Genomic DNA, 72,089 nt, shown 5'->3' on the forward strand with positions numbered 1-72,089 from the left:
GTGAACGCCGTAAAAAAAAACATGAAAAACAACGCCAGAATCTTTGTTTTTAGGTCACATCTCCTTCCAAAAAATGCTATAAAAAGTGATCAAAAAGTCACATTTACTCCAAAATAGTACTAATAAAAACGACAATTCGTCCCGCAAAAAATAATCCCGACACCGCTTTGTGCACGCAAAAATAAAAAAGTTATGGGTCTTAGAATATGGCGACACAGAAAACAAATGATTTTATAAAAAAAGTGATTTTATTGTGCAAAAGCCGCAATACATAAAAAAAACTATATAAATTTGGTATCACCGTAATCGTATCGACCCGCAGAATAAAGCTAACATGTAATTTAGGACGCACTGTGGATGCCGATAAAAAAAACAATAAAAAACGATTCCAGAATTGCTTGTTTTTGGTAATTTCCTTTACCAAAAAATGAAATAAAAAGTGATCAAAAAGTCGTATGTGTTCTAAAATGATACCAATAAAATCTACAGCCCGTCTCGCAAAAAACAAGCCCGCACACCGCTCAATCAACTGAAAAACAAAAAAGTTACGGCACTAGTAATGCGGTGATGAAAAAAAAAAAATCTCAATGCGCAGGCCGGAGGGGAACATTCCTTCAGTTTCAGGACCCTAGTATTTAGGAACTAGGAAGGGAAGGGACATCACACATCCGCTGGAAGCGAGGGCGCCCGTATTATACCAGCGCAAAACTTTCCCACTAATATTTCCCAAACTACGAAGGAGAAAAAGTCCCCAAAAGGTGCAGAGCGTTACAAAAGGGGGATAAGAAAGAAAACCGTTTACCAGTGTGACACCGGCCTGCACATAACGGATCGCTTCACATCGTAACACACAAGTATGGATAATTGTATTATTTACCCCATTATTTTACCCTCTTATTATGCCCTGATGTACCCCGCACAGCTTACATATACACTGATGTACTCCGCACAGATTACATATACCCTGATGTACTCCGCACAGCTTACATATAGCACTGATATACTCCGCACAGATTACATATGCCACCACATTATAAACTGAAATACCAGCAAAACTCAAACAAAACTACCAAGCAAAATCCATGCTCAAAATGGCGGTCTATTCCTTCTTAGCCCTACAGTGTGCCCAAACAGCAATTTATGGCCACAAGTAAGGCATTACCATACCCGGGAAAACCCGCTTAACAATTTATGGGGTAAGATTCTCTAGGGGCACAACATCTTGTGCGGTGAATGGGCAGATCAGTGGAAAAATTGCAATTTTCACTTTGCACCATCCACTGCGTATTCATTTCAGAAAAACACCTGTGGAGTCTAAATTCTCACTAAACCCCTTGATAAATGCCTTTAGGGGTGTAGTTTCCAAAATGGGGTCACTTGTTGGGGGTTTCCACTGTTTTGTCCCCTCAGTTGCTTTGCAAATGCGACATGGCCTCCGCAAACCATTCCTACTAAATTTGAGCTCCAAGAGCCAAATGGTGCTCTTTCCCTTCTAAGCCCTGCCGTGTGTCCAAACAACCGTTTATTACCACATGTGGGGTAATGTTTTACTCAGGAGAAATTGCTCTACAAATGTTGTGGTGCTTTTTCTACTTTAGTTCTTTTGGAAATGAAAAAAAATTAGCTAAACATACATTTTATTTGAAAAAATGTAGATTTTCATTTTCATGGCCTAGTTCCAAAAATTTTTGCAAAAAAACTGGCCAGTCAAAATGCTTGCTACAACCCTAGATAAATTCCTTGTGGGGTGTAGTTTCCCAAATGGGGTCACTTTTGGGGGATTTCCACTGTTTTAGTTCCACAAGACCTGTTCAAAGCTGACATGGTGCCTAAAATATATTCTAATAAAAAGGAGACCCAAAATCCACTAGGTGCTCCTTTGCTTCTGAGGCCGGTGCTTCAGTCCAGTAGCACACTAGAGCCACATGTGGGATATTTCCTAAAACTGCAGAACCTGGAAAATAAATATTGAGTTGCATTTCTTGGGTAAAACATTCTGTAGTACAAAAAAAATGGATTCAAAATGAATTTCTGGAAAAAAATAATGAACTTTGTAAATTTCACCTCTACTTTGCCTTAATTCCTGCGCAATGTCTAAAGGGTTAAGAAACTTTCTAAATGCTGTTTTGAATACTTTGAGGGGTGCAGTTTTTAAAATGGGGTGACTTATTGGGGGTTTCTATTATCTAAGGACCTCAAAGCCACTTCACATCTGAACTGGCCCCTGTAAAAATAGCATTTTGAAATTTTCTTGAAAATGTGAGAAATTGCTGCTAAAGTTCTAAGACTTGTAACGTCCTAGAAAAATAAAATGATGTTCAAAAAACGATGCCAATCTAAAGTAGACATATGGGGGATGTTAGTTAGCAACATTTTTGTGTGGTATAACTGCCTGTCTTACAAGCAGATACATTTAAATTGAGAAAAATGCAAATTTTTGCAATTTTTCGCTAAATTTTGGTGTTTTTCACAATTAAATACTGAATGTATCGGGAAAATTTTGCCAGTAACATAAAGTCCAATGTGTCACGAGAAAACAATCTCAGAATCACTTGGATAGGTAAAAGCATTCCGGAGTTATTACCACATAAAGTGAAACATGTCAGATTTGAAAAATGAGGCTCTGTGTAATGGCAGGAAGGAGGTGAAGGGAACAAGTGAGCCCTAATCTACCCACCGCCCTGTCCCTGCCTACTTGCAACGACCCGCCCTAGGCGACGGGGTACAACTTGGCGGCGGTCCCTACTCTGTCTAAGTGCAAGGGAGTACAAACAGGGAACACGCAAGGGAAGGGGCAGTAGGCCACGGAACGCCGCGAGGAAACGGAGCGGTGAATGAGCCAGTCAGGATCAGGATGTAGTGGAGTATACAAACGCAGAGCACGGAGCAGGAAGCAAGCCAGGGGCAAAGCGAAGCAGGATAAGCGGAACTGAAGCAAGGCAGAAGCACGGCAGAAGCAGGCTGGAGCAAGGCAGCAGTGGGGCCAGGAATCCAAGAAGAATAACAAGCACTGAGGAAGAGAACACAGCAGGTATAAATGAACAGGGGGCGGAGCTAACTCCGACTGACCAGGCCGCGATAGGCTCTCCCACTCCTGAGCCTGCCACCCTGGTTGGTGGGAGCCGGTGTCAGTCTAAGAGGTCTGGCCTCAGGTGTCGACTGATTAATCTCGGGAGTATACACAGACGTAGTACCTGGCAGATCCTTTACAGTACTCCCCCTTTTATGAGGGGCCACCGGACCCTTACTAAGAGGACCCGGTTTAGTGGGGAAGAGAAGGTGGAACCTCCTGATCAATACCCCAGCGTGAACATCTCGAGCAGGTACCCAAGTCCTCTCCTCCGGCCCGTATCCTCTCCAATGGACCAGGTACTGGAGGGAGCCCTGGATCATCCTACTGTCCATAATCTTGGCCACCTCGAATTCCACCCCCTCAGGGGTGAGAACGGGAACAGGAGGTTTCCTCGAGGGGGACCAGGACGGGGAGCAGCGTTTAAGGAGGGAGGCATGGAAGACGTCATGTATGCGAAAGGATGGGGGCAGCTCCAGACGGAAGGATACAGGCTTGAGGACTTCAATGACCTTATAAGGTCCAATAAATCGGGGAGCAAACTTCCTGGACGGGACCTTAAGGCGCAAGTTCCTGGACGACAACCAGACCAGATCCCCGACGACAAACCGGGGGTTAGCAGAACGTCTACTATCAGCCTGAATCTTTTGTACGCTCTGGGACGCCTCTAGGTTCTTCTGAACCTGGGCCCAGACTGTGCACAGTTCCCGATGAACGTCCTCTACCTCGGGATTATTGGAACAACCAGGAGAAACGGAGGAGAACCTTGGGTTAAACCCGAAATTACAGAAAAACGGGGAGACCCCTGACGAGTTACTGACCCGGTTATTCAGGGAAAATTCGGCGAGGGGAAGGAATGAGACCCAATCAAATTGACAGTCAGAGATGAAACACCTTAAATATTGTTCCAGGGATTGGTTAGTCCTTTCCGTTTGGCCATTAGTTTCGGGATGGAAGGCGGAGGAGAAGGACAGATCAATCTCCAACTTTTTACAAAATGCTCTCCAAAATAAGGAAACAAATTTTACCCCTCTGTCAGAAACGATATTGACTGGGGCCCCATGGAGACGCAGAATGTGTTTAACAAACAAAGAAGCTAACGTCTTGGCGTTAGGTAGTTTCTTAAGGGGCACAAAGTGGCACATCTTGCTGAAGCGGTCTACTACCACCCACACCACCGACTTGCCCTGAGATGGAGGCAAATCGGTGATAAAATCCATGGAGATATGGGTCCAAGGTCTCTGGGGAATGGGCAAGGAACGTAGTAAGCCCGCAGGTCGGGACCTAGGGGGTCTTGGACCTAGCACAAACCTCACAAGCGGTGACGTAAGCCCTAACGTCTTTAGGCAACCCAGGCCACCAATAGTTTCTGGTAATGAGGTGTTTGGTACCCAAGATGCCAGGATGACCAGATAGTGCGGAGTCATGGTTTTCCCTGAGTACCCTTAGCCGGTATTACAGGGGGACAAACAGTTTGTCCCCAGGGAGGTTCCCGGGAGCTGAACCTTGATCAGCCGCGATGTCAGAAGCTAAATCAGAATCAGCGGCAGAAACGATTATACCAGGGGGTAAAATACAAGCAGGATCCTTCTCGGGAGGAGGATTGGCCATGAAACTACGTGACAGTGCATCAGCCTTAATATTTTTGGACCCAGCCCTATAGGTAACCAAGAAATTAAATCTGGTAAAGAATAGTGCCCAACGAGCTTGTCTAGGATTAAGCCTCCGCGCAGATTCTAGGAAAACCAGATTCTTGTGGTCAGTAAGGACCGTTACCTGGTGTCTGGCCCCCTCCAGGAAGTGACGCCACTCTTCAAAAGCCCATTTAATGGCTAAAAGTTTGCGGTTGCCAATATCATAGTTACTCTCCGTGGGCGAAAACTTCCTAGAGAAGTAAGCACAGGGGCGGAGATGGGTGAGGGAGCTGGTACCCTGGGACAAGACGGCCCCCACTCCCACCTCGGATGCGTCAACCTCCACAATAAATGGCTCCCTTTGGTTGGGCTGAACCAGCACGGGGGCCGAGATAAAGCACTTCTTGAGGGTCTCAAAAGCCTGGACGGCCTCAGGGGGCCAATGGAGGACATCAGCACCCTTGCGAGTAAGGTCCGTAAGAGGCTTAGCGACGACCGAGAAGTTGGCAATAAATCTCCTGTAATAGTTAGCGAACCCCAAAAAACACTGTAGCGCCTTCAGGGAGGCAGGTTGGACCCATTCCGCCACAGCCTAAACCTTGGCAGGGTCCATGCGGAATTCATGAGGAGTGAGGATTTGACCTAAAAATGGTATCTCCTGTACCCCAAACACACATTTTTCGGTCTTCGCAAACAGATTATTTTCCCGGAGGACCTTCCTGACATGCTCCACGTGGGAGGACCAGTCCTTGGAAAACACCAGTATGTCATCAAGGTACACTACAAGAAAATTACCCAGGTAATCTCTCAGAATTTCATTAATAAAATTCTGGAAGACGGCAGGGGCATTACACAACCCAAAGGGCATGACCAGGTATTCGAAATGACCTTCGGGTGTGTTGAACGCAGTTTTCCACTCATCCCCCTCTTTGATGCGGATAAGGTTATATGCCCCCCGTAGATCGAACTTAGAAAACGATTGGGCCCCCTGAACCTGATTAAAAAGATCCGGAATCAAAGGAAGGGGATACTGGTTCCTTACGGTGACCTTATTCAGGTTCTGATAATCAATGCACGGCCTAAGACCACCATCCTTCTTCCTCACGAAGAAGAAGCCAGCACCTACAGGAGAAGTCGAGGGGCGAATGAAACCCTTGGCCAGGCATTCTTGGATATACTCCCTCATAGCTTCACGTTCAGGACATGAAAGATTAAATATCCTACCCTTAGGAAGCTTGGCACCAGGCACCAAATCGATGGCGCAATCGTAATCTCTATGAGGGGGCAACACCTCGGAGGCCTCCTTAGAAAACACATCAGCGAAGTCCTGAACAAACTCAGGAAGCGTGTTTACCTCCTCCCGGGGAGAAATAGAGTTAACCGAAAGACATAACATCAGGCATTCACTACCCCATTTGGTGAGATCCCCAGTATTCCAATCAAACGTGGGATTATGCAGCTGCAACCAGGGAAGACCTAATACCAGATCGGACGATAATCCCTGCATCACCAGTACAGAGCACTGCTCCAAATGCATGGAGCAAACAAGGAGTTCAAAAACAGGAGTATGCTGAGTAAAATAACCATTAGCAAGAGGAGTGGAGTCGATACCCACTACCGGGATAGGATAAGGCAAATCAATAAAAGGCATTTTTAGAGACATAGCAAATTCCACAGACATGATTATAGCAGATGAGCCAGAATCCACGAAGGCACTGCCAGTGGCAGACCGGCCAGCAAACGAGACCTGAAAGGGAAGCAAAATTTTATTGTGTTTCATATTAACGGGAAATACCTGTGCGCCCAAGTGACCTCCCCGATGATCACTTAGGCGCGGAAGTTTTCCGGCTGTTTATTCTTGCGCCTGGGACAGGTGTTCAGTAGATGCTTGTCGTCCCCACAATAGAAGCAGAGACCATTCTTCCTGCGAAACTCTCTACGTTGTCGAGGGGACATGGAGGCCCCGAGTTGCATAGGTACCTCCGAGTCCTCCGTGGAAGAGCGAGGAGACGGGACCTCGGGGGGAATCGCAGGGAAGTCAGAGGGGAACACATTGAAACATTCAAGCTGACGTTCCCTGAGACGTCGGTCAAGTCGTACTGCTAGGGCCATAACCTGGTCTAGGGAGTCAGAAGAGGGGTAGCTAACCAGCAGATCCTTCAGGGCGTCAGATAATCCTAACCTAAACTGGCACCTTAGGGCCGGGTCGTTCCACCGAGAAGCTACGCACCACTTTCTAAAATCGGAACAGTATTCCTCAACAGGTCTCCTACCCTGACGTAAGGTCACCGACTCTCGGCTAAGGCAGTCCTGTCAGTCTCGTCGTAAATGAGTCCGAGGGCAGAGAAAAAACGATCAACGGAGGAAAGTTCAGGGGCGTCAGGAGCCAAGGAGAAGGCCCACTCTTGGGGCCCTTCCTGGAGTCGGGATATAATGATACCCACCCGCTGGTTCTCGGAACCTGAGGAGTGAGGTTTTAGGCGGAAATAAAGTCTGCAAAGGAGAGAAAAGTCTTACGGTCCCCTAAGAACCGGTCAGGTAACTTGAGGTCGGGTTCTAGAGGTGAGGTGAGGGGTACTACTAAGGCAGCGTCAGCCTGGTTGACCCTCTGAGCCAGGGCCTGGACCTGTAGGGAGAGGCCCTGCATCTGCTGGGTCAGGGTCTCAAGGGGGTCCATGATAGCGTCAGCGTAGGAGAAATGGTAGACTAGGTATGGGCTTGTTATTATGTAATGGCAAGAAGGAGGTGAAGGGAACAAGTGAGCCCTAATCTACCCACCGCCCTGTCCCTGCCTACTTGCAACGACCCGCCCTAGGCGACGGGGTACAACTTGGCGGCGGTCCCTACTCTGTCTAAGTGCAAGGGAGTACAAACAGGGAACACGCAAGGGAAGGGGCAGTAGGCCACGGAACGCCGCGAGGAAACGGAGCGGTGAATGAGCCAGTCAGGATCAGGATGTAGTGGAGTATACAAACGCAGAGCACGGAGCAGGAAGCAAGCCAGGGGCAAAGCGAAGCAGGATAAGCGGAACTGAAGCAAGGCAGAAGCACGGCAGAAGCAGGCTGGAGCAAGGCAGCAGTGGGGCCTGGAATCCAAGAAGAATAACAAGCACTGAGGAAGAGAACACGGCAGGTATAAATGAACAGGGGGCGGAGCTAACTCCGACTGACAAGGCCGCGATAGGCTCTCCCACTCCTGAGCCTGCCACCCTGGTTGGTGGGAGCCGGTGTCAGTCTAAGAGGTCTGGCCTCAGGTGTCGACTGATTAATCTCGGGAGTATACACAGACGTAGTACCTGGCAGATCCTTTACACTCTGTCAGGAAGGTCAAAAGCGGCCAAAGAGGGAAGGGGTTAAGGAAGAATGATGGCAGAAAGTCGATAATCGTAGGTATCAGTACTTCCGATTTAGTTTGCAGTAATATACAATTCACTCCTGTATTTCACTGAAGTCACGTTGGAGTATTCTATGTTGTTTGGTAAGAGTGTTGTTGTCAGATTGCTTTAAGAAAAGAATGATGTCAGAAAGCTGAAATACATAGACTATGATGTATAGAGCTACAAGCAATGAAACTCCATAGTCCTTTGTCTGGTTTAGGTCCAAGTGGATTGAAGAAGTCGGCCATTGCAGAGTTTCAGGAGACTGTCTGTCATCAAATACTGTAGAATCTAATGCTATTATTCTTGACCTCTTGTAGGGGAGCAAAGAACAGTACCTGTTGCAGCTGTTTCATGTGAGGTGGGCTTACATGAAGCAACCTCCTTCTTCTCACCTGGGGGTCTTCTGTGCGGTATATTATCCTCAGACCCACTTATCTTTTCCTCCAGGTCAAGGAATTTTCCGTCTAACAGAGGATCAAGTTACAACTGCTCGCAGGTCTCCAGTAATAATTGGTTTCTCTCACGGGTGATGAGTCGGTCTAAATAATATGTGCAGATTTCTTCACATAGGAAGAATCGATCCAGGTATCTCTTCTTTCACACCTCACGGCAGTAAGGATGGTCAGCAGCAGTACCTTGAAGAGACTTCTCCAAAGCACTGTAAATAAACCAGAATGTAAAACTAATTGATCATTATAAAGTTTCACAGATTAACGGAATAAGGCTCTTCAGTACATTTATGTTGAGCCTCCTGCACCTGAGTCTTAACTCTCTCAGGCTGGGTTTACACTGTGCGTTTTTGCCATGAATTTTTTTTGTTTTGGTAGATAAACTAACGTGGAAGTTCATCAAACCAAACAAAAAAAGAATGCTAAAAACGCAACAAAAACGCACATTGTAAACCAAGCCTAAAACTTCTTCTGAAGCCTTATCACATATTGGACAAGGGTGTCATGTGACAAATATAGTTCTGAGTCTGTAGGTGTTATGGGCAACCTGGGTAATTTTCGAACAAAATTTCATAAGGAGTTAGTACATGGTCGGTGGGGGTCCCAGTAGTGGGGCCCTTAGCGATCATATATTTATCACCTATCCAGTGGATAGGTGCTAAATGTTCTTAGTGGGAAAACCCTTTAGCTTAAAGGGGTTTTCCAGTCCTAAGAAATTGTAGGAATTTCTTGACATAAATTTCTTGGTTTTGTATAACGGTCATTTAAGCACGACCATCTTTCGGAAAGCAACAGCGGTGAATTCTTTATTGCACGCATCATCGTTTTATACTCCTCATATTGTGCGTTCCATCCCGACAGGCCAATTCTTGAGGGCTAAATGAGTGATTTAATTCTCATCGGAATTTTAAAGAACAGGCCTCAAATCTGAAGCAGAGATTAAGACAACGTGGCTACAGAAATATAGATGCTGAAAAAGGATGCCAAAGAGCAAGGAGTACTAATCGGGACATTCTGTTGAGACAAAAGGTACGTAGATCAAAGGAAATCCGGTCAGATTTGTAACCAACTCTAACACACAATGGCAGAATGATCCCGATCTTAGGGGTGTTCTTCCACACCGACCATTGATGGTGGCTAAAAGAAGCAGAACACTAAAGGACATGTTAGTAAGAAGCCATTATGTACCTCCCTGTGTGTCATCGGGCCCTAAGTGGGGCTCATTCCCATGTGGCCACTGCTCTATCTGTAGCATGATTGTTAAGACAGACACATTTTGTGATTCATCAGGATGTGATGAACACAAAATTGTGCACGTCATTAATTGCAGTACCACGGGGGTCATATATCGCGCTACATGCACTTGTGGTTTGATATACGTGGGTATGACCACACGAGATCTGAGGGTACGCACCCAGGAACATGCCAAGGATATCAGGGCAGCAGTGAAATTGGACCCTCAGAAACTCATCAAATTTAAACCAATACCTAAGCACTTTAGGGAGAAACACAAGGGCAGATGTCAGGATTTAAAAGTTCCTGAAATTGCTAAACTTTCTTTGGGCTCCCGAGGAGGGAATCTAGCCAAACGTCATGAGCAAATTGAATGTCGTTGGATCATAAAGTTACGCACCCAAGCTCCTTTGGGCCTGAATGAGAAGGTATCATTTGTGCCTTTCTTATAGTATGGCTTTGCACAGGTTGTGAACAATATTGCCAGTGATATCCCCCTTTGCAGTATTTTGGGGATTCTTCCATTTTTATATTAAATGTTAGGGCTTCTACTCTTCTACTGGGGATTGTTGTTTGGTTTGGTTTGATGGGTTGTATATTTTGATTTTATTCTTTATCTTTTGTGAGTAACTGTATACTCCTTTTCTGGGTATAACGCTCGTTCATCGGCTGATTGTAACGTTTATGCAGCCGAAAATATTACCGTTGTTGGCAGCACATCTCCCTGTTCATTTTTTTTTTTTTACATAGACCAAAAGAATATTAAAAATAAAAACATTTTCGCTCAAAAGCAGTGGATTTTTTATTTTAACATATCTGGAATCGCGACACCTGTAAAAGTCCAAACTGTTACAATATAAAATGAAAACCCCAAAATCGCTGTGTTTTTTAGTCACCTCGTATCCCACAAAATAATTTTATAAAAAGTGGTCAAAAAGTCTTATGTACCCCAAAATGGTACAAATTAAAACTACAGCTCGGCCTGCAGAAAATAAGCCCTCATATAGACGGAAAAATTAAAAAGTTATGTCTCAGAATATGGCAACACAAAACAAATTTTATTTGTAATAATGAATTTTCTCCTTGTAAGGGCTTGTCCACACGTAACGAAAATGGCTGCGTATTTTCCATTCGGAGTTGCGAACGGATAATATGCAGCAGAATACAGTAGCAGCAAAGTGGGTGTGAATGAGCGAATGTTATCCACACGCTGCATTAAAATGTCAGTCCTGAAATTCACCGGCTGTATGTAAATTCCTGCTGCGGAAAGTGGACTGAATTCCTGCGTTTTTCAGAGGAAATGTCACCATCTCACAGACTTGGAAAAAAAACGCAGCAAAATCCGGAATATTTTCTACAGTAAAAAAATGCAGGAAATGTTTTTCCATAGCAGATTGTCTGCTAGTCCAAGCGGAAATTCCTGCAGCAATTCCGTTACATGTGGACAAGCCCTTAGAGTAGTAAACCATAAAAAAAACATATAAATTTGGTATTGCCGTAATCGTACTGACCCGCAGAATAAAGTTAACTAGTCATTTTTACAAACGGTGAATTCCATAAAAGTGAAACCAAGAAAACAAAGCTATCGCTGCTATGTTATATCTTCACTTTCCACACCGAACCCCCCCCCCCCCCCGCACAGAGAATTTTAAAAAAAATGGCTTTTGGAAGGTGGGGAGGAAAAAATGTGAATAAAAATAATGTCGGCGATGGGAAGGGGTTAATAATGTGCTTTGGGTTTGTGTCTGACTAAACACATAGACGTCATTCTTGCCTACTCTCCAGGATTGTCCAGTAGTCTACAAGAAATCTCCCGGCAGAGAAGGAGGTCTCCTGAAAGTCTCCTGACGGCTGAGAACAGGGGCTCTTGCTGCATATTTATTTCTATGGCCGCATGGTAGCTGTGTAAACATGTATCATTGAGCTCCTGCTTGTGGCTGCACGCAGGGAAGCACTCTACTGGCACTGTTTATGGGGCACTCTACTGGCACTGTTTATGGGGCACTCTACTGGCACTGTTTATGGGGCACTCTGCTGGTATTGGTAATGGAGCCATTTTGGCTGGTGTGGGGCAGTGGATGCAGCTTAGGACTCCTAGAAAACGATTATTTACCCTCACAAACTGAAATGATTGATTCCATATCAAGCCTTTGCTCTTATTTAGACTGGTACAAATCCTAGGATTTATTGACAGAGCTATGACAATCATGATGGATCCGTTGTGTAAAAGATCCCATTGACTTCTAATGGGTCAGTGAGGTTTCGGGCTCTAATGGTGTTGTGGACAGAGCCTAACCTGTGTAGAGCTTTGATGAATCATGAGCTGGGAAGACTTCCATTTACACCTCTTACAGCAAGTACTAAAGCCTCTAACATGTATTGTATATCTGACAAGTTACAATTCTGTATTTCACCCTCTGTCGCCGTACAGTGCTTTAATGAGACGCCATATCCTCCCTATGGAGTGTGGTGGAGCATGACACATTTTTTTTTCTTCTTACGGAATGTGTAAAATTAGAGGAACAGTGTAGGCCCATAATGCAATACAGATCCGTGTGTGTCTCTGTGTGTGTGTGTGTGTGTGTGTGTGTCTGTTTGTGTGTGTGTGTGTGTATGTATGTCTGTTTGTGTGTGTGTGTGTGTGTGTGTGTGTGTGTGTATGAATGTATGTATGTATGTGTGTGTGTGTGTGTCTGTGTGTCTGTGTGTGTCTGTGTGTGTCTGTGTGTATGTATGTATGTGTGTGTGTGTGTCTGTGTGTCTGTGTGTGTCTGTGTGTGTCTGTGTGTGTCTGTGTGTATGTATGTGTGTGTCTGTGTGTGTGTGTGTGTGTGTGTGTGTATGTGTGTGTGTCTGTGTGTGTGTGTCTGTGTGTGTGTGTGTGTGTGTGTGTGTGTGTGTGTGTGTGTGTGTGTGTCTGTGTGTTGCCCGATTTGGAAGTTTATGACAAAAAAAGCCACAACACCTAGCCATGAGAACCCAGGTGTAATGGGATGGGAATAACAACATTCACAAGTCTTGTACATCTTTCCGCTGTGGTAATTCTTGCCCCGGGGGAACCTCCTACTCTTACTGGAATCATTGAAGCAGAGGCCGGCGGTTATGTGAGGTGGACGTGTACAATATAAGACACCGCTGTCACAATCATTATCCTGTGTCGCCCTAGAAGGACATTATTTCACTTTATATATTCAGATGTCATTGTCGTATTTCAGTCTTGATTTTCTCCAAGCCTCCATGTGATTTTCCTCTTTGCCAGGACTAAGGCCCTGTTCACACGGCAGAATTTTCACGAGGATTCAGACGCATTTTCTGTGTCTGAATCGGCGTGAAAAACACTTGAAAAAAGTGCACCATTGTCTATAAGAAACCACCCATTTATACAGGACAGAATATTAAGCGGGTGAAATTGTACACCGCCTCGCTGAAAAAAAGTGACATGTCACGCGTTTTCCGTCGCATGTTCCACATCAGGTAATCGCAGGCAGATTAGCCCCATTAAATGGTTCTAATCTGTGTGCAGAAACACCTCAGTTTTTACTACAAAACAACTACCGAAATCTGAGGGTCGGCCGTGGTTTTCTACCACGGTTTCTCGACCAATTCCACGTCTGATTTTTCCATAAGAATAATCTGTCATATGAACACAGCCTAATGGCATGCGCAATATTTCCCCCCACCCAGAGGGATCCGGCTACAAGGAAGGCAGAATCGGCTTGTAAGAAAGTAGAATGTCATCGTCACATTTGCATCTTTAGTGTAAATATTGTAATGTCCGTCATCTCCTAAGCATGTCTATACATTACATATAAATACTTCTTTCTGTTACCTGTCTTGTGTACAGATTATACATCACGCTGCATGGATGGCGGACAGACTGTCAAACACATCAACTGTCCTTGTTGACCATAGCAACCAATCACAGTGCAGCTTTTTTTCAGAGCAGCTTTGAAATGAAAGCTGAGCTCCGATTGGTTGCGCCAGTCTTTCCTGTTGGACCTTTTTAACCCTTTCACTACCAGGGTTTTTTAGGCATTTTGCCTCTTACTTTTGTCATGTACAAATAAAACCTATATTACTAAGTACAAAAAAATCATACTAAACCCCCCATACTTATATATTTTCTGAAAGTAGATTCCTGGTACATTGTCCATTTGCCACTCCACATAAAATTGCATGACGGTCCTTGTGTGTATAAAGTGTCATTTTTAATTTAAAAAAATGCATACAAATTTATACTTTATGTCAACAGTGTAAACTAAAGCAGAAAATTTTATGCTCCAGGCATCCTAAAAAAAAAAGTTCAATATGTGCAGCGTTCATACATACATACATATATCATACATACATACACACATATATACATACATACATACATACACATATATATACATACATATAGCATACATACATACATACATCATACATATATACATACACACATACATACATACACACACACATACATATATACATACATACACACATACATACATACATACATATACACATATATATATATCATACATACATACATACATACATACAGTTTATATATCATAAATACATACATACACACACACACACACGCATATATACATACATATATATATATATATATATATATATATATATATATCATACACACATGCATATATATATATATATATATATATATATATATATACATATCTATATATATATATATATATATATATATCATAGATAGATACATACATACATACATACATACACACATATATATATATCGTACATACATACATTCATACATACATACACATATATATCATACATACACACACATATATATATATCATAAATAGATACATACATACATACACACATATATATATATCATACATACATACATTCATACATACACACATATATATCATACATACACACATATATATATATATATCATAAATAGATACATACATACATACACACATATATATATATCATACATACATACATACATACATACATACAGGGGCATAACTAGGAAATACTGGGCCCCATAGCAAACTTTTGACTGTGGCCCCCCCTCCCCTGGGTGTCACACAACCCCCCCCCCTTGTAGATAGTGCCTTTTTTACAGCCCCCCCTGTAGATAACGCCATACAGCCCCCCTGTAGATAACGCCATACAGCCCCCTTTGTAGATATCTACAGAGGGGGCTGTATGGCGTTATCTACAGAGGGGGTTGTATGGCGTTATCTACAGGGGGTACTGTATGGCGTTATCTACAGGGGGGACTGTATGGCGTTATCTACAGGGGGGCTGTATGGCGTTATCTACAGGGGGGCTGTATGGCGTTATCTACAGGGGGGACTGTATGGCGTTATCTACAGGGGGGACTGTATGGCATTATCTACAGAGGGGGCTGTATGGCGTTATCTACAGGGGGGACTGTATGGCGTTATCCACAGGGGGGCTGTATGGCGTTATCTACAGGGGGGACTGTATGGCGTTATCTACAGGGGGGGCTGTATGGCGTTATCTACAGGGGGGACTGTATGGCATTATCTACAGAGGGGGCTGTATGGCGTTATCTACAGGGGGGACTGTATGGCGTTATCTACAGAGGGGGCTATATGGCGCGAACGCCATACAGCCCCCACTGTAGATAACGCCATACAGCCCCCCTTGTAGGAAACGCCATACAGCCTCCCCTGTAGGGAACGCCATACAGCCCCCCCTGTAGGGAACGCCATACAGCCCCCCCTGTAGGGAACGCCATACAGCCCCCCTGTAGGGAACGCCATACAGCCCCCCCTGTAGGGAACGCCATACAGCCCCCCCCTGTAGGGAACGCCATACAGCCCCCCCTGTAGGGAACGCCATACAGCCCCCCCCCCCTGCAGGGGCCGCCATACAGTCCCCCCTGCAGGGGACACCATACAGTCCCCCCTGTAGGAAACGGCATACAGCCCCCCCTGTAGGGAACGCCATACAGCATCCCCAGCCCCCCCAAAAAATGCGACCTACAGTGTGTCTTACAAATAACATGCATCCCCTATCCACAGGACAGGGGATACATGTGTGATCGCTGGCAGCGATAAGGAGAACGGGGGACCGAAAGTCCCCCGAAGTTCTCCATGACTAACCTCGGACTTCCGGCGTCTGCGCAGCTCAATAAAAATGAAAGGAGCGCTGGTCACGGATGCGCACAAGCGCGACCGGCACTCCATTCATTTCTACGGAGCTGCCGACACAGACACCGGAAGTCCGAGGTTTTTGATGGAGAACTTCAGGGGACTTTCAGTTCCCCGAACTCCCTATCAATGCCAGCGATCACACATGTATCCCCTATCCTGTGGAGAGGGGATACATGTCTTTTGTTTAACTCCGCCGTAGTCTTCAGTGGGGTCCCGCTGTAGCAGCCATAGCGGCTGCTAGGGGAGCCTCCGGCCATGGTGGGGGCCAGTGCCGGTGGGCGACACGGGCCCCCTCATGTCCCTCATACATATATATCATACATACATACATACATACATACATACCACTTGTGCCTGTGTCTACATGTACATATATTATCTCCATAAAATTACAAATTGAAAACACCAAAAATGTGGTTTTAAGCAGGAAATGTACAAAAAAAAAGTAACAATCTATAAAATGCAGGGATTACACACCTAGAAAAATTAGGCGTCCACAAAGCTCCTGTTTTCCTGGAAGCAGACAACCTGACGATTGCAGTTGTCTTGACGTGGTCCTGTCGGCCGTGTTCACCTTCACTATCACACCTTAGGGTATGTTCACACGAGGGCGTCTGTAACGGCTGAAATTACGGGGATGTTTCAGCCTGAAAACATCCCCGTAATTTCAGCCGTAACGGCATGTGCAGGCGCTTGAGTGCCGCGTCCATTACGGACGTAATTGGCGCTGCTATTCATTGAAGTCAATGAATAACGGCTCCAAATACGGCCAAAGAAGTGACAGGTCACTTCTTTGACACGGGCGTCTATTTACGCGCCGTAATTTGACAGCGGCGCGTAAATTACGCCCGAATTACGTCCGTAATTAGTGCGTGTGAACATACCCTCAGATATAGGATAGAGGAATTTATTTTTAAAAACAAATGCATTAAAATGCACATTTGTGCCTAAAACTCACATACAATCAGCGATTTTGAGAAAATATCATTTACAATGAATAGATCAAGGTGATAAAAGCTTATATATATATATATATATAGCACACAAGAAGACAGCAGCACTCACTAATGAATAATCGACCAGGTGCCCAGCAAAACGTCCCGATCCTAGGACGTATAATGATATATAGCAGAAGAAAATTTGCAGCACTCCAACATGAAAAAAATGGTGGTTTATTCAATCCAAACTAACAGCAACGTTTCAATCCTACAATAGGATCTTTATCAAGCCTTGATAAAGATCCTATTGTAGGATTGAAACGTTGCTGTTAGTTTGGATTGAATAAACCACCATTTTTTTCATGTTGGAGTGCTGCAAATTTTCTTCTGCTATATATATATATATACCACATACATCTACAGCCACAAAAGTGTGCGCTCTCAAAACACTGAAACAGAAGCCCTACAATATTTGGCCATCATCCATGTATTTGAAAAAAAAAAATACTCCACACAACAAGCAACTTCTACTGTATGCAACCAAAATCGCACATAGCACATAGCATAATACGTGTATAAAAATACAACTTAGCTCTTATTCACACCAGCGTATTCCACATCCGTGTTAGGCCTTATTCACACGAACGTGTGCATCTTGCAGTTCCGTGTGTCATCAGTGAATGCTGCGTGGCTGCGTGATTTTCACGCATATGCCATCCTTATGACACGCGGTTTTGATGTTTAGAAAAAGAAATGAAGGATGTGCTTTTATTTTTTCCTTCACTTATTTATCTACTGTTGCGCGAGTCACGTGCGACACACGGAAGTGCTTCCATGTGCTGCGCGTGATTTTCACGCACCCACTGACCTCAATGGGTGCGTGATGCGCGAAAAACGGCCAAGCATAGGACATGTCGTGAGTTTTACGCAGCGGACACACGCTGCGTGAAAATCACGGACTGTCTGAACGGCCCCATTGACTATAACATAGGTCCGTGCGACGTATCATGGACGTTAAACGCGTTCGTGTGAATAAGGCCTTACGTGTGTTAAAACAACGGACATCACACGGACCTATGCAATTCAATGGGGCCATTCAGAATTAATACTAGGAGTAAGAAAGACAAAGTATTAGGACAAATCCCAATCAATGGAAACATTTTCATGTAGAACAGAGACCAGTCCCCAACATTGTATTTTATAGCTTTAGGTGTATTATATATTATCTCATTTTTATGCTTCTACAATGTGTCTCTTATCAGTGAGTTATTATAATGAGCTTTATTCTTATTATATCACAACAGTAACTATTATGGGGTTTCTGAGGGGGTTCATACAAATATTCACACAGAGACACTTTATTAGGAGTCCTGCCACCCCTCCCCCTACAATGCTGCAGGTAAACATTGCGGACGTCAGAGTGACAGGCGGCATGGATAGGTCCGCTCCCGGCCGCCCGCTTTTATTACTTGTAGTAATGATAACAGTAAGGTAAGCAGTGTCTCCCCTGACTGCTAGCAAAGTTTGGGGTACATGTCTGGGATACATGGCACAAGTGCCCAGCGCTGAGACACCAAGTAGTAGAGATGACTCCTGAACCCTGTACCTTTCCTTCACCACGACATTACAATATACAATATTATATAGTACAAGTCCTCAGCAGTTACATGACATGGAATCAGTGGCTATTACAAGATGTTTGCCCATTTGGCCTAGGTATTTAACCGGTCAGGGGGCTTCTCCCATATGACTTTCTAACATAAATCAGGAGCGGACGTACTATATGTGAGAACTGTGCAGTTACATTGGGGCCCAGCAGGTCAGGGGGCCCTCTGCCACCCCGAAAGTAACTAGTAGCGTCCTAATGTCTATTAGATTGCATGTAAGGGTTTGGGCTAATGAATTTCTTGTAGGCAATAATGTGTGGCAAGAGCTCTTGGCAGGGTAACCGTGCCTTATATCCCCCAACACTGCTCCACCCCTAATCCCCAACAACTTTACTGTACCCCTAGTCCCCTCAACCAATTACCTTAAATCTATCTTCAGGCCAAAACCGTTCCCTATTGTTCCCTTACGTGTCCCCCCTAGACTACATGGCACCACCAGTCATATGGCCATCTTCATACTATACAAAGAAACCCATTACCTACACGATCCCTATCCCTATATATAGTAACTAAAGATGGATATACCTCATATAGATGAAATATTACTTCAGAGAGTCCCCCTGGCAGCAGGCAGCCGATCCCAAGGTTTTCTGGAACGAAAAGTTAAAATTATGATGTGAGCTTAGTATGGGTCATCATATCAACAAATATATGTTCAGCCAATTGACAACATTGGGGAATTTGTTCCCGCAGCCTCTCATGTGTCTCTATAGGAACATTCTGGATGACATCACATTATAGAATTTCTATAGGTTGTTATTTTCTATAATACTTACATATATACGGTGGATCTTCTAGCATGTCGGCTGTCACTGGTGCCACATATTCACATGTCTTATATGTCTGTAATATACATAATGGGTTTACTGCATATACATAAAATAACCCCATATCTATAATGTATAATAATATATTTACTGTCACACATGTCATTATCTATCACAGGGCGAGTCAGACATTGAACACATTTTGTAATGTAACGTAGACCCAGGGAACATAACTATAGGGGTGAAGAGGTTGTAGTCACACACAGGCCCTGGTGTCCATGACTGGCATAAGGGGGTCACAATCTGAACAAATCCCCAATGCCGCCATCACCTGGAGGAATCCTGATTTTACTTGTCACCCCCTTGACTGCCCTAGACCACCATACAATGAAAAAACAATTCCCCTTTACTGCCTTAAACCACCAGTGAATTTACACTGAACCCTTTCACAGCCCTAGACCACCAGATAAATATAAAAAACTGTATAGAAACATGACCCTGTGGGATGGGGTGGGTGGGTGAGCCTACTTTACTTGTTGCCCAGGACCCCATCTTACATAAAGCCTATTGTGTCTGTGGGAGTGCAGATTATATATGGTATATGATAGTTGGCAGGACCTGGTATAGATTTGGCACCAAGGCCCCGGAGCTTATAGTTATGTCTCTATATAAACCAGAACTTAAGGGAAACTATAGAGAACTGTGGAGTTTCTGATTCTTCTCTCTTTTGTGGTGTCTCTGGACACATATAATGTGGATACATGTAATGAATATTCTGGGCATGTACCGGGTTACCTGACAACATATAAGTTTGGGTGGCAGCTTAGTCTGGATGCCATAGTTGACCACACCGGGTTTCCAGGCTCTTGGTCTCTGTTCCTAATATATTACGGGTTTGTAGCTTGTCAGTAATAAGCGGTCACTACATTTTGTGTAGGACATTTTTTTCTATTCTTCCATCTACCACCCCCAGCATTGAAGCGAGGAATATTAGGAAGAGCAACCTTGTTTTCTGAGGGACAATGTGAGAAAACTGAAATTGGGCTCTTGGAGAAAATATCCATTATTGCTATAAACCATCCAGCCAGTAAATATGTGAACGTGTGTAGAGATAAAGAAATATTCGGCACTTACCTTGGACTCTCCTACTTTATATGCTGGGCATTAGTTGGGCGCTCTCCTTATTTTTGGAGCAGCCCTCCTACACCTGGACCTGAGACCATCACAGAGCTCTTCATTGGGCTGTTACTTTTTTATTACTCCTGGAAATGTAAGAAGAAATTGACAACTGGGTGACGTCCCTTTTCTCAATGGCCATGGTCTGATACAATACAATGAGTGCTGACAGTTTCATAATGTTTAGGGACACGTCCTATAGACAAGATATATTGTATCCCCCATATTTAAACATTCCCAGGCGGAATTATAGAGGAATGGAAAAACTCAGAGTGCTAAGAGGAGATGCTCCAGCATTATAATTTTATGGGAAATACAATTATTTACTCGTCATAAGAACAGACAAGTCCAGAACATATGACCAGTATTATATACATAGAAGAGATAATCCATCATTCCTGGGATTGGAGGTTAATTGTAATAAAATATTATAATATAAGATTACACTTCTTGGAAAATACAATTTGACAGTTATAGATTTAGACAGCAGTGGATTTGGTATCGCTATATAGCAGGTAATGGAGTTGGTCCTCTCCTCTTTGTGGCTGGGTGGTGACAACCTGTGCAGGACTCCGCTCTCCCGAGGAACTACATTGGCAGCAAGCAAAGCGGTGGAGAATTGTCCCAAAGGTCATGGGAAGGGAATGGAGAGGTAAACAAACATCACGCCCGGCTCTCCTCAGTAGCTACATTGGGCCCCATAATGGAGGGCCCAGTTTGATCTTTGCTATGAGGACCCCAGTCTTCTATGTCCGGCTCTATATCCAGGAGTAAGATTATGTGACTGTTTGGTGAACTTCTTGGTGTCAGTAGAATAAGAGTGTTCATGATAACTATGACTGCCGCCACGTGTCAGGGATCTATCTGCCTATGTGACATGGAGGAATGGCTTCAGTCATACACAACAGTGCCGTCTGTTTTCTGACCAGATAATTTGGGACGTGTGTGAGTAATATGCAGGAAAGGTAAATCACAGGAAGGAGAGATCAATACCTGAGCGCTGTATTCAGGACACTGTCCCGGCAGCAGCAGTTCTGGGACTAATCAAGGGATCTGTTCAGACAAGATCTAAGAAAAAGATACAAAACCTCTGATCACAGGATAGATACAATAATAGTTGTCATGTTACCAGAGGTTACACTTATAAACGTATACATTACACGTATACACTATTTAACATTGATGTCTATAGGTGACAGATGACCAACATATGACATATATCAGAGGTGTCCGTCACCGCCATCCTGTAAGAAACGTGTACAGTATGTTAAAGGAGTTTTCCCATGAGCGACTTATATGACGTAACCACAGGATATGTAATAAATGTCAGATAAATGCGGGTCCCACCTGTACACCAATCTCTAGAATGGGGCCCCCTAAACCCTGTTCTAGCATTTTGTGCTCACGCTGACTCCCGGCCACTTACAGATTACATGGTCGGGAGTTACGGAAACAGCGTAGCTCGCTGAACTACGCTGTTTCTCTAACTCCCATAGTAGTGAATGGCAGCTACGGAAGCAGCATAGCATGCGAGCTACGCTGTTTGGGTAACTACTATTCAGTTCTATAGAGCTTTTCCCCTTCATAGTAGGAAATCAGCCGGAACACAAAAAGGTAGAACAGGGTTTAGGGTGCCCCAATCCAGAGTTGGTTCTCTCTGGGCTGCAATACCGAGCACAGCCACTACCAAATGCATGGAGCTTTCCTGGTAAACAATGAAGAGGACATGTGGCTGACCAGGGTGGTGCGGCCCCTTTACCCAGCTGATCATGGGAGTGGTAGGAGTCAGATCTCCACCGATTTGATATTTACTATTAATAATAAAGTTATGGAAAATCCCTTTAAAAGGTAAATAAGACATTTTATACAAAGGACAGAACATACATATAAAATTATAGAGGATCTGACGTCTCACCTGGCATGTCTGTCCTAGAAAATACTTGAGAATTCACATTTCCATTCGCACATTACTGACTGCTGTAATTTTCAGGAAATAATAAATTGTAACTTTAATGGGGAAATAAATAACCTCGAAATCTGAATGTAAAATCCACATGTTCAGTTTTTACTTGTGTTCATACAAACATTTTACTGGAACTTGAAAAAAAAAAAAAAAAACAACCCTGTCAATTACAGGGAAAAAAATCCTTCTACAATCATATAGTTGTGGTGAGATGCTGGTTATAAATTGCTGCAGTAATGTCCAGTGTGAATCTGGTCTTATATGAGAATTCTAGAGCGTAGATATTTCATGTATCCAGTAACATGTATAATTAATAACACTGATATTATAGCTGATAAATAATAAAATGCTGCATCTTACCTGTCAATCACAGTCCTGGTCCAGATGTTATTCCCAAAAATTGGAGAAAAAGGCCAAAAATCGTGATCTGTAGGAAACACACTGATCAAATATCAAGTGCAAAGTGAGTGGAATCCAGCTGCACATAGAACTTAGCTAGTAGTACTGTCTATGACATCATCAGTGACATCATAAGTGGCTGCAGTATCGGTTACATCATCGGTTATCTCCTCCTGCCTGGATAGACTGTCTGTGTATACACTGGATATAGGCGTTACATGGGACTGCTGTTTTATAAGCATGGAAGATACATGCCCACTTGGTCAAAAGCTAAAAAAAAATGCCCAGTTGGGCATTTAGATTTATGCTAATAACTTTCTTAAATAGGTCATAACTTGGTCAAAATTGATTGTTTTTCTAAATAAAAAAACACTGCTGTGATCTACATGACAGCGCCGATCACATGTAGAAGACAGGCCACGTAGAATGCGGTGACACAGCCTCTTTAAGTCATTGAAAACCATTGAAAAAGTGAAATTAAAGTTTCTTGCCGCGGCGCTGTGTATTTAATGCGTTAAAAGTCAAGTTAAAGATCTCCACATCTGTACATAGAAGGGGACATATTGCAGAACAATTATATCATTAGTGTCACTTATATAAATTGGAATTATGTGTAAAACTGTCACTTCTGTCTGTAAAGTGGTCGTCTCGTCATTACAAGCTCATTTTCAAATAACGTTTTCTCTTTATTCCGGAGACGCTACAGACACCGACCAATAGGCGACTATCTTTATAGACTGTGCGCCATTTATAATATTTGTGTCTTCTTTTAAGCCCCCTCAGGCACCAGCCCCCGGTGAGACTTTTACCTCTGTAACCCCTATTATTAAGCCCTTGATGATTATACACCGTTCAGCCATAACATTAACCCCTTAAGCCCCCATGACATAACTGTGCACCATGGATTGTCTTACATAAGGCCACCATGATGTACAGTTACGTCATGGTGATTGTGCGGTCACCGATATTGGGAATTATTAGGGATACAAAATCGGTGTAAATGGGTCTTAAAGGAGTATTCCCAGCTTACATATAAAGGACGTGTTCACACCGCTCATCTTCAGGCGTATGTCAGAGCGTAAAATGGTCGTGTTACGCTCCAAAATACACTTGAATTAATATTAATAGGAAATACACCGCGCAGCTCATATGAGGTGTATTTTTTTGCTGCTGAATTATTAAACACGTAAAACTACGCTTTATAAAAAAGAAGGGACACGTCCCTTTCGGAAGCATTTTAGAAGCTGATTTTTCTTTTTTCCCATGACACTTTAACCCCTTCCCCCTGCTTGCATTCTGGGCCCTAATGGCCAAGCCATTTTTTACATTTTTCCATTGTCACATTCGAAGAGCTATAACTTTTTTATTTTTGCGTCAACATAGCTGTATAAGGTCTTGTTTTTTGCGGGGCGACTTGTAGTTTTTATTGGTACCATTTTGGAGTAGATGCGACTTTTTGATCACTTTTTATCACATTTTTTTTAAGTCAGTATTAACAGAAAACAGCAATTCTTCCATAGTGTTTTATTTTATTTTTTACGGCGTTCACTGTGCGGGTTAAATAATGTAATATGTTTATAGTCGGGGTCGTTACGGACGTGGCAATACCAAATATGTGCATCTTTTTTGCTTTATTGTGGTTTTTTAATAGTAAAGCAGTTTGTAAGGGGAAAAAGTGAGTTTTTCATTTTTTTTTTCACATTTTTTCAATTAACTTTATTCAACTTTTTTTTACTTTTATACTAGTCCCACTAGGGGACTTCACTATGTGATCCTCCGATCACTATTATAATACACTGCAATACTTTTGTATTGCAGTGTATTTTTGCCTGTCCGTTTAAAATGGACAGGCATATGCTAGGACATGCCTCTGGCATGACCTAGCAGGCATTCATTACAGGCAGACCTGGCAGCCTTTATTAGGCCCCCGGCTGCCATCGGAGACACAGACACTCAGCGATTTTATCACCGGGTGTCAGTGGGATGAGTTGGAGCTCCCTCCCTCTCTCCAAAACCACTCAGATGCGGTGCACGCTATTGAGCACCGCATCTGAAGGGTTAAACGGGTGAGATCGATACTAATATCGATCTCACCCGGTCGAGCAGGGACGCCCCCAGCCCTCAGCTACCTCTGGCAGCTGAGAGCAGGGAGCTTTGACAGTTCCCTGCTCTGTCTACTTTATTCTAATGCAGCGACGCGGAATGGCGGCGCTGTAGAATAAAGCCCATTAATGACCGCCGTGAAAAGGCTTATCGGCGGTCATTAAGGGGTTAAAAAACTCTCTGAAAATACGCCTCAAAATACGCTCAAAAAATGATTGGAATATCAGCTGTAAAAAACGTCCGGATTCAAAGTCTGTCTTCTTTTAATCTCAGCCTCGTATTTTCATCCTAAACATCTGCGGTGTGAACCTGCCCTCACATGCACATTTCCTGCAGACCTTACCCAGTCATCGCTACTTGCTTCACCCTAAATTTGTTTTGGGGAGCAGGGGGTTTTCCTTTCCCAAATCCCAGACAACACTTTTTAGGCTGCATTCACACACAGCGCTTTGCTGCGTTTTTGTGCTTTTCGTTGTGGTGTTTTTAATGCAGTTTCTGTGGTGTTTTTTCTTGCTGTATTAAGTGCGGCAGATGTTACATTAAAGTCTGTAGTAAAATATCAAATGCATTACACACAACTGCGTTCTGGTTTGTGTCGTTTTTGAGGCAATTTTGTGATCAGTGGCATTTTTTTTCCACACACTCTGGGTATAGCGTTTTTTTCAGGCGTTTTTTCAATAGATTCTATATAGGACTTCAAAAATGCCATAAAACAAAGCACGTACAAAATGACACCACATAAACACGCCACTAAAAACGCCTTAAAAAAAACGCTTGTTTCATTTTAATAACGCTGATGTTTTTAGAAGCGTTTCGGTGCAGTTTAAAATGACAGAAATTTTCTGTGTGTGAAGGAGGCCTTAAAGAGGCTCTGTCACCAGATTAAAAATGCCCTATCTCCTACATCATTTTATGGGCGCTGGAATGTAGTTAACAGCAGTGGTTTTTATTTTGAGAAACAATCTTTTTTCAGCAAAGTTATGACCTTTATTACAATTATGCAAATTAGTTTCTTAATGCCCAAGTGGGCGTATTACAAAGAAGTGTATGACGTTGACCAATCAGCATCATACACTTCTCTTCATTACACCCAAGCTGGTTTCACTGAACAGCGTGATCTCGCGAGACCACGCTGTGACGTCACTTCCGCCCACAGATCCTTCATCCATGCGTTTTAAGACTGAACATAGATTATCTCAAGGCGTATGAGAAGTTACAGTCGTCGGATCTGCAGCAGCAGCAGCGGAGGAGGCAGCATCACACAGTGCAGGTAAGCATATAGAACTCCCTAGAGGCGAAGGACCTGTGGGCGGAAGTGACGTCACAGCGTGATCTCTCGAGATCACGTTGTTCAGGGCATTTTTAATCTGGTGACAGAGCCTCTTTAAGGTAACGCTGTGGGAAAGATATTGTAACCGAAAGAAATTGATACATAAATTTCCCTATGCATAGAACATATCCAAAGCCGCCCCTGTAGTTTTCTTCACCATAGTGTCCGTATCCCTCTCTATATGACTGGACACAATATTGTTCGCTGTGATGGCGACTTTCCTATGATGCACACGGATATGAAATTCTTACATGGTGTATGGTGACGAATAAAATAAAAAGATACAATATATCACTGCATGTAGAGTTTCATATTATATATACTGTAAGTGGGAGTGCGGTTTGCATTGTGTTATTATTTAGGATTTGAACAATATTTTCCTATATGATCCATGAGAGGATTGGGATCATTTCTGGGGATAGTAATTCTCTTGAATTCTAATGAAACCTGGTGTCACACAGAAGGATCCTTTCTTTTTGAGTCGTGTCTTGTCTTCTGCTCTCCATTTATCCTGGCACTGAGACGGCCTCCCCTTTCCAAGGGAGACTAAATGTCAAGAAATCACTACTTGAGAAATTCCCCAGAGTGCAAGTTTATGGAATTGCTATACGATAAATTCCCCAAAGGCAGCTGGAGACCGTCTGGATGAAGTGTGCAGGTAAATTAGCTACCTCAAGTCCATCACCACTCTGGTCAGCATAGTCTAAGGCTACTCTATGGTCTTCACCAGAGCCCACCTCAAGGCAGGTTGGATTTGGCTGCATAGAACCCAGGTTGCTTTTATGGAATACAGTGTTGGACAGGAGGTGCAATGCAGGCAATGCCAGAACGGAAACCAGACAGATAGAGGGTAAACAGCAAGCGGAGTTCACAACCAGGAAATACTAAAAGTCCAAATCCCAAAACAGAAGAATACCAGGACTTGCAGAGGTCAAAACCAGCCAAGAGCAGAATGTCCAAATTTGTGAGCAGAGGGAAAATCCAAAGACAAAGTCGAGGACCAGTTCAAAGAGTCCAAACAGTCAAGGTGATACAGAAGCTTGATCAGAAACATGCAAACACATGAAATCACAAACAACAATGAGAAAACTGAACAGATTCGAAAACTCCACCCTTAGCCCTGATAGGACGCAGACAGAGAAATAAGATCGGCTCTGCATCAAAATCCAGGACCATCCAGAAGGTTGGATAGTAGTCATGACAACCTTAAAGTGACCGACGTTCCTAAAATTAAATATTAAATAAATCACTTGCTCATAATTATTTTTTTGTCCCATATGTCATGTAAATTGTCCAAATGTTTGATCCATTTTCATGAAACATTAAAGATTTTGTTTTTGGAATCGTTATTAACATGTTTTTTATACTAATTTCTGTGTATTGTGCTTTGATTGCGACACATTCATTAGTTTTCAATTACATTTTTGTTTATTTTCTTTAGTATTTACAGTATTTGGAAGAGGGTGGGGATAGTAGCCAATCAGATCATTGGACAGATCCAAGCAGCAGGAGAGGAGTGTGCTGATCTTGTGGGAGTCAGTGACCTGTTCATTCATCTGACTATCTAAAGTGGATATAAGTAGTTATCATCTTGAAAGACTAGACCACATATGACAGCATTTGATGTGGCTAAAAGGTTACGGCCAAGGTTTGACAGCAACACAGATGGGTTCGATTTGCGGTCTTACCATAAATCATGGGTGAGTAATGTTCTCTATCGAAATAAAGATCCAAGCAACCTTGTCAAATGCTCTTAGTTTTCCCGATATTCTCAATGTTCCTTGCAGGTGTCTCCTATTGAGTATCATTGACGTCACCTCTGAGTTTGCAGGTAACACTTCTATTAAACTGTAATATGCGGCCAACTCCGATTCTACTACTAATAATGCTGCAATAACCCAGCTCTTCTAGGCAGAGTACATCACATACTGTAAAACACATCAAGGCCACCAGATGTCGCTGTGCTGTCAGTTATCTACACGTTTTCTGCTAGCAGGTGATTGCAGAAAATGTCTTTAGTGTAAACCTCAATGTGGATGTTTAAAGTATTTAACCTCCTTATGGACGAGGTACTTACTGCATCAATGACCAATGTTGTTGATGAAACGACCCTCCGACACTTTAGTGAAAAGTCGTCTTCTAAAACGTTGTTATCTCAATGAAATAGCCAAATTGAATATGATAGAAGAAAATTTATAATAAGTCATAGAAAAACCATGAGTGGTCTTCTCAAAGATGTGGTCTTTTGGAGTAGTTTTGGTACAGTAGGGGTGACGTATTGCTGCTCAATGCAAATAACCCCTTCCCGACATTTGCCGGATGGATATGTCATGGTAAGCTAGTGCTTCCCGCATTTTGCCGTAGCCATACGACAAATGCATGGCATCGGCTCAGAAGCTGAGTCGGTGCCATCATCGCCGGATGTCAGCAGTATCTTACAGCTGACATTAGGCTGTAATGCAGGAAAACGAAAGAATAGAGGATCCAGCGCAGTTAGTTAAAATAGAACATTGTTCCAATTTTATTTGGAGTATTAAAACAAGATCAGTCCCGAGTGTAATACTTAGAGATAGATAGAAGGTGCCTACGCGTTTCAGACGCACACCACGTCCTTCCTCATGGCTTTTTGTTAAATGACAAGCTATCAGGGGGAGGTTTATATCCGGTTACCTGCAGGTGGTAATTAAACCTAGTAGCTGCAACTAGTTCAGCAGGGTAATGCTATTGGATGAGCAAGGTAATGCTATCCAGCATATTGGTTTTTGAACACAAGAGGGCGCACAACTAGCTTGAGCAATTTATGAATGGAAGCTATGTATCGTAATGGAGCTGTCCAGCAGAATGGTGCTGAACTGAAACGCCGGTAAAGTGTTATGTTGTTATTCTATAGTAGTTGTCATGTTTATCATATCATGGACACTGAACATGTCCAAAAATGATGGAAATACCAAATGTTCTAGTTGTAGTTTAATGAAATAATATTTAATTTGTAAGGCTGACGGATATAAACCTCTTTAATGCTCACATCGAGAGATTAAAAATATGTATAATAGGCTAAAAAATACAATATTTCAAACAATTTAAAATAAATTCTGAACTGAGAAGATTACTATAATTAAGTGTTTGGGGCAGACATAAATATTATTTTCTTACCCATAAATGTTATAACAGATGGAAATAATGTACATCGTACAGAATAGTATGACCCGACAAATGCATGAAACCTATCAGTGCAGGAGGCCAAAATCTGGTGGGACCTGACTACCCTACGTAATTATATTACAAAACAGATGATCCCAAGAGGCTTACGCCTAAGAAAAAGCCCTACGTTTGTTTATTCTGAAGAGTTCAACACACAATGGAATTCTATACTATCTGAATGTTCCATAAAATTAATGGAATTAATAACCAGTCATGAGGAGGCCAAATTGACAGAATTGGATACAGATATTTTCTCACTGAAGGAACAAATGAATGCCTTTTCCAGCTCACCTGCTTTCATTTCATTGGAACAACGTACCTCTCTTTATTTGGAAAAACTAAATAAATCTATAGCTGAAACTAAAAAGAACAAGTTCCAAAGAGATCTTAGAGACTATTCAAATAAATAAGTATATCAATGGAACAGAAGAGACAAACTACATAAAATTAAACCTATTCTTAAAAACCGCAGCAAGAGAGGAGATCAAATACTAGTCTGAATAGAGTCAGTTTCAGCTCCTCTGAACCAGACTCTTTTGAGGGGATAAATGGAACCTCAGACAGTGATAACTCCAGGAATTCTTATTCCAAAATATATCAACCAATTACCAAGGTCAAGAATTCAAAAAACGAGGAAGGAGGGGCGGCAGGAAACATAAATCAAAGGGATCTGTAAAGGATCTGCCAGGCACAGCTTCGGGGTTAACTCCCAGAACTAATCAGTCAGCACCTGAGAATACATCCCTGAGACTGACTCCTGCTTCCACCATTCAGGCTGGCAGGCTTAGGAGTGGGAGAGCCTATCGTAACCTGGCCAGACTCAGCTAGCTCCCGCCCTCGGTCTATTTAAGCCTGCACTTCCTGTCCCTCGGTGCTTGTGATTCTTTCCTTGTGGTTTCCTGGCCCAGCTACAGCTCCTGCTATTTTTGATCCTGCTCCATACAGACCCTGGCTTACCGACTACTCTTCTGCTTTTCGTTTTGTACCTCGCACACTCCTGGCTTGACTCGGCTCGTTCACCACTCTGGTTGCTCACGGTGTTGCCGTGGGCAACGGCCCCTTTTCCTTGCTTGTGTTCCTTTGTATGTTTGTCGTGCACTTACTGAGCGCAAGGACCGCCGCCCAGTTGTACCCCGTCGCCTAGGGCGGGTCGTTGCAAGTAGGCAGGGACAGAGTGGCGGGTAGATTAGGGCTCACTTGTCTGTCTCCCTACCCCCTGCCTTTACATAATCACAAGCCCATACCTAGTCTACCCCTGGTCCCTGACACCACTATGGATCCCCGTGAGACCCTGGCTCAGCAAATGCAGGGTCTCTCCCTACAGGTCCAGGCCCTGGCTCAGAGGGTCAACCAGCCTGATGCTACCCTGGTAGTTCCCCTCACCGCACCTCTTGAACCCCACCTCAAGTTGCCCGACCGGTTCTCAGGGGACCGGAGGGCTTTTCTCTCCTTTCGGGAGAGTTGTAGGCTTTACTTTCGTTTAAAGCCTCATTCCTCAGGTTCTGAGAGCCAGCGGGTGGGTATAATTATGTCCCGGCTCCAGCAAGGGCCCCAAGAGTGGGCCTTCTCCTTGGCTCCTGACGCCCCTGAACTTTCCTCCGTTGATTGTTTCTTTTCTGCTCTCGCACTTATTTATGACGAGACTGACAGGACTGCCTTTGCCGAGAGTCAGCTGGTGACCTTACGTCAGGGTAAGAGACCTGTTGAGGAGTATTGCTCTGACTTTCGGAAGTGGTGCGTAGCTTCTCGGTGGAATGACCCTGCCTTAAGGTGCCAGTTTAGGTTGGGTCTGTCGAACGCCCTGAAAGACCTGGTAGTTAGCTATCCCTCTTCTGACTCCCTAGACCAGGTTATGGCTTTAGCGGTACGACTTGACCGACGTCTCAGGGAATGACAACGTGAACGTTTATGTGTTTTCTCCTCCGACTCCCCCATGATGCCTCCCGAAGCTCCGTTGCTTCGTTCCGCCCCGAAAGATTCAGAGATACCTATGCAACTCGGGGCCTCCGTGTCCCCCCAACAACGTAGAGAATTCCGCAGGAAGAATGGTCTCTGCTTCTACTGTGGGGACGACAAGCATCAAGTGAACAACTGTCCTAAGCGTAAGATTGCAGCCAGAGAACTTCCGCGTCTAAGTGATCATCGGGGAGGTCACTTGGGCGCACAGGTATTTCCCGTAAATATGAAACGTACTAAGATCTTGCTTCCCTTTCAGGTCTCTTTTGGTGGTAGGTCTGCTACCGGCAGTGCCTTCGTGGATTCAGGGTCCTCTACTAATATCATGTCTGTGGAATTTGCTATGTCCCTTGCTATGCCTCTGATTGATTTGCTTAAACCTGTCCCGGTAGTAGGTATCGACTCCACTCCTCTTGCTAATGGTTATTTTACACAGCATACCCCTGTTTTTGAACTCCTTGTTGGCTCCATGCATTTGGAGCAATGCTCTGTACTGTTGATGCAGGGATTATCGTACGATTTGGTTCTAGGTCTTCCCTGGTTGCAGTTGCATAATCCCACGTTTGACTGGAATACTGGGGAGCTAACCAAATGGGGTAATGAATGTTGTACGTCATGTTTTTCTGTTAATTCTATTTCTCCCCCTAAGGAGGCGAATACGCTACCCAAGTTTGTTCAGGACTTCGCTGATGTTTTCTCTAGGGAGGCCTCCGAAGTGTTACCTCCTCATAGAGAATACGATTGCGCTATCGAATTGGTACCAGGAGCTAAGCTTCCTAAGGGTAGGATATTTAATCTTTCTTGTCCCGAACGTGAAGCTATGAGAGTGTATATCCAGGAATCCCTGGCCAAGGGTTACATTCGTCCCTCTTCTTCTCCGGTAGGTGCTGGCTTCTTCTTCGTGGGGAAGAAGGATGGTGGTCTTAGGCCATGCATTGACTTCCGTAGCCTGAATAAGGTCACGGTAAGGAACCAGTATCCCCTTCCTTTGATTCCTGATCTCTTTAATCAGGTTCAGGGGGCCCAATGGTTTTCTAAATTGGATCTACGGGGGGCGTATAACCTTATTCGCATCAAAGAGGGGGATGAGTGGAAGACTGCGTTTAACACGCCCGAAGGCCATTTCGAATACCTCGTCATGCCCTTTGGGTTGTGTAATGCCCCTGCGGTCTTCCAGAATTTCATAAATGAGATTTTGAGAAATTACCTGGGGATTTTTCTGGTAGTGTACCTTGATGACATACTGGTGTTTTCCAAGGACTGGTCCTCCCACATTGAGCATGTCAGGAAGGTGCTCCAGGTCCTTCAGGAAAACAAACTGTTTGCCAAAACCGAAAAATGTGTGTTTGGGGTACAGGAGATTCCATTTTTGGGTCAAATCCTCACTCCTCATGAATTCCGCATGGACCCCGCCAAGGTTCAGGCTGTGGCGGAATGGGTCCAACCTGCCTCCCTGAAGGCGTTACAGTGTTTTTTGGGGTTCGCTAATTATTACAGGAGATTTATTGCTAACTTCTCGGTCATCGCTAAGCCCCTTACGGACCTCACTCGCAAAGGTGCTGATCTCCTCCACTGGCCTCCTGAGGCTGTCCAGGCTTTTGAGGTCCTTAAGAAGTGCTTTGTCTCGCCCCGGTGCTGGTTCAGCCCAACCAAATGGAGCCATTTATCGTGGAAGTTGACGCATCTGAGGTGGGAGTGGGGGCTGTCTTGTCCCAGGGTACCAGGTCCCTCACCCATCTCCGCCCCTGTGCCTACTTCTCCAGGAAGTTTTCGCCAACTGAAAGTAACTATGATATTGGCAACCGCAAACTCTTAGCCATTAAATGGGCATTTGAAGAGTGGCGCCACTTCCTGGAGGGGGCTAGGCACCAGGTAACGGTCCTTACCGATCACAAGAATCTGGTTTTCCTAGAATCTGCCCGGAGGCTAAACCCGAGACAAGCTCGATGGGCGTTATTTTTTACCAGATTCAATTTTTTGGTTACCTATAGGGCTGGGTCTAAAAATATTAAGGCTGATGCACTGTCGCGTAGCTTCATGGCCAGCCCTCCTTCGGAGGAAGATCCTGCTTGTATTTTGCCTCCAGGTATAATCATTTCCTCGATCGATTCTGATTTAGTCTCTGATATTGCTGCCTATCAAGGTGCAGCTCCCGGGAACCTTCCTGAGAACAAGCTGTTTGTTCCCCTGCAATTCCGGCTAAGGGTACTTAGGGAAAATCATGACTCCGCACTATCTGGCCATCCAGGCATCCTGGGTACCAAACACCTCATTACCAGAAATTATTGGTGGCCTGGGTTGCCTAAAGACGTTAAGGCCTACGTCGCCGCTTGTGAGGTTTGTGCTAGGTCCAAGACTCCCAGGTCCCGACCAGCGGGCTTACTGCGTTCGTTGCCCATTCCCAAGAGACCTTGGACACATATCTCCATGGATTTTATCACCGATTTGCCTCCATCCCAAGGCAAGTCGGTGGTGTGGGTGGTGGTGAATCGCTTCAGTAAGATGTGCCACTTTGTGCCCCTCAAGAAACTACCCAACGCAAAAACGTTGGCTACCTTGTTTGTCAATCACATCCTGCATCTCCATGGGGTCCCTGTCAATATTGTTTCGGACAGAGGGGTACAATTTGTTTCATTGTTTTGGAGAGCCTTCTGTATGAAGTTGGGGATTGATCTGTCCTTCTCCTCTGCCTTCCATCCTGAAACCAATGGCCAAACGGAGAGGACTAATCAATCTCTAGAACAATACTTAAGGTGTTTTGTCTCTGACTGTCAATTTGATTGGGTCTCTTTCATTCCCCTCGCCGAATTTTCCCTTAATAACCGGGTCAGTAACTCGTCAGGGGTCTCATCTTTTTTTTGTAATTTTGGGTTTAATCCACGGTTCTCCTCTGTTTCACCTGGTAGTTCCAACAATCCCGAGGTAGAGGTCGTTCATCGGGAACTGTGCACAGTCTGGGCCCAGGTTCAGAAAAACCTAGAGGTGTCCCAGAGCGTACAAAAAACTCAGGCTGATAAAAAAACGTTCTGCTAACCCCCTGTTTATGGTCGGGGATCTGGTGTGGTTGTCGTCTAGGAACTTGCGTCTCAAGGTTCCGTCCAAGAAGTTTGCTCCCCGGTTTATTGGGCCGTATAAGGTCATTGAGGTCCTCAATCCTGTCTCCTTCCGGCTGGAGTTACCCCCGTCTTTTCGGATACACGACGTGTATAGGCATTTCTATAACCCACTATCAGTAATAACGGATAATGAAGAAATTAATCAACAAGAGCAGAATATCAATTCCCATGATCATAGATCACTGTCATTTGAAGAACACAGGACTATCCAATGTCTAGAAAGTTTGGACCCCCAACCTCCTGTACGGAACATCAGTCTCTCAACGGACTTTGTCACAAAAAATCCGAGTTTCTACCCTTTGGCATCTAGGACCGACTCCATGGATAGGTTCCAATGGGCAATAGAGAAAGATTTACAACAACTATCCGAGAAGTCCAAGCACTGCAAAAGGGACTATAACATCTCTAAAGCTCTTAGTAGGGCAAAACAATCATTGAAAAATAACAACAATATTGTGATTAAAATGTCGGATAAGGGGGGTAGCATTACCGTACTAGACAGGGAAATGTATAAAAGTCAAATTTTAAAGTTGTTGGAAGACACAGACACATACAAAAAATTAACATGTAATCTAACCACCATGTTTCAAAAGAAACTTGACAAACTTATAAGTGATGGGCTAAATAGTGGTGTACTGACAAAAAAACAATCAGAATATATTACTGTACAATGCCCTATTATCCCAATCATGCACGCATTACCCAAAAAACATAAAGGTATAGTTCCTCCTTCCATGCGTCCCATAGTGTCAGGGATAGGTTCAATGACAGACAAACTTCCGGAATGGTTAGATTCCCTGCTACAACCTCTAGCAGTAAAAACCCCGGGTCATTTACGTGACACAAGAGATGTTTTATGCTCATTTGTATATAAAAAGTGGAAAGATGAATTTACATGGTTGAGCTGTGACGTGACCTCTCTTTATACCAGTATCCCTCACCATATAGCTCAGAGGGCACTAGAACATCATCTATTCAGACACAGTGCCTATAGCTATGAATTACAATCTTTCATACTTGAGGTACTCACGTTTCTTATGACACACAATTTCTTTAAATTTGATAATACATTTTACTTACAACTGACTGGAGTATCAATGGGAGCCAAGTTCTCCCCCTCTCTGGCAAATCTTGTGATGGCCTGGTGGGAGGAATTGTTCATCTTTTCTAGTGCTAATCCCTTTGGCAGATCCATCAATTGGTATTCAAGATACATTGATGACCTGCTATTTATATGGGAGGGTAATATATCAGACATCCCTAACTTTATATACTATCTGAATGACAACCAATTTAACTTAAAATTTACTCATTTGGTCCAAAAAAACACTATTCAGTTCTTAGATCTAGAACTCACAGGCCAATCAGGAGAAATAATTAACACTAAAACCTATCGCAAACCCATCTCAGGAAACATTATCCTGCATGCAACAAGCAGTCATCCCAAACAGACCATATCATCAATCCCTGTGGGTGAGATGTACCGGGCGAAAATAAATTGTAGTAACGATAGCAATTACCAAGTGGAACAACATCAAATAGAAAAGAGACTACGAAAAAGAGGGTACCCAGAATGGACCTTAAAAAGAGCATCCTCCATTGTAAAGCATAAACCTAGAAATCTACTCCTTGAACCAAAATGTAACAAAAATATCATTCGAAATATACCCACCCTGGTGTTACAGTACAGTACTCAGTTCAATGGCATTAAGAAAATCGTTCAAAGAAACTTAGTCATACTTATGGATGACGACATCTTGTCAGATATTCTGAAGGACGGTTGTCAAGTAGTACCCAGAAAAGCTCCCTCTTTAGGTGATGTTCTTTCTCCCTCTATTCTTCCGCTAAATACTTTAAAGCCCACTTGGCTTCATTATGCGTTTTTTTTTTAGATGCGGCTCACATCCCTGTAACGTTTGCTCATATGCTAGACCAACAAAAACTTTCAGAGACTCAGATAATGTAAAGAATTTCACAATCCAAAATCACATCAATTGTAATAGTGAAGCACTAATTTACATTATAGAGTGCAATATGTGCAATCTCATGTACATAGGATGTACCAGCCGTAAATTTAAAGTGAGAATATTGGAACATCTGGGTTATATTAAAAATCCAAACATTGCAAATATTTCCAATGTTGCAAGACATTTTATAACCCAACATAATAGATCTACTACAAGCCTTCAATGTTATGCCATAGAAAAAGTAAAATCACCAATTAGAGGGGGGAACATAAAACATAAAATCTTGTCACGGGAGGCCTACTGGATATTCACTCTAAAAACAAGAGTCCCCGATGGACTTAACCTTAGAAAATAACTTATGTTCCACTTCTAATGGATAAAAATAATACAGAATCAGCAACACAAATTTAGGAATGCTAAAACATTGGCTAGTAAAGTAATATCACAACCACAATGCCATCTAAATGATTATTTGTGTTCGTCGGGGCATATTGTTCTATACTATGTGCATCATTTCCTAATTATGAGTAAGGAACAAAAATAATGAACAAAAATATTACAGAATAATTAATAGCAAACTAGAAAATATTAAAAGTTTGGCTAATAAAGTAATACTATTACTATAGAGATATCTGTTTGGTTTTATGCATTTGTCGGGTCTTACTATTCTGTACGATGTACATTATTTCCACCTGTTATAACATTTATGGGTAAGTAAATAATATTCATGTCTGCCCCAAACACCTAATTATTGTAATCTTCTCAGTTCAGAATTTATTTTAAATTGTTTGAAATATTGTATTTTTTAGCCTATTATACATATTTTTAATCTCTCGATGTGAGCATTAAAGAGGTTTATATACGTCAGCCTTACAAATTAAATATTATTTCATTAAGCTACAACTAGAACATTTGGTATTTCTATCATTTTTGGACATGTTCAGTGTCCATGATATGATAAACATGACAACTACTATAGAATAACAACATAACACTTCACCAGCGTTTCAGTTCAGCACCATTCTGCTGGACAGCTCCATTACGATACATAGCTTCCATTCATAAATTGCTCAAGCTAGTTGTGCGCCCTCTTGTGTTCAAAAACCAATATGCTGGATAGCATCGCTTTCCTCAACCAATAGCATTACCCTGCTGAACTAGTTGCAGCTACTAGGTTTAATTACCACCTGTAGGTAACCGGATATAAACCTCCCCCTGATTGTCTGTCATTTAACAAAAAGCCATGAGGAAGGACGCGGTGTGCGTCTGAAACACGTAGGCACCTTCTATCTATCTCTAAGTATTACACTCGGGACTAATCTTGTTTTAAATACTCCAAATAAAATTGGAACAATGTTCTATTTTAACTAACTGCGCTGGATCCTCTATTCTTTCATTTTCCTCCATCTTAAGACCTTGATCCGAGATGACGTAGCCCAGGAAGGGCAAAGACCTCTTTTCAAAGGTGCACTTTTCCAACTTGGCATACAAGCGATTCTCTCTTAGTCGCAAAAGAACTTGACGAACATGCCTCCGATGGGTCATCAGATCTGGGGAGAAAATTAAAATATCATCGAGATAAACTACAACACACATATAGAGGAGATCTTGGAAGATATCATTAACAAACTCCTGAAATACTGCGGGAGCGTTACACAGTCCGAAGGGACTCACTAGGTATTCGTAGTGCCCATTGCGGGTGTTAAATGCCGTCTTCCATTCGTCACCCCGGCGAATCCGGATTAGATTATAAGCCCCCCGCAGATCTAGGTTAGAAAAAAATTTGGCTCCTCGTATGCGATCGAAGAGCTCGGAAATAAGTGGCAACGGGTATTTGTTCATGACCGTGATCTGATTGAGACCACGGTAGACAATGCAGGGTTGAAGAGATCCTTCTCTCTTTTTAACGAAGAAGAAGCCAGCCCCGGCCAGGGAGGAAGATTTTCGTATAAAACCCCTCTCCAAGTTCTCCTTGATATAGGCTGACATCGATAAAGTCTCTGGCAAGGAGAGAGGATATACTCGTCCACGGGGAAGAGAACATAGGGAACCAATTCAATGGGACAGTCATAATTCCGATGTGGAGGCAACGTCTCAGCCTCTCGTTTGCAAAAGACATCCGCAAAACTGGCATACTGAGATGGTAGACCAGAAAGTGACTGAGGTAGAGGAACATTACAGGACGGACTTGTGACAGGCAATGGCTATGGCATCTGGAACCCCATTGAAGAACCTCTCCAGAACTCCAGTCAAGTGTCGGGGCGTGTAGACGGAGCCATGGCAGACCCAGCAGGATAGGATTGATAGCCTTGCGTAGTACCAGGAAGGTGATCTGTTCTGAGTGAAGAGCTCCGACCCGTAGTGTCAACGGCTCTGTGTTGAGCATGATCGGATCAGGCAATGGTAGACCATTCACGGAGGCAACAGCCAGGGGTCTCTCCAGACGGACTGTGGGTAGACTAAAACGATCCACTAGATCCTGCTGGATGAAATTAGCAGCCGCTCCAGAGTCAAGATAGGCGGAGGAAGGATGTGATGTCTCTCCGGTGACGATGGCCACAGGAATCGATAATCTGGAAGAGGCTAACAGGATGGGGGCATTCAAGGTAGAAGGAAGGTCGCAGGTTGCCAGTTCATCCTTGATGTGAGAGGACAGTCCCTGCCAGAAGGTCGTCACCAGTGCCTCATTGTTCCATGCCAGCTCGGCTGCTAGGGTATGGAAGGAGATAGCATACTCCCCTACAGTGGAGCCTTCTTGCTTGAGGGTCAACAGAGTGGCTGCGGCAGAGGATGTTCGACCCGGCTCCTCGAACATGGCACGAAACGACTGCAGGAACAAGGCTAGGTCCGCGGATACAGGTCCTTGTTGCTCCAAAATTGGGTTCGCCCACGCGAGGGCCTTGCCAGTGAGGAGGGAGATAATAAACGCCATTTTGCCCTCCTCGGAGGGGAAGAGATGAGGCCGTAGCCTAAAATGCACCGTGCATTGTTTGAGAAATCCTCTACATGCTCTGGGGTCGCCGTCGTAGCGAGGAGGAAGAGGCAGAGGAACTGTGGATCTGGGACAAACAGGAGGAGCAACAGGCAGTGGCACAGCAACAGCTTCAGGAGGAAGAACCGGAGGTGGAACAGCGAGTCGATCCAGGCGGACAAGGATATAATTCACCGCCTCAAGGAGTTGATCCTGACGTGTGCGTAGGTCATGCATCTCTGTCTGTATCTTCTGGATTGCGGTCTTGGGCAGGCCAGCGGGTTCCATGGCCTGAGCGTACTTTCACGAACACAGGGTATGTGGACCCACCAGGTCGCTCCGCCGTAGCGGGGAGGCAGCTGACAAGGTCACAGTCTATGCGAAAGTCAATGGCAGACAGTAATGCTTGGGTACCTGAAATAGTCCGGACGGTGGCTGTGGCTACAGCACAGATGGAGGCTGGTGCGGCAGGTGGCGCCAGACGTGGCGGGCAGTATGCGATGAAGCAGAAGACACTGGACGTGGCTCTTAATAAATTTGATACAACTTTGGCTGTCAAGGCTCCACAAACTGAAATCGACGCCAGAAACAATCTGCCATGGATTTCCGCTGTAATTTACACCAATGCCTGATGTAACTTATAGTAAATCTGTCGAGCAAGAGGACCTCACCTCCCGTTGTTGCATATAACCAATGGGTGGAATTAAAAAAGACTGGCATTTTTATACGCCAATTTTAAACCGAAGCCTACTGAAATAAGCTTTGAACTATTCGGACCCCGGCCTAGAGCATCGGTAGCACTCTGGCCGGGGATTCCAGTACCAGTGGGGCCTCTGATGTTACCGCCTTTTTATGCACAATGATGTCAAGGGTTCCCTCTAGAAGTCGAGTCCCCAGCCACAGCTTTGCCAATGGTCTGGTCTGGGACACTTGCATTAGAAAGCCCCTCACGTCACTGTCGATACATGGACAGTAAAGTCAGGGGATCCTACAGAAGCAGAATCCCCGGCTAGAGCGTTGCCGATGCTTTGGCTGGCGATTCCGGCATCTCAAAGCTCCTAACATCACTGTCCATATCTGGACATTGACGTCAAGGGCTCCTTCCAGGAGCAGAATCACTGGCCAGAGCATTGGCAATGCTCTGGCCTGAAATTCTCGCATTACAAATCCCTTAATATTACTATCTATGTAACGTCAAGGTTTCCTCCAGGAGCAGAATCCCTGGCCAGAGCATTGCCAATGCTCTGTTTGGGGATTCCAACATTTCAAAGCCTCTAACGTCACTGTCCGTATTTTGACCCTGATATCAGAATCTCCCTCCAGGAGCGGAATGCCCAGCTAGAGCAATGCCAAGGTTTTGGCCTAGGATTTTGGCATCTTAAAGCTCCTGAACTCACAGTCCATTTATGGATAGTGTTGTCAGGGTCTCCTCAAGGAGCGGAATTCCCAGCCAGAGCGTTGCCAACGTTCTGCCTGTGGATTCTGAGTTTTTAAGCTTCTAACATCACTGCTCATATATGGACAGTGATGTCAAGGGCCTTCCCAAGACAGGGGCCCCCAACCAGAGGGCTTTCGATGCTCTGGCTGGGGACTCCATAGTTGAAAGCCCCTGACATCACTGTCCAGATATAAAAAGTGACATCACAGGCTCCCTCAAGAACCGTTTTTTCCTGCCACAGCATTGTCGATGCTCTGGCTAGGGATTCCAGCATCTCAAATCCTCTGACGTCACTGTCCATATATACACAGTGACGTTAGGGGCTTCCTCCAGGAGCAGAAACCTTGTCCAGAGTGTTGCCGATGTTCTAGCCTAGGATTCCGGCATCTTAAAACCCCTGTAGTCACTGTCCATATATGGACAGTAACGTCAGGGGCTCTTCCAGGGGCCGAATCCCAGGCCAGAGCAATGCTAACGCTCTGGGTGTGGATTCTTGATTTTTTTTAAGCCCCTAACATCACTGTCCATATATGGACAGTAACGTCAGGGGCTTTCCCGAGCCTAGTGCTTAAAGTAGCTCTGTGCCCGAGAAATTCAGGTGACATATCCCACTGTATGCGTATACAATGGGATACGTCGAGGCCTTCCGTTGGAGGTATACGTACAGTCTTCTCCCGACGTATATCTCAGTCGAAAAGAAAAAACTTAATGTGAACATACTCTAAGAAGCCCACAGCTCTGAACAAATTTAGCGCACCTTGGGTGTTCAGTGCTCCACAAACAGATACCTACGCCAGCTAGCATAGATTTCGGCTATAATATTCGCTGGTGTAAATTATATTAAATCTGTCATGCTGGAGGTCCCCTCTCCCGCTGGTACCAACTTACTATTTAAAAGATGCGAAAACAGCATAAAGTCTCAAAAAGCTAACATTGTTACTCAAAACTCAAAATTTCCAAATACAATACTTCACAAAACTACGGATTTTAAAAATGTTTACTTTTGAGCTACTTTGCCTAAATTGTTAGCAAGTGGAATAAAAAAAACACCCAGGAAAAAAAAGCAATTAAAAAACTATGGCCTCCTCCATTTCCCCTCTAGCCATCCTTTCCATCTCCAAAATGGTGTGTTTTCTGCCATTTTAGGTAGAAAAAAAAAATCTATTTGCTTACCATTTAGGCAAAGTAGCATTAGAATATAGTATGCAGCTTCTCAAACTCTACCTTGGAGAGCTGTCTGGTTTGTATTTTAATAGTAAGTTTTTAATCTAAATTTAAATTTTTTTTTTTGGTTCAAAATTTCGAGCTCACATTGACTTGGTCCTCCACTATAGGACCTCTCTATCTGTTGAACTAAGTATCATTACTAAAACTTATCTGAATCTGATTCTTAAACATATAGTTACTACTTCTGATCATACAGTACAGTCAGCGAAGCATACCAAGTTACCAAGTTCAATCACACAATATTAAAATGAGTAAGGAGCATGGATACATATCAGCATTAGATACACATGGGTAGAACTTATCATTGTCAAACCTTGTTCTTAAAGCTTAAAAAAATGGTTTCAATTCATTAAAGATCATATCCAACTACTACCATAACAATTGACAGACATCAGGGTCTCCTTCCAGAAGAGTAATCACTAACCAGAGCATTGCCGACACTCTGGCCATGGATTCCTGGGTTTTTAAACTCCTAACATCACTGTCCATATAGTGAAAGTAACATCAAGGGCTTTCCCAAGTCAGGAGTTCCCGGCCAGTGAGTGCTTGAGATGCTCTGGCCGGGAACTCCAGAGTTTAAAGCCAAATATGGATATTTAAAGCCATATATGCACAGTAAAGTGAGAGGCTTTCTCTACAAGCGTAATTCCCGGCCACAGCGCTGCCAACGCTCCGACTTGGAATTCTCACATTACAAAGCCCCTAATGTCACTGTCTATGTACAGACAGTAACATCAAGGGATCCTCCAGGAGCAGAATCTATATATGGACAGTGACGTCAGGGGCTCCCTCCAGGAGTGGAATCCCCAGCCAGTGCAATGCCAGTGTTCTGGCCTAGGATTTTGGCATCTTAAAGCTCCTAACGTCAGTGTCCATTTATGGACAGTGTTGTCAGGGGCTTCCCTAGGAGCAGAATCCCCAGTCAGAGCGTTGCTAACGTCAGGGGCTTTCAGAGCCTAGTGCTTAAAGTAACGCTGTGCCCGGGGAGTTCAGGTGATATATCCCACTCTATGCCTATACAGCCTTCCGTTGGAGGTATACGTAGAGACTTCTCCCAACGCATACCTCTGACGAAAATAAAAAATTGAATGTGAACATACTCCAAGAAGCCCACAGCTCTGAATAAATATGGCACAACTTGGGTTGTCAGTGCTCCACAAACTGACATCTACACCAGCTAGCATAGATGTCAGCTATAATATCCGCAGGTGTAAATTAAATATGTCATGCAGGAGATCCGCTCTCCCGCTGGTCCCGACTTACTATTTGAAAAGACGCGAAAACAGCATAAAGTCTCAAAAAGCTAACATTTTTACTCAAAACGGGCATGCACCAAAATTTCCCATTACATTACTTTACAATATCATGTATTATAAAGACATTTACTTTTGAGCTACTTTGACTAAATTGTTAGCAAATGGAAAAAAAAAACACCAAGAAGAAAAATGTAATTAAAAAACTACGGCCTCCTCCATTTCCCCTCTAGCCGTCCTTTCCATCTCAAGAATGGTGTGTTTTCTGCCATTTTAGGTAGAAAAAATTATATTTGCTCACCATTTAGGCAAAGTAGCAGGAGGGTATATTATGCAGCTTCTCAAACTCTAACTTGAAGAGCTGTGTGGTTTGTATTTTAATAGTAACTTTTTAATCTAAATTTACTTTTTACTCTGCCTGACTTGGTATTTATTTGTTCAGAGTTTCAAGCTCACATTGACTTGGTCCTCCCCTATAGGACCTCTCTATCTGTTGAACTAAGTATCATTACTAAAACTTATCTGAATCTGATTCTTAAACATCTAGCCATTACTTCTGATCATACAGTACAGAAACGGCCGGACACATCACTAAGTGATTGGGGGAGGCAGACATGACCAGGGTTGCAGGGGAGAAGGAATGAGGTGAAAAGTTCAAATGGAGGAGGGGGAGAAAGGAGAAGGGGAGGGGGGTGGTTAGGAGGGGGCGAGGTTAACCGAGGGCATATAGGAAGGGTGAGGGACAGTTTCGCGCCATTCACGCCCCAAGAAAGCAGGTTAGCCCTAGTCATACAGGACTGACCTGAGGCGTGATGCAGGCCCTGATGGAGCAAGTGCAGCAGGCTGTGGCGGAACGGGGCATGGCCTAGCTTGAGGAGGAGCTCGGGAGGACTGGTCCGGCGGTCTCGGGGCAGGAGTTGTCGGCAGGGCTAGAGGAGGCAGCGGGAACGAGTGTGGCCGGGACGCAGGCAGCACCAGAGGAGTTGGCATCCCCCCTCCGGCGGTCACGGCGGGTGCGGCCTCCAGAGCGCCTTAGCCCGGACGATTTGCCTAGGGCTCGGCGCAGGCTTGGGAGCCCCTCGAGGGACCCTTCGGGCCGGGATTCTGCTTCCACCACTAGGGGGTGGAGGTCCCGGTCCGGGAGGAATCCCGGTCGCCGGTCGAGCCCTTCGGAGAGAGGAGGGCAGGGTCCCAGGCCAGAGGGACAGCCTCCCATCTCCAGGTCAACACCGCGTGGATTTGCGGCGGGCCGATCTGGCGATGCACCAGTCGGGCGGCCCGCCTGTCAGCTGGATGATGTCCCTGGACAGTCACGCAGACCACGATCGGTGGTGCTGCAGAGGGAGGGGGAAGCAGTGGAGGGAGAGCGGAGGTCGGGACGGCCCCTGACGTCGTGTGGTGATGCCGAGGTCCAGGACGGTGTTTACGGTTGTAGAGCCTGCGGCGCAGCCTCAGGCCCCAGATGTCCGGAGACGGGTGAAGACGGAGGTGTGCCGATGGAGGATGGTCGTCGTGGGGGTACCGTCGCCCCGGCTGGTGGGAACTCAGCGCCCACGCAGTCTGGTGAGTCACTCTCACCGTTACATACATTTCCAGCGATATTTAGATCCCCAGGGGTCGGGGTGGGTTCCCAAGGGGAGGCAGTTAGAGATGTTGATAATAGTGGGTTGATGTCTACTGTTAGGGGGGGGAGATGTTCAGGAATAGCTTGGCTGTGTAAAGGCGTTGCTAGCACGTTGTGAGGGGGGCAGGTTGCCCGCTACATCCCCGGTCGCGGCGTGGGTCCCTGCAGCGGGGGGGGGGGGGGCGGAGAAACGGAGCACCTCCTGAGGGCGGTTCCCGTGGTGGAGGGTGGGGGGGTGACGGTTGCAGTGCAAACTGATAAGGATAAGGATGTGGATAGGGTGAGGTTAGATGATAAAGCAAAAGGTGAAGTGTACGTTTGTTTTGAGGGGTTGTTGGGGTCACATTTAAAGACTGAAGTAAAGGAAAAAATTTGGAAGGATGAATACGTCGAAATTTTCTCGCTTCTTCCCTTGGAAAAATTGAACTTAGATAAGGGTAAAAGGTGGGAAAGTAAAAAGGAGGAGGAGGAGAAGCGTCGATACCGTTTAATCCCTCAGACGTTTGTGAATTGGTTACAGGCGTTTGCCATTCTGGCCAGTGTTATAGGGGAAAAGGCGCCGGAAAATTGTTCCGCCCTTTTCGGGTACATGGATGCGATAGGTGAGGCGCATCGGTCGTATGGTGGTCAGACTTGGTTGCGGTATGATGAACAGTTTCGTCAGAGGAAAGCGGTTCGTCCCAACATTAGGTGGGACAATAAAGACATTGGGCTCTGGTTAAAGGTAATGGCCCCGGCTAAGTTCGGGCAGTCCTTTCAAGTGGGGGGGGGGCTGGGGTTGCCGGCCCCTCAGGACAATCGGGACAATCGGGGGGAGGGACAGGAGGGAGGTCGGGCTTGTGCTGGCAGTTTAACGACGGCCAATGCAAGTTCGGGGCGGGATGTAAGTTCAAGCATTCTTGCTCCTCTTGCGGCGGCACTTCGCACGGGTCCGCCAAGTGTTTTAAAAAAGGTAAAGGCAAAGGGGGGAGTGGTGGGGGCCATGGGGCTGACTCCGGTGAGGTGGGAAGAGATGGAGCCGTACCTAAATAGGTTCCCGGATAGGGAGAAAGGCGAGTTGTTGTTGCGTGGTTTTCAGTTTGGTTTTGTGATCCCTTCCCCGGTTCACGCGGAATTTGAAGTCGGCAATGGATTATCCAGAGGTGGTGTCAGACAAATTGCGGAAAGAGGTGAGGTTAGGGCGCATGGCGGGGCCGTTCCCGTCTCGTCCCGTACAGGACATGGTTGTATCGCCATTAGGGGTTGTTCCAAAGAAAGAGCCGAATAAATTCTGGCTTATCCATCATTTGTCACATCCGCGGGGGTTGTCCGTTAATGATGGCATTGCCCCTGAGCTGTGCTCGGTGGTATATACGTCGTTTGACGCAGTGGTTGAGTGGGTGCGACGGTACGGGGCGGGGGCCCTTATGACAAAGACCGACGTGGAAGCGGCCTTCCGGCTTCTCCCGGTGCACCCGGACAGCCAGCGGCTGTTGGGATGTTACTGGGAGGGGGCTTACTATATGGATCGGTGTCTCCAGATGGGTTGCTCGGTGTCTTGTGCTTACTTCGAGGCGTTCAGTTAGTTCCTGGAGTGGGTAATCCGTGAAGTGGCGGGGTTAGAGTCAGTCATCCATTATTTAGATGACTTCCTGTGTGTGGGCCCAGCGGGTTCAGGGGTGTGCGCTAATTTGCTGGGGGCAATCCAGTGCGTCGCTCATCGTTTTGGGGTTCCGTTATCCCCAGAGAAGACTTGGTCCCAGCACTTGTATAGTTTTTCTTGGCATTACCCTGGATTTGGTGGCAATGGAATGCCGACTTCCTAGTGATAAGCTGGATGCGCTGCGATTGGAGGTGTGCAGGACGGGTCGGCTTCGTAAGATTCAGCTGCGGGAGTTGCAATCGTTATTAGGGAAACTTAATTTTGCTTGTCGGATAATGCCCATGGGCAGAGTTTTTGGCAGGAGGTTGGCGTCAGCGACGGCGGGGGTTAGAGCCCCACACAATTTTGTGCGTTGACACGGGAGCATCGGGATGATTTGGCAGTATGGAGAGAGTTTTTACACTTGTATAATGGGAAGTCATTACTTATCTCGCTGGCGGTGGATAATGTTCAATGGGAATTGTTTACAGATGCTTCAGGTAGTGTGGGGTTCGGTATATACTATAAAGGACAATGGTGCGTGGGGCAGTGGCCGGAGGAATGGGTATCTTTGGGACTGGTGCGTAATCTTGTACTTCTGGAACTCTTCCCGATTGTGGTGGCGGTGGAAATTTGGGGGGAGCGTTTTCAAAATAGCAAGGTGCGGTTCCACTGTGATAATATGGGGGTGGTGGTGGCGATCAATAATGTAACGGCTTCTTCCCCCCCGGTGGTTAGGTTGTTGCGGCGGCTGGTGTTGCGATGTTTGTCACTCAATGCTTGGATTGTTGCGGTTCATGTTCCGGGGGTGCAAAATGACATTGCGCATTCTCTCTCTCGCCTACAGTGGGAGCGGTTTCGTCTGTTGGCACCGGAGGCGGATCTGGAAGGGGTCGCGTTCCCGGGACGGCTTTGGGACTTGGTTTGCGAGCAGCAGGAGGTTTGATCAAGTCCTCTCTAGCGCCTGGTACATGGTTGGCGTACGACGCGGCGTGGAAGGACTGGGTGTCGTGGTTAGCAGGTTTGCCCGAAGTCGGGTCTATGGAGGAACAGGTGGTAGCTTTGTTGGGCTTCTTGGGTCGGGTATCGGTGGAAGGCTGGTCGGTGTCTAAAGTGAATCGTTTTATTTCAGCTTTGGCTTTTGGTTTTAAAATAAGGGGGTTGGCGGACTTGACAAAGGATTTCTTGATTGTCCAAGCTTTAAAGGGGTTTCGGAAAAAGGGGGCGGGGCGGCCAGACGGCTGTCGCCCAGTTTCTTTCGCGCTTTTAGAGCAGTTGGGTGAAGTATTGGGGAGGGTGTGTTTCTCGGGCTATGAAGTAGCATTGTTTCAGTTGGCTTTTTCGTGGGCGTTTTTTGGAGCTTTACGAGTGGGTGAGCTAATTTCCCCCAGCAAGAAGAGAGCGGGGGGTTTGCAATCGGAAGATGTAACAGGAGGCGGGGAGAGAGTGGAATTCTGGGTGAGGCGGTCAAAAATGGATCAAAGGGGTAAGGGTAAACGGGTGGTACTGGGGGCTGTGGCGGGGGCAGGGATGTGCCCGGTGAGATGCTACGCGCGGTTCGCCGCGCTACAAGGGAGTAGTGGGGGGCCGCTGTTATGTCATAAGGATGGTGCCTTCTTGTCACGATGCCAGTTTACAGTTGTCTTCCGTAGATGTTTGGGGGAGTTGGGTTTGGAAAAGGCTATTTATTCACCGCACTCTTTTCGTATTGGGGCAGCCACGGAAGCTGCGTCATGGGGTTTGGGGCCTGAGGTGGTGAAGCGCATAGGTCATTGGGATTCTGTGAGGTATAAGTCCTACGTGCGTCTCCACTTTATGTGATTTGCATTCCTCGTCTCTTCATGGTATTTTCGGTTTGTGTCATCTTTGTTATTCTTCTATTACAGATGGCTCACCTGCACTGGTGTGGATACTTGGACACTCGTATGTGTACTGGGGGGCTTTAAGGGCTGATGTGCGGCAGCTGGGGTTCCAAAGGTCATCGGTGGTGATACGGTGGCTGGGCACACGCGGCATGATGTGGAGTCAAGTTTTGCCGGATTTTCATCGGTATGCGCAGTTGGATCGGGTTCCCGATTTGTTGGTCCTTCATATGGGGGGTAACGACTTGGGTACTCGTCCGTTTAGAGAACTGATTCGGGATGTCAAGTATGACCTTCTCCGGCTGTGGTCCTGTTTTCCGAAGGTGAAGGTGATTTGGTCGGAAATTGTGCCGCGGAGTGTATGGCGAAATGCGCGTTCGATAGAACGTATAAACAAGGCCCGGGTAAAAGTTAATCGGGCGGTTTCCAGCTTTGTGGTAAAAAACGGGGGGGTTTTTTGTTCGGCACTACGATTTTGAGGATGGCCATGGGAAATATTGGCTAGGTGACGGAGTGCATTTGAATGCGGTGGGCATTGACCTGTGGGCTTTGCGGATTTAAGAAGGGATTGAACGCGCAATGTTGGATGGTGGGGGCTCGCATACTTAAAGGTGGTTTAAGTATGCTCGTGTGGCGGATTGGGGGGTCCTTGGAGTTGGTGGTAATTTGAAGTGGGGGATTCATCAGAGGTATGGTCCCTAACAAATACATAATTGCTCATGGATATGGGCGTATTTTGGCCTCCTGCTGGGTGGTGTCCCGGGGAGTGGTTTGACATACTTGGCAAGCCAACTGCGGAGTAGAAAGGTGCCTCTGAGCCTGTAGGGAGACGGCTGGGGGTAAGTAGCTATACAGGGGGCAGTTAGGCGCCAAAGTTTTGGAGCTCCAAGGACTTCCCTTTCCTAGTGATGTTATTTATAAAGTTATGTTTTATGTTCATGTAAATTTGTTAATAAAATGGCTGCTGTGGCCGAAATTTTCCAACCCACTGTCTCGTGTGTCTCACTAGGGATGGGAGAGTGGAATGGAAAAGGGGAAGGGGCCATGAAGCAGAAAAGGGGGGTGGACAGTATCGAAGGGGAGGTTAGGGAAAAAGGTTTCGAAATGGGCGAGCTCTGTAATCCCATGGTCATGTCAGGCAAGAATATCCAATTCAATCACACAATATTAAAGTAAGTAAGGAGAATGGATACATATCTGCATTACATACACATGGGAAGAACTTTTTATTGTCAAACCTTGCTCTAAAGGGCTTAAAAAAAAAATACTTTCAATTAATTAAAGCTCATATCCGACTACCTTAATTAATTTACCCTACCTTAACAACTAACAATGTCACTTGTTGTGATAATTGACTTTTAAGTCCTAAAGCTGGTTACATGAATGCAATGGGGGAATTTATTAGGACTGGCATTTCATATACCGGTTTTAAACAGAAACCTTCAGAAGTAAGTTGCCATAAATTTACTAAGAAGCGGACGGCTCTTAATAAATCTGCCGCAACATGGGCTGTCAGGGCTCCACAAACTCAAAGCTATGCCAGATACAAGCTTGCATAGATTTACGCTATGAGTTACACTAATTTCTGTTTTGTTTATATTGAATCTGTCGTGCAGCAGAACCCCCTACCGCTGGGACCCACTTCCTGTTTGGAAAGAGGCGAAAGCAGCATAATTTTTTTTTAAAACAGGCGTGCAACATAATTTCCAACTCTTCTTCTGTCAGATAACTACCACAAGATATTTAATAAGTCTCCCTCAATGTCTTTATTTTGACCCATTACATTGCTTTACAAAATCAAGTATTATAAACACATCTACTTTTGAGTTACTTTGCCAAAATTGTCAGCAAATAGAATAAAAAACACCTAGGAAAAAAAATGCAATTTAAAAACACCGGCCTCCTCCATTTCCCCTCTAGCCGTCCTTTCCATCTCCAATATAGGTGTGTTTTCTGCCATTTTAGGTAGAAAAAGAAAATAATCAATTTGCTTACCATTTAGGCAAAGTAGCAGGAGAGTATAGTATGCAACTTCTCAAACTCTAACTTGGTAGGGAGCTGTCTGTTTTTGTTTTTTTAATAGTAACTTTTTATCTAGTCTAGAACATCATGTTCAATCACACAATATTAAAACATACGTAAGAAGCATGATTATATATCAGCATGGCTCTTAATAAATTTGACACAACTTTGGCTGTCAAGGCTCCACAAACTGAAATCGACGCTAGAAACAATCTGCCATGAATTTCCGCTATAATTTACGCCAATGCCTGATGTAACTTATAGTAAATCTGTCGAGCAAGAGGACCTCACCTCCCGTTGTTGATTATAACCAATGGGTGGAATTAAAAAATACTGGCATTTTTATACGCCAATATTAAACCGAAGCCTACTGAAATAAGCTTTGAACTATTTGGACCCCGGCCTAGAGCATCGGTAGCACTCTGGCCGGGGATTCCAGTACTAGTGGGGCCCTTGACGTTACCGCCTTTTTATGGACAATGACGTCAGGGGTTCCCTCTAGAAGTCGAGTCCCCAGCCACTGCTTTGCCAATGGTCTGATCTGGGACACTTGCATTAGAAAGCCCCTCACGTCACTGTCGATACATGGACAGTAAAGTCAGGGGATCCTACAGAAGCAGAATCCCCGGCTAGAGCGTTGCCGACGCTTTGGCCGGCGATTCCGGCATCTCAAAGCCCCTAACATCACTGTCCATATCTGGACATTGACGTCAAGGGCTCCTTCCAGGAGCGGAATCACTGGCCAGAGCATTGGCAATGCTCTGGCCTGAAATTCTCGCATTACAAATCCCTTAATATTACTATCTATGTAACGTCAAGGTTTCCTCCATGAGCAGAATCCCTGGCCAGAGCATTGCCAATGCTCTGGTCGTGGATTCCAACATCTCAAAGCCTCTAACGTCACTGTCCATATTTTGACCCTGACATCAGAATCTCCCTCCAGGAGCAGAATGTCCAGCTAGAGCAATGCCGAGGTTCTGGCCTAGGATTTCGGGATCTTAAAGCTCCTGAACTCACAGTCCATTTATGGATAGTGTTGTCAGGGTCTCCTCAAGGAGCGGAATTCCCAGCCAGAGCATTGCCAACGTTCTGCCTGTGGATTCTGAGTTTTTAAGCTCCTAACATCACTGTTCATATATGGACAGTGATGTCAAGAGCCTTCCCAAGACAGGGGCCCCCAGCCAGAGGGCTTTCGATGCTCTGGCTGGGGACTCCATAGTTGAAAGCCCCTGACATCACTGTCCATATATGGAAAGTGACATCACAGGCTCCCTCAAGAACCGGTTTTCCCTGCCACAGCATTGTCGATGCTCTGGCTAGGGATTCCAGCATCTCAAATCCTCTGACGTCACTGTCCATATATACACAGTGACGTTAGGGGCTTGCTCCAGGAGCAGAAACCTTGTCCAGAGTGTTGCCGGTGTTCTAGCCTAGGATTCCGGCATCTTAAAACCCCTGTAGTCACTGTCCATATATGGACAGTAACGTCAGGGGCTCCTCCAGGGACCGAATCTCAGGCCAGAGCAATGCTAACGTACTGGGTGTGGATTCTTGATTTTGTTTAAGCCCCTAACATCACTGTCCATATACGGACAGTAACGTCAGGGGTTTTCCCGAGCCTAGTGCTTAAAGTAGCTCTGTGCCCGAGAAATTCAGGTGCAATATCCCACTGTATGCGTATACAATGGGATACGTCGAGGCCTTCAATTGGAGGTATACGTACAGTCTTCTCCCGACGTATACCTCAGTCGAAAAGAAAAAACGTAATGTGAACATACTCTAAGAAGCCCACAGCTCTGAACAAATTTCGCGCACCTTGGGTGTTCAGTGCTCCACAAACAGATACCTACGCCAGCTAGCATAGATTTCAGCTATAATATCCGCTGGTGTAAATTATATTAAATCTGTCATGCAGGAGGTCCCCTCTCCCGCTGGTACCAACTTACTATTTAAAAGATGCAAAAACAGCATAAAGTCTCAAAAAGCTAACATTGTTACTCAAAACAGGCGTGCGTGAAAATTTCCAATTACAATACTTCACAAAATTACGGATTTTAAAAATGTTTACTTTTGAGCTACTTTGCCTAAATTGTTAGCAAATGGAATAAAAAAACACCCAGGAAAAAAAAGCAATTAAAAAACTATGGCCTCCTCCATTTCCCCTCTAGCCATCCTTTCCATCTCCAAAATGGTGTGTTTTCTGCCATTTTAGGTAGAAAAAAAAAATCTATTTGCTTACCATTTAGGCAAAGTAGCATTAGAATATAGTATGCAGCTTCTCAAACTCTACCTTGGAGAGCTATCTGGTTTGTATTTTAATAGTAAGTTTTTAATCTAAATTTACTTTTTACTCTGTTATTTTTTCGTTCACAATTTCGAGCTCACATTGAATTGGTCCTCCACTATAGGACCTCTCTATCTGTTGAACTAAGTATCATTACTAAAACTTATCTGAATCTGATTCTTAAACATCTAGTTACTACTTCTGATCATACAGTACAGTCAGCCAAGCATACCAAGTTACCAAGTTTAATCACACAATATTAAAATGAGTAAGGATCATGGATACATATCAGCATTAGAAACACATGGGTAGAACTTATCATTGTCAAACCTTGTTCTTAAAGCTTAAAAAAATGGTTTCAATTTATTAAAGATCATATCCGACTACTACCATAACAATTGACAGACATCAGGGGATCCTCCAGGAGCAGTATCCATATATGGACAGTGACGTCAGGGGCTCCCTCCAGGAGTGGAATCCCCAGCCAGTGCAATGCCAGTGTTCTGGCCTAGGATTTTGGCATCTTAAAGCTCCTAACGTCAGTGTCCATTTATGGACAGTGTTGTCAGGGGCTTCCCTAGGAGCAGAATCCCCAGTCAGAGCGTTGCTAACGTCAGGGGCTTTCCGAGCCTAGTGCTTAAAGTACCGCTGTGCCCGGGGAGTTCAGGTGATATATCCCACTCTATGCCTATACAGCCTTCCGTTGGAGGTATACGTAGAGACTTCTCCCAACGCATACCTCTGACGAAAAGAAAAAATTGAATGTGAACATACTCCAATAAGCCCACAGCTCTGAATAAATATGGCGCAACTTGGGTTGTCAGTGCTCCACAAACTGACATCTACACCAGTTAGCATAGATGTCAGCTATAATATCCGCAGGTGTAAATTAAATATGTCATGCAGGAGTTCTGCTCTCCCGCTGGTCCCGACTTACTAGCTGAAAAGACGCGAAAACAGCATAATGTCTCAAAAAGCTAAAATTTTTACTCAAAACGGGTATGCGCCAAAATTTCCCATTACATTACTTTACAATATCATGTATTATAAAGACATTTACTTTTGAGCTACTTTGACTAAATCGTTAGCAAATGGAAAAAAAAAAAAACAAGGAAAAAAATGTAATTAAAAAACTACGGCCTCCTCCATTTCCCCTCTAGCCGTCCTTTCCATCTCCAAAATGGTGTTTTCTGCCATTTTAGGTAGAAAAATGTATATTTGCTCACCATTTAGGCAAAGTAGCAGGAGGGTATATTATGCAGCTTCTCAAACTCTACCTTTAAGAGCTGTGTGGTTTGTATTTTAATAGTAACTTTTTAATCTAAATGTACTTTTTACTCTGCCTGACTTGGTATTTATTTGTTCAGAGTTTCAAGCACACATTGACTTGGTCCTCCCCTATAGGACCTCTCTATCTGTTGAACTAAGTATCATTACTAAAACTTATCTGAATCTGATTCTTAAACATCTAGTTACTACTTCTGATCATACAGTACAGTCAGCCAAGCATACCAAGTTACCAAGTTCAATCACACAATATTAAAATGAGTAAGGAGCATGGATACATATCAGCATTAGATACACATGGGTAGAACTTATCATTGTCAAACCTTGTTCTTAAAGCTTAAAAAAATTGTTTAAATTTATTAAAGATCATATCCGACTACTACCATAACAATTGACAGACATCAGGGGCTCCTTCCAGGAGAGTAATCACTAACCAGAGCATTGCCGACGCTCTGGCCATGGATTCCTGGGTTTTTAAACTCCTAACATCACTGTCCATATAGTGAAAGTGACATCAAGGGCTTTCCCAAGTCAGGAGTTCCCGGCCAGTGAGTGCTTTCGATGCTCTGGCCGGGGACTCCAGAGTTTAAAGCCAAATATGGATATTTAAAGCCATATATGCACAGTAAAGTGAGAGGCTTTCTCTACAAGCGTAATTCCCGGCCACAGCGCTGCCAATGCTCCGACTTGGAATTCTCACATTACAAAGCACCTAATGTCACTGTCTATGTACAGACAGTAACATCAAGGGATCCTCCAGGAGCAGAATCCATATATGGACAGTGACGTCAGGGGCTCCCTCCAGGAGTGGAATCCCCAGCCAGTGCAATGCCAGTGTTCTGGCCTAGGATTTTGGCATCTTAAAGCTCCTAACGTCAGTGTCCATTTATGGACAGTGTTGTCAGGGGCTTCCCTAGGAGCAGAATCCCCAGTTAGAGCGTTGCTAACGTCAGGGGCTTTCCGAGCCTAGTGCTTAAAGTAACGCTGTGCCCGGGGAGTTCAGGTGATATATCCCACTCTATGCCTATACAGCCTTCCGTTGGAGGTATACGTAGAGACTTCTAACAACGCATACCTCTGACGAAAATAAAAAATTGAATGTGAACATACTCCAAGAAGCCCACAGCTCTGAATAAATATGGCGCAACTTGGGTTGTCAGTGCTGCACAAACTGACATCTACACCAGTTAGCATAGATGTCAGCTATAATATCCGCAGGTGTAAATTAAATATGTCATGCAGGAGATCTGCTCTCCCGCTGGTCCCGACTTACTAGCTGAAAAGACGCGAAAACAGCATAATGTCTCAAAAAGCTAAAATTTTTACTCAAAACGGGTATGCGCCAAAATTTCCCATTACATTACTTTACAATATCATGTATTATAAAGACATTTACTTTTGAGCTACTTTGACTAAATCGTTAGCAAATGGAAAAAAAAAAAAACAAGGAAAAAAATGTAATTAAAAAACTACGGCCTCCTCCATTTCCCCTCTAGCCGTCCTTTCCATCTCCAAAATGGTGTTTTCTGCCATTTTAGGTAGAAAAATTTATATTTGCTCACCATTTAGGCAAAGTAGCAGGAGGGTATATTATGCAGCTTCTCAAACTCTACCTTTAAGAGCTGTGTGGTTTGTATTTTAATAGTAACTTTTTAATCTAAATGTACTTTTTACTCTGCCTGACTTGGTATTTATTTGTTCAGAGTTTCAAGCACACATTGACTTGGTCCTCCCCTATAGGACCTCTCTATCTGTTGAACTAAGTATCATTACTAAAACTTATCTGAATCTGATTCTTAAACATCTAGTTACTACTTCTGATCATACAGTACAGTCAGCCAAGCATACCAAGTTACCAAGTTCAATCACACAATATTAAAATGAGTAAGGAGCATGGATACATATCAGCATTAGATACACATGGGTAGAACTTATCATTGTCAAACCTTGTTCTTAAAGCTTAAAAAAATGGTTTAAATTTATTAAAGATCATATCCGACTACTACCATAACAATTGACAGACATCAGGGGCTCCTTCCAGGAGAGTAATCACTAACCAGAGCATTGCCGACGCTCTAGCCATGGATTCCTGGGTTTTTAAACTCCTAACATCACTGTCCATATAGTGAAAGTGACATCAAGGGCTTTCCCAAGTCAGGAGTTCCCGGCCAGTGAGTGCTTGCGATGCTCTGGCCGGGGACTCCAGAGTTTAAAGCCAAATATGGATATTTAAAGCCATATATGCACAGTAAAGTGAGAGGCTTTCTCTACAAGCGTAATTCCCGGCCACAGCGCTGCCAATGCTCCGACTTGGAATTCTCACATTACAAAGCACCTAATGTCACTGTCTATGTACAGACAGTAACATCAAGGGATCCTGCAGGAGCAGAATCCATATATGGACAGTGACGTCAGGGGCTCCCTCCAGGAGTGGAATCCCCAGCCAGTGCAATGCCAGTGTTCTGGCCTAGGATTTTGGCATCTTAAAGCTCCTAACATCAGTGTCCATTTATGGACAGTGTTGTCAGGGGCTTCCCTAGGAGCAGAATCCCCAGTCAGAGCGTTGCTAACGTCAGGGGCTTTCCGAGCCTATTGCTTAAAGTAACGCTGTGCCCGGGGAGTTCAGGTGATATATCCCACTCTATGCCTATACAGCCTTCCGTTGGAGGTATACATAGAGACTTCTCCCAAAGCATACCTCTGACGAAAAGAAAAAATTGAATGTGAACATACTCCAAGAAGCCCACAGCTCTGAATAAATATGGCGCAAATTGGGTTGTCAGTGCTGCACAAACTGACATCTACACCAGTTAGCATAGATGTCAGCTATAATATCCGCAGGTGTAAATTAAATATGGCATGCAGGAGATCTGCTCTCCCGCTTGTCCCGACTTACTAGCTGAAAAGACGCGAAAACAGCATAATGTCTCAAAAAGCTAAAATTTTTACTCAAAACGGGCATGCGCCAAAATTTCCCATTACATTACTTTACAATATCATGTATTATAAAGACATTTACTTTTGAGCTACTTTGACTAAATCGTTAGCAAATGGAAAAAAAAAAACACCAAGGAAAAAAATGTAATTAAAAAACTACGGCCTCCTCCATTTCCCCTCTAGCCGTCCTTTCCATCTCCAAAATGGTGTGTTTTCTGCCATTTTAGGTAGAAAAATTTATATTTGCTCACCATTTAGGCAAAGTAGCAATAGGGTATATTATGCAGCTTCTCAAACTCTACCTTGAAGAGCTGTGTGGTTTGTATTTTAATAGTAACTTTTTAATCTAAATTTACTTTTTACTCTGCCTGACTTGGTATTTATTTGTTCAGAGTTTCAAGCTCACATTGACTTGGTCCTCCCCTATAGGACCTCTCTATCTGTTGAACTAAGTATCATTACTAAAACTTATCTGAATCTGATTCTTAAACATCTAGTTACTACTTCTGATCATACAGTACAGTCAGCCAAGCATACCAAGTTACCAAGTTCAATCACACAATATTAAAATGAGTAAGGAGCATGGATACATATCAGCATTAGATACACATGGGTAGAACTTATCATTTTCAAACCTTGTTCTTAAAGCTTAAAAAAATGGTTTCAATTTATTAAAGATCATATCCGACTACTACCATAACAATTGACAGACATCAGGGGCTCCTTCCAGGAGAGTAATCACTAACCAGAGCATTGCCGACGCTCTGGCCATGGATTCCTGGGTTTTTAAACTCCTAACATCACTGTCCATATAGTGAAAGTGACATCAAGGGCTTTCCCAAGTCAGGAGTTCCCGGCCAGTGAGTGCTTGCGATGCTCTGGCCGGGGACTCCAGAGTTTAAAGCCAAATATGGATATTTAAAGCCATATATGCACAGTAAAGTGAGAGGCTTTCTCTACAAGCGTAATTCCCGGCCACAGCGCTGCCAACGCTAAGACTTGAAATTCTCACATTACAAAGCCCCTAATGTCACTGTCTATGTACAGACAGTAACATCAAGGGATCCTCCAGGAGCAGAATCCATATATGGACAGTGACGTCAGGGGCTCCCTCCAGGAGTGGAATCCCCAGCCAGTGCAATGCCAGTGTTCTGGCCTAGCATTTTAGCAACTTAATGCTCCTAACGTCAGTGTCCATTTTCTGGACAGTCTTGTCAGGGGCTTCCCTAGCAGCAGAATCCCCAGTCAGAGCGTTGCTAATGTCAGGGGCTTTCCGAGCCTAGTGCTTAAAGTAACGCTGTGCCCGGGGAGTTCAGGTGATATATCCCACTCTATGCCTTATACAGCCTTCCGTTGGAGGTATACGTAGAGACTTCTCCCAACGCATACCTCTGACGAAAAGAAAAAATTGAATGTGAACATACTCCAAGAAGCCCACAGCTCTGATAAATATGGCGCAACTTGGGTTGTCAGTGCTGCACAAACTGACATCTACACCAGTTAGCATAGATGTCAGCTATAATATCCGCAGGTGTAAATTAAATATGTCACGCAGGAGATCTGCTCTCCCGCTGGTGCCGACTTACTAGCTGAAAAGACGCAAAAACAGCATAATGTCTCAAAAAGCTAAAATTTTTACTCAAAACGGGTATGCGCCAAAATTTCCCATTACATTACTTTACAATATCATGTATTATAAAGACATTTACTTTTGAGCTACTTTGACTAAATCGTTAGCAAATGGAAAAAAAAAAAAACAAGGAAAAAAATGTAATTAAAAAACTACGGCCTCCTCCATTTCCCCTCTAGCCGTCCTTTCCATCTCCAAAATGGTGTGTTTTCTGCCATTTTAGGTAGAAAAATTTATATTTGCTCACCATTTAGGCAAAGTAGCAGGAGGGTATATTATGCAGCTTCTCAAACTCTACCTTTAAGAGCTGTGTGGTTTGTATTTTAATAGTAACTTTTTAATCTAAATGTACTTTTTACTCTGCCTGACTTGGTATTTATTTGTTCAGAGTTTCAAGCACACATTGACTTGGTCCTCCCCTATAGGACCTCTCTATCTGTTGAACTAAGTATCATTACTAAAACTTATCTGAATCTGATTCTTAAACATCTAGTTACTACTTCTGATCATACAGTACAGTCAGCCAAGCATACCAAGTTACCAAGTTCAATCACACAATATTAAAATGAGTAAGGAGCATGGATACATATCAGCATTAGATACACATGGGTAGAACTTATCATTGTCAAACCTTGTTCTTAAAGCTTAAAAAAATGGTTTAAATTTATTAAAGATCATATCCGACTACTACCATAACAATTGACAGACATCAGGGGCTCCTTCCAGGAGAGTAATCACTAACCAGAGCATTGCCGACGCTCTGGCCATGGATTCCTGGGTTTTTAAACTCCTAACATCACTGTCCATATAGTGAAAGTGACATCAAGGGCTTTCCCAAGTCAGGAGTTCCCGGCCAGTGAGTGCTTGCGATGCTCTGGCCGGGGACTCCAGAGTTTAAAGCCAAATATGGATATTTAAAGCCATATATGCACAGTAAAGTGAGAGGCTTTCTCTACAAGCGTAATTCCCGGCCACAGCGCTGCCAATGCTCCGACTTGGAATTCTCACATTACAAAGCACCTAATGTCACTGTCTATGTACAGACAGTAACATCAAGGGATCCTCCAGGAGCAGAATCCATATATGGACAGTGACGTCAGGGGCTCCCTCCAGGAGTGGAATCCCCAGCCAGTGCAATGCCAGTGTTCTGGCCTAGGATTTTGGCATCTTAAAGCTCCTAACGTCAGTGTCCATTTATGGACAGTGTTGTCAGGGGCTTCCCTAGGAGCAGAATCCCCAGTTAGAGCGTTGCTAACGTCAGGGGCTTTCCGAGCCTAGTGCTTAAAGTAACGCTGTGCCCGGGGAGTTCAGGTGATATATCCCACTCTATGCCTATACAGCCTTCCGTTGGAGGTATACGTAGAGACTTCTAACAACGCATACCTCTGACGAAAATAAAAAATTGAATGTGAACATACTCCAAGAAGCCCACAGCTCTGAATAAATATGGCGCAACTTGGGTTGTCAGTGCTGCACAAACTGACATCTACACCAGTTAGCATAGATGTCAGCTATAATATCCGCAGGTGTAAATTAAATATGTCATGCAGGGGATCTGCTCTCCCGCTGGTCCCGACTTACTAGCTGAAAAGACGCGAAAACAGCATAATGTCTCAAAAAGCTAAAATTTTTACTCAAAACGGGCATGCGCCAAAATTTCCCATTACATTACTTTACAATATCATGTATTATAAAGACATTTACTTTTGAGCTACTTTGACTAAATCGTTAGCAAATGGAAAAAAAAAACACCAAGGAAAAAAATGTAATTAAAAAACTACGGCCTCCTCCATTTCCCCTCTAGCCGTCCTTTCCATCTCCAAAATGGTGTGTTTTCTGCCATTTTAGGTAGACAAATTTATATTTGCTCACCATTTAGGCAAAGTACCAGGAGGGTATATTATGCAGCTTCTCAAACTCTACCTTGAAGAGCTGTGTGGTTTGTATTTTAATAGTAACTTTTTAATCTAAATGTACTTTTTACTCTGCCTGACTTGGTATTTATTTGTTCAGAGTTTCAAGCTCACATTGACTTGGTCCTCCCCTATAGGACCTCTCTATCTGTTGAACTAAGTATCATTACTAAAACTTATCTGAATCTGATTCTTAAACATCTAGTTACTACTTCTGATCATACAGTACAGTCAGCTAAGCATACCAAGTTACCAAGTTCAATCACACAATATTAAAATGAGTAAGGAGCATGGATACATATCAGCATTAGATACACATGGGTAGAACTTATCATTGTCAAACCTTGTTCTTAAAGCTTAAAAAAATGGTTTAAATTCATTAAAGATCATATCCGACTACTACCATAACAATTGACAGACATCAGGGTCTCCTTCCAGGAGAGTAATCACTAACCAGAGCATTGCCGACGCTCTGGCCATGGATTCCTGTATTTTTAAACTCCTAACATCACTGTCCATATAGTGAAAGTGACATCAAGGGCTTTCCCAAGTCAGGAGTTCCCGGCCAGTGAGTGCTTGCGATGCTCTGGCCGGGGACTCCAGAGTTTAAAGCCAAATATGGATATTTAAAGCCATATATGCACAGTAAAGTGAGAGGCTTTCTCTACAAGCGTAATTCCCGGCCACAGCGCTGCCAACGCTCCGACTTGGAATTCTCACATTACAAAGCCCCTAATGTCATTGTCTATGTACAGACAGTAACATCAAGGGATCCTCCAGGAGCAGAATCCATATATGGACAGTGACGTCAGGGGCTCCCTCCAGGAGTGGAATCCCCAGCCAGTGCAATGCCAGTGTTCTGGCCTAGGATTTTGGCATCTTAAAGCTCCTAACGTCAGTGTCCATTTATGGACAGTGTTGTCAGGGGCTTCCCTAGGAGCAGAATCCCCGGTCAGAGCGTTGCTAATGTCAGGGGCTTTCCGAGCCCAGTGCTTAAAGTAACGCTGTGCCCGGGGAGTTCAGGTGATATATCCCACTCTATGCCTATACAGCCTTCCGTTGGAGGTATACGTAGAGACTTCTCCTAACGCATACCTCTGACGAAAAGAAAAAAATTGAATGTGAACATACTCCAAGAAGCCCACAGCTCTGAATAAATATGGCGCAACTTGGGTTGTCAGTGCTGCACAAACTGACATCTACACCAGTTAGCATAGATGTCAGCTATAATATCCACAGGTGTAAATTAAATATGTCATGCAGGAGATCTGCTCTCCCGCTGGTCCCGACTTACTAGCTGAAAAGACGCGAAAACAGAATAATATCTCAAAAAGCTAAAATTTTTACTAAAAACGGGCATGCACCAAAATTTCCCATTACATTACTTTACAATATCATGTATTATAAAGACATTTACTTTTCAGCTACTTTGACTAAATCGTTAGCAAATGGAAAAAAAAAAACACCAAGGAAAAAAATGTAATCAAAAGACTACGGCCTCCTCCATTTCCCCTCTAGCCATCCTTTCCATCTCCAAAATGGTGTGTTTTCTGCCATTTTAGGTAGAAAAATTTCTATTTGCTCACCATTTAAGCAAAGTAGCAGGAGGGTATATTATGCAGCTTCTCAAACTCTACCTTGAAGAGCTGTGTGGTTTGTATTTTAATAGTAACTTTTTAATCTAAATTTACTTTTTACTCTGCCTGGCTTGGTATTTATTTATTCAAAGTTTCAAGCTCACATTGACTTGGTCCTCCCCTATAGGACCTCTCTATCTGTTGAACTAAGTATCATTACTAAAACTTATCTGAATCTGATTCTTAAACATCTAGTTACTACTTCTGATCATACAGTACAGTCAGCCAAGCATACCAAGTTATCAAGTTCTATCACACAATATTAAAATGAGTAAGGAGCATGGATACATATCAGCATTAGATACACATGGGTAGAACTTATCATTGTCAAACCTTGTTCTTAAAGCTTAAAAAATGGTTTAAATTTATTAAAGATCATATCCGACTACTACCATAACAATTGACAGACATCAGGGGCTCCTTCCAGGAGAGTAATCACTAACCAGAGCATTGCCGACGCTCTGGCCATGGATTCCTGGGTTTTTAAACTCCTAACATCACTGTCCATATAGTGAAAGTGACATCAAGGGCTTTCCCAAGTCAGGAGTTCCCGGCCAGTGAGTGCTTGTGATGCTCTGGCCGGGGACTCCAGAGTTTAAAGCCAAATATGGATATTTAAAGCCATATATGCACAGTAAAGTGAGAGGCTTTCTCTACAAGCGTAATTCCCGGCCACAGCGCTGCCAACGCTCCGACTTGGAATTCTCACATTACAAAGCCCCTAATGTCACTGTCTATGTACAGACAGTAACAGCAAGGGATCCTCCAGGAGCAGAATCCATATATGGACAGTGACGTCAGGGGCTCCCTCCAGGAGTGGAATCCCCAGCCAGTGCAATGCCAGTGTTCTGGCCTAGGATTTTGGCATCTTAAAGCTCCTAACGTCAGTGTCCATTTATGGACAGTGTTGTCAGGGGCTTCCCTAGGAGCAGAATCCCCAGTTAGAGCGTTGCTAACGTCAGGGGCTTTCCGAGCCTAGTGCTTAAAGTAACGCTGTGCCCGGGGAGTTCAGGTGATATATCCCACTCTATGCCTATACAGCCTTCCGTTGGAGGTATACGTAGAGACTTCTAACAACGCATACCTCTGACGAAAATAAAAAATTGAATGTGAACATACTCCAAGAAGCCCACAGCTCTGAATAAATATGGCGCAACTTGGGTTGTCAGTGCTGCACAAACTGACATCTACACCAGTTAGCATAGATGTCAGCTATAATATCCGCAGGTGTAAATTAAATATGTCATGCAGGGGATCTGCTCTCCCGCTGGTCCCGACTTACTAGCTGAAAAGACGCGAAAACAGCATAATGTCTCAAAAAGCTAAAATTTTTACTCAAAACGGGCATGCGCCAAAATTTCCCATTACATTACTTTACAATATCATGTATTATAAAGACATTTACTTTTGAGCTACTTTGACTAAATCGTTAGCAAATGGAAAAAAAAAACACCAAGGAAAAAAATGTAATTAAAAAACTACGGCCTCCTCCATTTCCCCTCTAGCCGTCCTTTCCATCTCCAAAATGGTGTGTTTTCTGCCATTTTAGGTAGAAAAATTTATATTTGCTCACCATTTAGGCAAAGTACCAGGAGGGTATATTATGCAGCTTCTCAAACTCTACCTTGAAGAGCTGTGTGGTTTGTATTTTAATAGTAACTTTTTAATCTAAATGTACTTTTTACTCTGCCTGACTTGGTATTTATTTGTTCAGAGTTTCAAGCTCACATTGACTTGGTCCTCCCCTATAGGACCTCTCTATCTGTTGAACTAAGTATCATTACTAAAACTTATCTGAATCTGATTCTTAAACATCTAGTTACTACTTCTGATCATACAGTACAGTCAGCTAAGCATACCAAGTTACCAAGTTCAATCACACAATATTAAAATGAGTAAGGAGCATGGATACATATCAGCATTAGATACACATGGGTAGAACTTATCATTGTCAAACCTTGTTCTTAAAGCTTAAAAAAATTGTTTAAATTTATTAAAGATCATATCCGACTACTACCATAACAATTGACAGACATCAGGGTCTCCTTCCAGGAGAGTAATCACTAACCAGAGCATTGCCGACGCTCTGGCCATGGATTCCTGTGTTTTTAAACTCCTAACATCACTGTCCATATAGTGAAAGTGACATCAAGGGCTTTCCCAAGTCAGGAGTTCCCGGCCAGTGAGTGCTTGCGATGCTCTGACCGGGGACTCCAGAGTTTAAAGCCAAATATGGATATTTAAAGCCATATATGCACAGTAAAGTGAGAGGCTTTCTCTACAAGCGTAATTCCCGGCCACAGCGCTGCCAACGCTCCGACTTGGAATTCTCACATTACAAAGCCCCTAATGTCATTGTCTATGTACAGACAGTAACATCAAGGGATCCTCCAGGAGCAGAATCCATATATGGACAGTGACGTCAGGGGCTCCCTCCAGGAGTGGAATCCCCAGCCAGTGCAATGCCAGTGTTCTGGCCTAGGATTTTGGCATCTTAAAGCTCCTAACGTCAGTGTCCATTTATGGACAGTGTTGTCAGGGGCTTCCCTAGGAGCAGAATCCCCGGTCAGAGCGTTGCTAATGTCAGGGGCTTTCCGAGCCCAGTGCTTAAAGTAACGCTGTGCCCGGGGAGTTCAGGTGATATATCCCACTCTATGCCTATACAGCCTTCCGTTGGAGGTATACGTAGAGACTTCTCCTAACGCATACCTCTGACGAAAAGAAAAAAATTGAATGTGAACATACTCCAAGAAGCCCACAGCTCTGAATAAATATGGCGCAACTTGGGTTGTCAGTGCTGCACAAACTGACATCTACACCAGTTAGCATAGATGTCAGCTATAATATCCACAGGTGTAAATTAAATATGTCATGCAGGAGATTTGCTCTCCCGCTGGTCCCGACTTACTAGCTGAAAAGACGCGAAAACAGAATAATATCTCAAAAAGCTAAAATTTTTACTAAAAACGGGCATGCGCCAAAATTTCCCATTACATTACTTTACAATATCATGTATTATAAAGACATTTACTTTTCAGCTACTTTGACTAAATCGTTAGCAAATGGAAAAAAAAAACACCAAGGAAAAAAATGTAATCAAAAGACTACGGCCTCCTCCATTTCCCCTCTAGCCATCCTTTCCATCTCCAAAATGGTGTGTTTTCTGCCATTTTAGGTAGAAAAATTTCTATTTGCTCACCATTTAAGCAAAGTAGCAGGAGGGTATATTATGCAGCTTCTCAAACTCTACCTTGAAGAGCTGTGTGGTTTGTATTTTAATAGTAACTTTTTAATCTAAATTTACTTTTTACTCTGCCTGGCTTGGTATTTATTTATTCAAAGTTTCAAGCTCACATTGACTTGGTCCTCCCCTATAGGACCTCTCTATCTGTTGAACTAAGTATCATTACTAAAACTTATCTGAATCTGATTCTTAAACATCTAGTTACTACTTCTGATCATACAGTACAGTCAGCCAAGCATACCAAGTTATCAAGTTCTATCACACAATATTAAAATGAGTAAGGAGCATGGATACATATCAGCATTAGATACACATGGGTAGAACTTATCATTGTCAAACCTTGTTCTTAAAGCTTAAAAAATGGTTTAAATTTATTAAAGATCATATCCGACTACTACCATAACAATTGACAGACATCAGGGGCTCCTTCCAGGAGAGTAATCACTAACCAGAGCATTGCCGACGCTCTGGCCATGGATTCCTGGGTTTTTAAACTCCTAACATCACTGTCCATATAGTGAAAGTGACATCAAGGGCTTTCCCAAGTCAGGAGTTCCCGGCCAGTGAGTGCTTGTGATGCTCTGGCCGGGGACTCCAGAGTTTAAAGCCAAATATGGATATTTAAAGCCATATATGCACAGTAAAGTGAGAGGCTTTCTCTACAAGCGTAATTCCCGGCCACAGCGCTGCCAACGCTCCGACTTGGAATTCTCACATTACAAAGCCCCTAATGTCACTGTCTATGTACAGACAGTAACAGCAAGGGATCCTCCAGGAGCAGAATCCATATATGGACAGTGACGTCAGGGGCTCCCTCCAGGAGTGGAATCCCCAGCCAGTGCAATGCCAGTGTTCTGGCCTAGGATTTTGGCATCTTAAAGCTCCTAACGTCAGTGTCCATTTATGGACAGTGTTGTCAGGGGCTTCCCTAGGAGCAGAATCCCCAGTTAGAGCGTTGCTAACGTCAGGGGCTTTCCGAGCCTAGTGCTTAAAGTAACGCTGTGCCCGGGGAGTTCAGGTGATATATCCCACTCTATGCCTATACAGCCTTCCGTTGGAGGTATACGTAGAGACTTCTAACAACGCATACCTCTGACGAAAATAAAAAATTGAATGTGAACATACTCCAAGAAGCCCACAGCTCTGAATAAATATGGCGCAACTTGGGTTGTCAGTGCTGCACAAACTGACATCTACACCAGTTAGCATAGATGTCAGCTATAATATCCGCAGGTGTAAATTAAATATGTCATGCAGGGGATCTGCTCTCCCGCTTGTCCCGACTTACTAGCTGAAAAGACGCGAAAACAGCATAATGTCTCAAAAAGCTAAAATTTTTACTCAAAACGGGCATGCGCCAAAATTTCCCATTACATTACTTTACAATATCATGTATTATAAAGACATTTACTTTTGAGCTACTTTGACTAAATCGTTAGCAAATGGAAAAAAAAAACACCAAGGAAAAAAATGTAATTAAAAAACTACGGCCTCCTCCATTTCCCCTCTAGCCGTCCTTTCCATCTCCAAAATGGTGTGTTTTCTGCCATTTTAGGTAGAAAAATTTATATTTGCTCACCATTTAGGCAAAGTACCAGGAGGGTATATTATGCAGCTTCTCAAACTCTACCTTGAAGAGCTGTGTGGTTTGTATTTTAATAGTAACTTTTTAATCTAAATGTACTTTTTACTCTGCCTGACTTGGTATTTATTTGTTCAGAGTTTCAAGCTCACATTGACTTGGTCCTCCCCTATAGGACCTCTCTATCTGTTGAACTAAGTATCATTACTAAAACTTATCTGAATCTGATTCTTAAACATCTAGTTACTACTTCTGATCATACAGTACAGTCAGCTAAGCATACCAAGTTACCAAGTTCAATCACACAATATTAAAATGAGTAAGGAGCATGGATACATATCAGCATTAGATACACATGGGTAGAACTTATCATTGTCAAACCTTGTTCTTAAAGCTTAAAAAAATTGTTTACATTTATTAAAGATCATATCCGACTACTACCATAACAATTGACAGACATCAGGGTCTCCTTCCAGGAGAGTAATCACTAACCAGAGCATTGCCGACGCTCTGGCCATGGATTCCTGTGTTTTTAAACTCCTAACATCACTGTCCATATAGTGAAAGTGACATCAAGGGCTTTCCCAAGTCAGGAGTTCCCGGCCAGTGAGTGCTTGCGATGCTCTGACCGGGGACTCCAGAGTTTAAAGCCAAATATGGATATTTAAAGCCATATATGCACAGTAAAGTGAGAGGCTTTCTCTACAAGCGTAATTCCCGGCCACAGCGCTGCCAACGCTCCGACTTGGAATTCTCACATTACAAAGCCCCTAATGTCATTGTCTATGTACAGACAGTAACATCAAGGGATCCTCCAGGAGCAGAATCCATATATGGACAGTGACGTCAGGGGCTCCCTCCAGGAGTGGAATCCCCAGCCAGTGCAATGCCAGTGTTCTGGCCTAGGATTTTGGCATCTTAAAGCTCCTAACGTCAGTGTCCATTTATGGACAGTGTTGTCAGGGGCTTCCCTAGGAGCAGAATCCCCGGTCAGAGCGTTGCTAATGTCAGGGGCTTTCCGAGCCCAGTGCTTAAAGTAACGCTGTGCCCGGGGAGTTCAGGTGATATATCCCACTCTATGCCTATACAGCCTTCCGTTGGAGGTATACGTAGAGACTTCTCCTAACGCATACCTCTGACGAAAAGAAAAAAATTGAATGTGAACATACTCCAAGAAGCCCACAGCTCTGAATAAATATGGCGCAACTTGGGTTGTCAGTGCTGCACAAACTGACATCTACACCAGTTAGCATAGATGTCAGCTATAATATCCACAGGTGTAAATTAAATATGTCATGCAGGAGATTTGCTCTCCCGCTGGTCCCGACTTACTAGCTGAAAAGACGCGAAAACAGAATAATATCTCAAAAAGCTAAAATTTTTACTAAAAACGGGCATGCGCCAAAATTTCCCATTACATTACTTTACAATATCATGTATTATAAAGACATTTACTTTTCAGCTACTTTGACTAAATCGTTAGCAAATGGAAAAAAAAAAACACCAAGGAAAAAAATGTAATCAAAAGACTACGGCCTCCTCCATTTCCCCTCTAGCCATCCTTTCCATCTCCAAAATGGTGTGTTTTCTGCCATTTTAGGTAGAAAAATTTCTATTTGCTCACCATTTAAGCAAAGTAGCAGGAGGGTATATTATGCAGCTTCTCAAACTCTACCTTGAAGAGCTGTGTGGTTTGTATTTTAATAGTAACTTTTTAATCTAAATTTACTTTTTACTCTGCCTGACTTGGTATTTATTTGTTCAGAGTTTCAAGCTCACATTGACTTGGTCCTCCCCTATAGGACCTCTCTATCTGTTGAACTAAGTATCATTACAAAAACTTATCTGAATCTGATTCTTAAACATGTAGTTACTACTTCTGATCATACAGTACAGTCAGCCAAGCATACCAAGTTACCAAGTTCAATCACACAATATTAAAATGAGTAAGGAGCATGGATACATATCAGCATTAGATACACATGGGTAGAACTTATCATTGTCAAACCTTGTTCTTAAAGCTTAAAAAAATGGTTTCAATTTATTAAAGATCATATCCGACTACTACCATAACAATTGACAGACATCAGGGGCTCCTTCCAGGAGAGTAATCACTAACCAGAGCATTGCCGACACTCTGGCCATGGATTCCTGGGTTTTTAAACTCCTAACATCACTGTCCATATAGTGAAAGTGAAATCAAGGGCTTTCCCAAGTCAGGAGTTCCCGGCCAGTGAGTGCTTGCGATGCTCTGGCCGGGGACTCCAGAGTTTAAAGAAAAAAATATGGATATTTAAAGCCATATATGCACAGTAAAGTGAGAGGCTTTCTCTACAAGCGTAATTCCCGGCCACAGCGCTGCCAACGCTCCGACTTGGAATTCTCACATTACAAAGCCCCTAATGTCACTGTCTATGTACAGACAGTAACATCAAGGGATCCTCCAGGAGCAGAATCCATATATGGACAGTGACGTCAGGGGCTCCCTCCAGGAGTGTAATCCCCAGCCAGTGCAATGCCAGTGTTCTGGCCTAGGATTTTGGCATCTTAAAGCTCCTAACGTCAGTGTCCATTTATGGACAGTGTTGTCAGGGGCTTCCCTAGGAGCAGAATCCCCAGTCAGAGCGTTGCTAACGTCAGGGGCTTTCAGAGCCTAGTGCATAAAGTAACGCTGTGCCCGGGGAGTTCAGGTGATATATCCCACTCTATGCCTATACAGCCTTCCGTTGGAGGTATACGTAGAGACTTCTCCCAACGCATACCTCTGACGAAAAGAAAAAATTGAATGTGAACATACTCCAAGAAGCCCACAGCTCTGAATAAATATGGCGCAACTTGGGTTGTCAGTGCTGCACAAACTGACATCTACACCAGTTAGCATAGATGTCAGCTATAATATCCGCAGGTGTAAATTAAATATGTCATGCAGGAGATCTGCTCTCCCGCTGGTCCCGACTTACTAGCTGAAAAGACGCGAAAACAGCATAATGTCTCAAAAAGCTAAAATTTTTACTCAAAACGGGCATGCGCCAAAATTTCCCATTACATTACTTTACAATATCATGTATTATAAAGACATTTACTTTTGAGCTACTTTGACTAAATCGTTAGCAAATAGAAAAAAAAACACCAAGGAAAAAGATGTAATTAAAAAACTACGGCCTCCTCCATTTCCCCTCTAGCCGTCCTTTCCATCTCCAAAATGGTGTGTTTTCTGCCATTTTAGGTAGAAAAATTTCTATTTGCTCACCATTTAGGCAAAGTAGCAGGAGGGTATATTATGCAGCTTCTCAAACTCTACCTTGAAGAGCTGTGTGAATTGCATTTTAATAGTAACTTTTTAATCTAAATGTACTTTTTACTCTGCCTGACTTGGTATTTATTTGTTCAGAGTTTCAAGCTCACATTGACTTGGTCCTCCCCTATAGGACCTCTCTATCTGTTGAACTAAGTATCATTACTAAAACTTATCTGAATCTGATTCTTAAACATCTAGTTACTACTTCTGATTATACAGTACAGTCAGCCAAGCATACCAAGTTACCAAGTTCAATCACACAATATTAAAATGAGTAAGGAGCATGGATACATATCAGCATTAGATACACATGGGTAGAACTTATCATTGTCAAACCTTGTTCTTAACCCCTTAAGGACGCAGCCTAGTTTGGGCCTTAAGGCTCAGAGCCCATTTTTCAAATCTGACATATTTCACTTTATGTGGTAATAACGTCGGAATGCTTAAACCTATCCAAGCGATTCTGAGATTGTTTTCTCGTGACACTTTGGGCTTCATGTTCGTGGTAAAATTTGGTCGATATATTCAGTCTTTATTTGTGAAAAATTGCAAAATTTAGAGAAAATTTACAAAAAATAGAATTTTTCAGAATTTAAATGCATCTGCTTGAAAAACAGACGGTTATACCACCCAAAATAGTTACTAGTTCACATTTCCCATATGTCTACTTTTGATTGGCATCGTTTTTTGAACATTCTTTTATTTTTCTTGAACGTTACAAGGCTTAGAACATAAACAGCAATTTCTCATATTCTTAAGAAAATTTCAAAAGCCTTTTTTTGAAGGTGCCAGTTCAGTTCTGAAGTGGATTTGAGGGGACTATGTGTTAGAAACCCCCATAAAACACCCCATTTTAAAAACTAGACCCCTCAAAGTATTCAAAACAGCATATAGAAAGTTTTTTAACCCTTCAGGCATTTCACAGGAATTAAAGTAAAGTGGAAATTAAATTTGCAAATTTCATTTTTTCTGCTGAATTTCAATTTTATTCAATTTTTTTTTAGTAACAGAGAAGGTTTTACCAGAGAAACACTACTAAATATGTATTGTCCAGATTCTGCAGTTTTTAGAAATGTCCCACATGTGGCCCTACTGCGCTCGTGGACTAAAACACAAGCCCTAGAAGCAAAGAAGCACCTAGTGCATTTTGAGGCCTCTTTTTTATTAGAATATATTTTAGGCAGCATGCCAGGTTTGAAGAGGCGTTGAGGTATCAAAACAATGGAATCCCCCAATAGTGACCCCATTTTGGAAATTACACCCCTCAAGGAATTCATTTATGGTTTTTGTTATCATTTTGACCGCACAGTTTTTTCACAGCACCTATTTGAATTGGGCTGTGAAATGAAAAAAATGATATTTTTTCCAATAAAATGTCATTTTTGATCAAATTTTCTTATTTTCACAGGGAACAACATACCCCATTTTGTTGCCCAATTTGTCCTTAGTGCGGCAATACCCCATTTGTGGTGATAAACTGCCGTTTGGGCCCATGGGAGGGCTCAGAAGGAAAGGAGCGCTATGTGTTTGTTGGAGTCCAGATTTTGCTGGATTGGTTTTCGGGTGCCATGTCGCATTTGCAGAGCCCCAGAGGTATCAAAGCAATGGAAACCCACCAGAAGTGACCCCATTTTGGAAACTACACCCCTCAAGGAATTCATTTATGGTTTTTGTTATCATTTTGACCGCACAGGTTTTTCACAGCACCTATTTGAATTGGGCTGTGAAA

The 72,089-nt window shown here is 43.7% G+C and overlaps 1 long non-coding RNA gene across 1 annotated transcript; it reads right to left on the reverse strand.

The window, feature by feature from the left end:
• Positions 1–8,084: 8,084 nt before the first annotated feature.
• Positions 8,085–21,581, reverse strand: LOC142698991 (uncharacterized). The gene is made up of 5 exons (XR_012865907.1): positions 21,489–21,581; positions 20,454–20,581; positions 19,329–19,395; positions 19,078–19,142; positions 8,085–8,741 (listed from the first exon to the last, which is right to left on the reverse strand). It is a non-coding gene; the product is annotated as an uncharacterized LOC142698991 (long non-coding RNA).
• Positions 21,582–72,089: the final 50,508 nt, after the last annotated feature.

The sequence above is a fragment of the Rhinoderma darwinii genome, unplaced genomic scaffold (genome assembly GCF_050947455.1).
Source record: "Rhinoderma darwinii isolate aRhiDar2 unplaced genomic scaffold, aRhiDar2.hap1 Scaffold_106, whole genome shotgun sequence".
NCBI classification, from domain to species: domain Eukaryota; kingdom Metazoa; phylum Chordata; class Amphibia; order Anura; family Rhinodermatidae; genus Rhinoderma; species Rhinoderma darwinii.